The sequence below is a fragment of the Aptenodytes patagonicus genome, chromosome 1 (assembly GCF_965638725.1).
Source record: "Aptenodytes patagonicus chromosome 1, bAptPat1.pri.cur, whole genome shotgun sequence".
Taxonomy (NCBI): Eukaryota; Metazoa; Chordata; class Aves; order Sphenisciformes; family Spheniscidae; genus Aptenodytes; species Aptenodytes patagonicus.
In genome coordinates, this window is record NC_134949.1 from 201,688,915 (window position 1) to 201,761,003 (window position 72,089).

General features: G+C 41.2%; 2 protein-coding genes across 2 annotated transcripts; one reads left to right on the plus strand and one right to left on the minus strand.

The window, feature by feature from the left end:
* The first annotated feature begins 22,004 nt into the window (after nucleotides 1–22,004).
* LOC143161085 (putative tRNA methyltransferase 9B) lies at nucleotides 22,005–36,895 on the plus strand. The gene is given in 5 exon segments (XM_076339709.1): nucleotides 22,005–22,080; nucleotides 22,083–22,154; nucleotides 24,640–24,813; nucleotides 35,841–35,983; nucleotides 36,569–36,895. Coding segments are annotated over 5 exon segments (792 nt in total).
* A 10,636-nt stretch (nucleotides 36,896–47,531) lies between these two features.
* Nucleotides 47,532–59,465, minus strand: RFC3 (replication factor C subunit 3). Its single transcript, XM_076364264.1, has 9 exons — nucleotides 59,318–59,465; nucleotides 58,034–58,171; nucleotides 56,795–56,862; nucleotides 53,884–53,981; nucleotides 52,160–52,341; nucleotides 51,777–51,913; nucleotides 51,548–51,646; nucleotides 50,628–50,697; nucleotides 47,532–48,815 (listed from the first exon to the last, which is right to left on the minus strand). Exons 1-9 carry the CDS (start codon nucleotides 59,402–59,404, stop codon nucleotides 48,624–48,626), a joined length of 1,071 nt encoding a protein of 356 aa, XP_076220379.1. The 5' UTR covers nucleotides 59,405–59,465; the 3' UTR covers nucleotides 47,532–48,623.
* Nucleotides 59,466–72,089: the final 12,624 nt, after the last annotated feature.

The following is a 72,089-nucleotide window of genomic DNA, read 5'->3' on the forward strand; positions in this document are numbered from 1 at the left end:
CCACCTCATCTTGTAAAGAGAAGTAGGTCAGAATGAGGTACGAATTTATCCTAATCTAATCTTAGTTGTTTACTCACTTGGTCCTGTCCTGTCACTCTCTCTCCACCCTTACTGTGTAGTTTTCTGGAGTCTTTCAGGTTCTGCTTGGCACTTTTTAAATTATGTAGGAATGAATAGAGTTAGAATCATAGAATAGTTTGGGTTGGAAGGGACCTCTAAAGGTCATCTAGTCCAACCCCCCCTGCCATGGGCAGGGACATCTTCAACTAGATCAGGTTGCTCAGAGCCCCGTCCAGCCTGACCTGGAATGTTTCCAGGGATGGGGCATCCACCACCTCTCTGGGCAACCTGTGCCAGTGCTTCACCACCCTCAGCGTAAAAAATTTCTTCCTTGTATCTAGTCTAAATCTACCCCCCTTTAGTTTAAAGCCATTCCCCCTTGTCCTGTCGCAACAGGCCCTGCTAAAAAATTTGCCGCCATCTTTTTTATAAGCCCCCTTTAAGTACTGAAAGGCTGCAAGAAGGTGTCCCCAAAGCCTTCTCTTCTCTAGACTGAACAACCCCAACTCTCTCAGCCTTTCTTCATAGGAGAGGTGTTCCATCCCCCTGATCATTTTTGTGGCCCTCCTCTGGACCCACTCCAACAGGTCTGTGTCTTTCTTATGCTGAGGGCTCCAGAGCTGGACGCAGTACTCCAGGTGGGGTCTCACCAGAGCAGAGGAGGGGGGCAGAATCACCTCTCTCGACCTGCTGGCCACGCTGCTTTTGATGCAGCCCAGGATACGATTGGCCTTCTGGGCTGCGAGCGCACATTGCTGGCTCGTGTCCAGCTTTTCATCCACCAGTACCCCCAAGTCCTTCTCGGCAGGGCTGCTCTCAATTCCTTCATCCCTGTATTGATACCGGGGGTTGCCCCGACCCAGGTGCAGGACCTTGCACTTGGCCTTGTTGAACCTCATGAGGTTCACACAGACCCATTTCTCGAGCTTGTCCAGGTCCTTCTGGCTGGCATCCCATCCTTCTGGCGTGTTGACCGCACCACTCAGCTTGGTGTCATCTGCAAACTTGCTGAGGGTGCACTCGATCCCACTGTCTGTGTCATTGATGAAGATGTTAAACAGTACTGGTCCCAATACGGACCCCTGCGAGACGCCGCTCGTCACCAAGTTGGATGCGGCTGTTTTACCTCTTCTCTCCACGTGCACTCCAAATGAAGATGAGACTAGAGCATTTTAGTAGCAAGTGGAGCATTGTCTCCCAGTGATATTCCCACTGGTGTGATCTCTGCCAATGAGAAGTCAAACACAGGAGGTATTCATAGGTAGTGATATTTCCTATTTTGTCAACCAAAGTCCAGTGACTGTTTTATTATTGCAGACCTTGCCATATATTACCTCTAACATAACATTAATAATTCACCTGTGCATGATAAGATTAGGCATAAATCAGTACGGTGGAAAACAAGGAATTTTGGAGAGAGACTGCTATAGACTGTGACTAGCATATTCATTTATTCCTCTGTTGTTGGTGTAATCTAACAGAACTGCTGCACAAGTCGTTTTTGTTTAGTTTAGTTTAAGCAAGTTCTTGCAGAAAAATGAACAAAGGGATTGGGGGATTTGTACATTCCATTATAAATACAGTGGCATTTCCACGACCCTGTTTAGAAGAGTAAAGCTTCTATTTGTCTCCTGCTGATTCTGTCAACATTCACATGGTAAGTTCAGTAAAAATCCCTCAGGTATTCCAGTGTCAGACCACAAAGTCATTTCTGCATTTTAAAGAAAATACTGTGTTTCAAGGAACAGTATTCCCCAAGGGACTTTGGGGAATATTCCTCTGAAGTGGAGACTTGATGCAGCAATGCAGACGTAAAGAACTGAAAGGCTGCACACAGAACTGAAAAAAATAAAAAGACAAAAAAATAAAAAGACAAAATGTATATTTATATACCTTCTGAGTTTAGTTACCTTGCTGAAAATCTGCAGCAACTCCACAACATCTACAGAATTCCCTGGAATAGCTCAGACTAAAATATATGCCTGCCTGAAGATAAAATGAACCGCAGTAAACAAAGAGAGGAGAAACACTAACTTGTGCTGGCAGCAGATAGTTGGGGAGGAAAAATAAATGAGATCATGTGTTTTCCCTTCTTTCTTTTCACAAATACTAATCCTTTGGATTAATTCAGACCCACTAAGACAAAGCCAGTTATTACAGAATCCAATTACTTATTTCATTTCCTGGTTTCCAAAGGATACACAACTCACGCAACCGTGTTGCCTTGTAGGCTGGTCACTCCTTTCCCCAGTAATTTCTTAAAATGCTGTCTGATTTTAACCAAAAGGACAGACAGGTATCAAGCTTGTAGGTACTGTGTTCCAACACGCATGTGAAACTCAGTGTATGGGTAGAGGAAAGAAATCCAGACCCACCAAGGGACAGGTGGTTATGGTTTAGCCTTTTACCATTTTGACAGGCACTGACAATTGGCGCTTTCATGTGTGTTTGCTGCCCGCCAGGGCATGGATATAGGTATGTGTGATGTAGTGGGACACGTAGAGTGCTGAGGTTCATACGAAATAGAAAGTGGAAAGCTAGTTGTTACACACACAGATAGTAGCTGAAGCATAAAAGGGGCATAAGGTAAGCACAGCGCAGTACTGGTGCCTGTGCTACAGTTCAGGCACTGCTTACTGCCCATTGAACTGATCTCAGGGCTTTGTAGGCACAATGGCACAAAGTAATGGCAGAAAGGGTCTGAAGGATGGAAATCACGCCTAGTTATATCATAGAGCTGAATTTTCTTCTGTTGCCTAGAATTGGTGCTGAATTATGGAAACAGCAGAGAGGACCGTGATAGAGTAAACTGCATCTCCCTCCCACTGGGCTCTAGTAGTTCTGCAATATATTACAGCCTGAAAACTGCTGAAACCTGCCCTGTGACCCTAAAGGGAATTTTTCTCGGCCTGGGATTGGCAAAACACAGCACATTCTAGCTGCGTTCCTTCCCCACTTCAGTAGGTGGCAGTTCCCCACTATAAGGGCTTTTGGTATTCATAAAGCACCAAAGATAATCTGTGACAAGCTGGATTGTTTCTCAAAGCAGAATTTGGATTTGGATTTGGTTGTGTGGGATAAATTCTCATCATTGCATAATGAGGACAGGGCTGGTATTGATTCTGTATAATTTTCTTTTCGTATTACCTGTACAACTTGAAGTAGCAACTCTAACACTCTTCGATTTTCATTCGTGTAATTGAGAAGATGGGAACTTTTTCTTTCTCTTTCAAAATACTTTAAGATTTTTCCAATCTTCAGTCTTTTGAAAATGTATATTGTATTGGGTTTGCATGGCAAGGTTTTGGTAGCAGGGGGGTTACAGAGGTGGCTTCTGTGAGAAGCTGCCAGAAGCTTCCCCCATGTACGATAGAGCCAATGCCAGCCGGCTCCATGACGGACCCGCTGCTGGCCAAGGCCAAGCAATCACCAACAGTAGTAGCACCTCTGTGATAACACATTTAAGAAGGGGGAAAAAAAAACCTGCGCAACTGCAGCCAGAGAGAGGAGTGAGAATATGTGAGAGAAACAACTCTGCAGACACCACAGCCAGTGAAGAAGGAGGGGGAGGAATCTCTCCAGGCGCCAGAGCAGAGATTCCCCTGCAGCCCCTGGTGAAGACCATGGTGAGGCTGGCTGTCCCCCTGCAGCCCATGGAGGTCAACAGTTCAGCAGATATCCACCTGCAGCCTGTGGAGGACCCTACACTGCAGCAGGTGGATGCCCGAAGGAGGCTGTGACCCCGTGGAGAGCCTGCGCTGGAGCAGGCTCCTGGCAGGACCTGTGACCCCATGGAGAGAGGAGCCCACGCTGGAGCAGGTTTGCTGGCAGGACTTGTGACCCCATGGGGGACCCACGCTGGAGCAGTCTGTTCCTGAAGGACTGCACCCATGGAAAGGACCCACGCTGGAGCAGCTCATGAAGAACTGCGGCCCGAGGGAAGGACTCATGTTGGAGAAGTTTGTGGAGAACTGTATCCCGTGGGAGGGACCCCACAATGGAGCAGGAGAAGAGTGTGAGGAGTCCTCCCCCTGAGGAGGAAGGAGCGGCAGAAATGACGTGTGATGAACTGACCACAACCCCCATTCCCCGTCCCCCTGGGCCGCTCAAGGGGAACAGGTAGAGAATTTGTGAGTAAAGTTAAGCCCAGGAAGAAGGTAGGGGTGGGAGGAAGGTGTTTTAAGATTTAGTTTTTATTTCTCATTACCCTACTCTGATTTGGTTGGCAATAAAATAAACTAATTTCCCCAAGTCGAGTCCAGTTTGCCCATGATGGTAATTGGTGAGTGATCTCTCCCTGTCCTTATCTTGACCCACAAGCCTTTTGTTATATGTTCTCTCCCCTGTCCAGCTGAAGAGGGGAGTGATAGAGCAGCTTTGGTGGGCACCTGGCATCCAACCAGGGTCAACCCACCACATATATATACTGAATATTTTTCTCTAATTGTCTTAACTTTTGGGAGCCAATATTAATTGAAATTTCACACTCTTCAGTGATTCTTTTTGTGGCTTTGCAAAAGCTTCGTGTGAAAAAGCCTATGATATGATATCATCTGGACATGAAAGCATTTGAAGTCCAGATTTCAAATCCCATTGCAGCAGAATATTTACTTGTTAGATCTTGCTTGTTGTCAGCGTTGAAATGCATGTAATTTCCTGCAGGGGAGGGTTTTGGAATGTGAGGCCGCAGCAGTAATGAAGGAAATTTGTACGGTGGTTGAGCTGATAGTGGGAGAACTCTGCATTGTAAAGTCAACACAATGCCAGCATTAGTATTCAGATGAAATTTAGTCTTCCGTGAAGAAGCTGTCATGCAGTCAGTTTGTCGAGATAAAACCTCACTGTGTTCATGCACCCAGCAAGCGGCTCTGCAGTATTTCAGAGGTGAAGTGCAAGTACTTTTTGAAGCACCAGTGTTGTTCATCCTTGGCATGGGGTGCCCTCTTCTTTAACAGGAGACTTTTTGGTTGTTTGTCCCTGTCTACACAGGCTCCTGCCTGTGTATTCCAAAGATAACTCAGCACTGTTTTAACTGATTTTAGTTGAATGGTATTATTTTAGTTTTTTAAAATCCTGTTAAAAAAGGACAAAGCAGAACATTGTATACAGTCAGAGCTTAAAATGAATGATACTTTGCCTGCTAGCATTAGTAGTTGTTGTTGCATAGTTACAGCAGCACTTTTGGGGTACGTAGGGTGCTGGGCCATGGACTGGGTCCCTGTTGTGCAAGGCAGTGGTAAGCCATGAACCAAAGAGCTTACAATTCACCTCCGTAGCCTTTTGCGTGCAAACATGAATGGCCATGCTCCAGGGACTGGGTTTCTCCTTGGCATGGTGCTGTGCCCAAAGAAGGAAAACTGTACTAGCTCAGCTAATGCAGTTAATCAATTTACAGTACAATTTTATTACCGTTGTATAACTGCATCAGAACAAATATTTTATAACTAACATGGGCAGAGAGCAGTGTGCTGATGTCTACCACAAAGGTGGCCTGGGCTGCGATTCAAGAAACAGCACAGGGTTGCTGGCAGGCAGGGGAGTAAAGGAAATGGGGAGACAACTCTGGGTCAGCAGCAGTCTCAGACAGCAGCCTAAACACTGTTTAGTGTTTTGTGGTGTCCAGATGGATTCTGTACTTATTTCCCAGCCTTCACTTGGCATACTGCATGTCAGGGAGACAGGGATAAGGCTGGGAAGTCACCTGATACTCTCTGCAATCCCCTGCTGCCTCCTTTTGATTCACTGTCTTTCTACATCAGCCTGCTCATGCAGACGGGCCCAAGGCAAGCTTCGAAGGGAGCAGGAGGTGGAAAAAGATGGGCTTATGTCTGCTCAGAGAGAATTCCTTCATAGCAATGGCCACATGGTTTCTTAAGAATTGTTCTACGGTAGGAAAATGGGAAATTTCCCCAAACAAAAAAGATGCAGGGTTGCAATGATTTTAACCAAGTATCTCGGCTAAAGCCCAGGGAGTTCTCATTTGGCCTCCACCATATGGAGGTATTCTACTAAGTGTAGGGAGGCAGTGGAAAATAACAATCTCTGATCTTACCTCTGACGAGATAAGATCGTCGTGATATATGCTCTTAGGTCCTCCTGCACCATCACCCACCTGGAATCCACAGCATATGCTTTCAGTCTAGGGAAAGCACAGCTCACAAAAACTTTGCTGAGTAGTGGGGGGTGGTAAAATGAAAACTAGAATACAGCCAGCTGCTAGAAATCGTGTTTCTTTAACATGTTAGTGTTCTTTGAAAGTACCTTCAAACCAGCATGGAAAGAAGAACAAATGAACATAGTTCTATCCTTTTGAAAAGGTTTGGTAAAAGTTTTTTATGGGAGTTTGGGAGTAAAGTTAGAAACCACAGTGTTAGATGAAGTCTTGTTGGGGATTAAAAACAGACTAATACATAGAAAAAAAATGGCTGCAGTAGTAAACTGTCCATTCTAGGCAGGCAGATGAGTTCATTGTCCTGTGAGCTGAAACAATGGTAAATGTATTCATAGGTTAAATAGCTAGTAGGCAAATATGCTAATGACAAATATATAGAAGTAAATGTAACCTGTCAGATAAGTAATTGGGTGACAAGGCAGACTGAGCATTTCCATTAAAATTTTAACCTATTTTTTAAATAGTTGAGCCATTTGGAGAATTGCCTCTTCTCTAGTTTATATTTGTACATAAGCCAAATCCTCGGAAAGCCGGACGCTTATGGGTAAAGGGGCTGGTGGGTTTTTTGGCTGCTGAGACTGAGCCAGCGTGTGCCTGGTCTTCCTATAACCTGTCAAAGCAGCGGGATTTGTCTGGTTGGTTTGTTTTGCAAGGGTTTGGATCTGACTACAGGTAGGCAAGCTGTTTTAGTCCTCTTCAGAATCACACAAGCACTTGTGATGGGAAGGAGCAAACTGCAGGAGCACTGGGCAGGAGATGGGAGTGGGGGAAAAATAAGTTATATGGCAAATGGTTAGAATTCTTTCTGTATTAATATTCTAAATTTAACAGCTGGGCAATAGCTTTCTCCTTATTGACATGACAAGCCTATTGCCTGGCCAACATTGATTAATTTAGAAGACAATTATTTTCCCATTGGCATCAATGAGATCGGACTATTGCCCCAAATACTTCCATGTAGGATTGGTGTCACAGCAGATTTAATAAAGCTGGCATTTATATTCCAGAGAAGAATAGAACAGCAAGATGCAGGGGATGCAACACAGTCAAAAGCCACATAGAACAGCTAGAAACGAGATAAGAACAGAAAGTATTTCATAAAATAGAACTGAAGTAGCCCATTTTTGTAGAAAGGTGGCAAATATTTTTGAAACAGAGGAACAACCATGTAGTGTGAAAAAAAGTAAAAGGCTAATTTAAAATTAGTAACATTATTTTTAAAAAAATAAAACTTTTTTAAAATTTAAAAGCATATATAATACATGTATACTAATATATGTCAGTAAGCATATTCTGTGATATTTAACACGTGGCTGTCTTTTGTCATTGTTTGTGGTTTCATTCAAACTGGAGGGAAGGAGAGGGAGCAATCCTAAATTTATTCTAAGTAGGATGATGATAGAGATTATCACTCCCAGGAATTCAGGAGAAGGGAGACGTTCTTCCCCTCCCTGCTGTGGGGCACCCAGCTGTCATGGTGTCACATACAGGTTTCCCCCAAGGTTTCTGGTGTGTGCTGCAGCCAGAGCCAGACCTCCAGACAGGAGGCACCTTTGGCCTCTGCCAGTGCAGCACTTGCTTTGTTTCTGGGATAAAACTTGGGCCTGCAGAAATGTTTATGAGTCATTACTGACATAATGTGATCTAAATCAATCTTGTTTTATCTGTTCCAGTTAATGATACTTTAAGATTCAGTAGTCAGCAGAGAATAACTACGCTTTTAAGAATTTTCAATTTTCCAAGTGCATAACTTAGAGTTTGTAATTAAAAGAAAGGCACCTTTACTTTCCATGAAATAATTTTTTGGGCCTCCCAAGATATGAATTATACTGAGAGATTGAACATCTTATAATTAACACTAATTTACATGCATACTAGTGCTCTGTGCTAGTGGAATCAGATCCATTCATCCATGTGTCCCAGAATCTTTACTGCTAAGAGATAATTGAGGTTTTTCTATAGTATAGATAGAAGGGAGGGGTGCAAAAGGTATCTTTGTTCCATCTTTTTGACTTACGGTCCTGTGAATTGGTCAGTCTCTGCCATGAGTTGGTTCTGCAGCTGCTTCATCCGGTGTTGTTTGTGGCCCCATATACAGCCTTGACCCCCTAAGGTCAATCTTGCCATGGAAGATCACTTGTGCAGTGAGAGACATAAAGATGTAGGTATGTTGCATTTGCCCAAGCCATGAGGATGGGACCAAACTGCTTACAGGAGCCCCTTATGCAAAAAGGCCAAGCTCTGTTCTCCCCAGAGTCCCTTCAACAGAAACAAGAATCCTTCGGATGATTTACAGATCTGAAACCTCTATATTCTATTATTACAAAAATATTTTTTTCATGTCTTGCTGTAGTTCACCAGGAGTTTCATCATCTGAGTGGACTCTGAAAGTTTTACTGACTTATCAAGCTCTTATAGGTCATGATATCAAACATATCCATCTTTTATAAATATTTTCAATTGTCCTGGTTTCATCTGAGAGCTACTGTAGGAGACAATTCTTCTGAAGAGCACGAATGGCTGTGGGAAAGGAGACATATATTTCAGATTCCAGGAAGGTTTAATATCTGTCTAAGCAGCAAAGGTTTTCCCTTCCCTTAGAAGCTTGGATTGATGTCATCCTGCATGGAGCAGATGCTTTGACATTGAACTTCTCTGATTATTTTGCCATAAGAGAAGCTATAGGCCACTTTATTCACCAGCTGGTCATTATTCTATTGTCTTATTCTAATGAAGAGAAAAATGTGGAGAAAATGATGAGAGATTTTCTTTTGCCAATTTTTCCTTTAATTTCAGAATATAATGTTACTGAATTTTTGGCGCTCTACATCCTATCTCATTCCTTAGGCCAAGGACACTGAGTAGGACAGATTGCACAGGCAGGAGAATTACTATTCTTTGTCATCAGTTATAGTCCTGTTGGGGACATTGAAATTTTCCTTTGGCTTCAGAAGAACCTTCTTTATTTTGACTTTTAAAACCATATTTAGTCCAGCATGCATTTCCTAGAGCAGACTGTAATGTTTTTTTTATCTTTTTATATTGTTCTATATAAAGTGACTGGGCAATTGGTAGCAAATTCACTCATGAGAAATAAATTACTAATAACTCCAATTATTTTTTTTTCTCTTTCCTGTTGTGAAGCTTGTTTTGTTTAGTGATTTGTATATCAAGACTCTTTTAGAACATTCATTTGACTTTAAAACTTAATGCTCAGGATGCTGTAGTGCAATATGACTGGTAACTTTTTATCTTCATACATCGACAAATACATTTTTTACAGATCACATCACATTTGTCTATTTATGAGGACTACTTTGTGAATCTTCTAATAAATAAAAGACCTTCTTTGTCTTTTAGACTAATTTTTGCCAACATCACTGAACTGGGTAGAAAGGAAGGGAGACCACTTTCTAGGGTTTATGCCAATGTAAAATTACTTCATATCTCTGCTAATGTGGCTGAGAGATTTTGGCCCTTCTCTGTGGCAGGAACATATTGTCCTGTCCTAACGAGAAGATTCAGCATGTAGGTATGAAGGTGCCTTTGTGCATTAGTGGACACACACACATGCAAAGACAGCGTCTTCTGGCAGAGGAGTGTCATGCCGTACCCACTGCTGGCAGTGGGTATCGGCCATCCAACCCTGTTCCATCTTGCTTTCAGCTGAAGTTTCTTGGGACAGCAGAGGTAAAAAGTCTTTCAGAGGCAGCAGGTGTCAGGTGAAACGGTGTTAGAAAAAAAAATGTTAGAAGGAAAGTAGAATGTGAAATCAGATTATGGGATTAGCAAGTGAAGAGGCAAATAGGTTACTTAGGGACCATGAGAACGATGCAGCTACCACCAAAGTGAGTCCATCTTATGGAATGAATGACCATGTCTGGCTTAACTTGACCAAACTGGACTAGAAACAGAGCATGAAGAGTTAACAGATGATGACATGGAACTTACCCGTTTGAATGTTTTTTGGGGAAAAAATGATAAGACGAAATGAGATGAAGACATTGAGCATTCTTCAGGCACTAGCTGGAGAGTCTGACTCTTTCTGGGCTGCCTAGAGATTTTGAAAGCTGACTTACTACTGGGAGGCCTGGTCCTTTATGCAGCTTTAAAAAAGGCAAACAATGGATTTATTTCTTCAAACTGTGATGCAGAAAACAGAGCTCTGACTTCCCACAGTTCCCTCCCCTCCATTTTATCCTGCACTTCATCCTCCTTGATATCTCATTTCACTTCCACCCACCACCACTTCTCCACAACTGCAGCCGGGGCTGGGACTCCTTTACCACAGAGAGCAAATTTATAAATTTTGCATGGCTTCCAAATCTCTCGCACATCAAGGCTTTCATAGACTGGAATTCAATCAGCTTCTTGGCTGTGGGACACAGGATCCTCACCCTCATCAGAAGGGAAAGGACCCCCTGAGTCAAGCCCAGACTTCTGTTGCATGAAGTGCAGAAAAATCCCATAAGCTCACTGAGCAAAACATGGTCTTTACCTTAGGATAGCTTCAGTCACATGCCAGAGGACAGGGTTATGATGGGATATTCGCATCCCAAGTCTGAGTCTTTGGTGACCTCACATTTAATTTTGACCTCTCTCATTATGTTGTTTAGCACTTTGGCAAGGAGATGAGAACACTCTACAGATCCATCTTGTCCTAACTGATATACACAACACACAGAAGGTCAGATGCACAGCTCATGTCAGTCAGTAACTGGTACAAAGTTACATCAGTTTAAGACTTGGCCCATAGCATTTTGGCTAATATCTTTTACTATATCCATATCCTGGAAATAACTACAGCTCACTGAACAGTTTTAAAACATCTATAAACCTGAGGAGTGTAGCAACTGCAGTAATGGCTTCAATAAAAATATGTTCAGTGCCAGATTATGAGTCCAGTCATGCTGGTATAAAGCCAGAGTAATTCTGCTGATGTCATTGGAGTTACTTTGGCATTACATTATCATGACACAGATCAAACCTTAGCTCACAAGTGGCTCCATATTGCTTTGAAATGTTTATGGATTCCCTTTTGTCTCACCTGTTCTCTTTATATCATGTTTGTTTGGTTTGTCTTAAGAAAATCATTCAGGATTTACCCATAGTCCTTCCTTATTTTTTTTGGTCTGAAGTCAGTTGTAGAGGGTTTTGTTTTGTTCTGAAGACAAAAAGAAATAGCAAACAAGCTGCCGTTCTTTTCTTTGTATTTTATGAGCTAACAGCCAAGAGCTCCCATTCTTTGGATTTCTGAAGGGTTTTTAAAGTTTTATCCTTTTTAAGCTGAAAAGTGTTGCAAAGTGAACATTGTTTTGTCTGTTTTCATCCCAGCAAGAAGAACCTTGGGACTGTGCAAGCTACTATTTGCAGACAAGTTAAATTCTGGAGGCCTGCAAGACTGGGGCCTTGCAACTCCTGTAGCTGTCACAAGTAATTCTGGCCAGAGACATCGCAGCTTTGTATTCAGCATAATTAAAGCAACCACTTGGAATTGTTTGTATGTAAGGAACAAAACAATAGGCATTGAGACTTTATTATTGAAAGCAGCTGCAGAAGAGGAAGTCCTGCAGCCAGGGGTTAATTAGTAAATCTTGCTCGGGACATTTTAGTACTGCAGTTCAAATTCTCATGATCCTTTCTGTGAGGCTGGAAGCTATTTTGCACTGTCTTCTACCTTTTCTGTCCCATTTTTTCCTTGAGTATTAAATCTGTGAAATCAAATTTAGACATATTGGAGGCCCCCTGTGATCTCACAGCTATCTGTGAGAGTATAACAGGTTGTATATACCGTCCCTGTAACTTTGATGAGCTGAGCATTGTAAAACCAGATAGGGGAGGCTATAGCTGGAATTAATTGTGGAAACTCCTGCCAACTTCAGTGGGGTTGGATGTACGTATTTCAGTGGGCTGCAGTTGCCTACGATGAAATCCTTCCTGCTTAGCTGGGGCACTGCTACACCAACCAAACTTGCACGTTGCTTGCTTAGAGGTGGGGAGAGCAAGGAGGAAGAGGGAGTGGGTCAGGTGACTCAACAGAACTGCAAATTTAGAGTGTCAATGGGAAAAGTTAATTCCCTTAGAGACCTTCATGTGGAGATACATGCCATTTAAGTTCAGTGCCTTTGTCTTTCCACTGACTGTACAGTCTGTGGACTCCTCCCATGTTAATACTGTGTTGCTTGGTATGCTTCTCCAGCGGCCACCTCCATTCTGCTTAATCTAGTATTTTGCTGTCTGCGTGGAAAGGATGAGGAGCCAGAAGGAAATGTGAGGTGTCTCCATCTCCCTGGGATCTATACTGCAGAACTTCCTTCTGAGGAGACTTCAGGGCAACGTGAAATGTCAGTTCCCAGCTTCAGCAGAGCAGTTACAGCACTTCTCGGAGCACTTCATCAAAGAGTTGATGGCTCTACTCAGCCCCTCTGCCCTAGAGTGTCTCCTAATGACAAGGTAGTAGGGTATCCTGGATGAAAACACCGTGCCTTTTGAAGTTTTGGCTGTGTTTATACTGCTAAATAAAAGGTGAGGGACTGATCCCTGGCCCTGACACCAACACTGACTGTTTTGTACCCCCACTGTTATGAACCACCTCTTTATAGCAGGTAAGACTTAGAGAAAATAGTCAGAGCACTGAAACCCAGAGCCAGGGAGTGAGCCAACGGCTACACAGCATCAGTGCACTGGAAGGTTATGTCCCTAGTGCTAAAGAGAAGTGATCAAGGGAGTAGTCCCTGACCCATAGGCCCAGTGGCACAGTCTGGCTTGCGTCCATGCTGCTTAGGGGCTAGCTTCTTTTGGAGCACGTTGGCCACATCCACACTACACGGCATGTGGCTTTAGCTGTTTTCTGGCTCCCGGGTGATGTTTCTATGACCATACACTGTGATGATACTTCTGTGTGTTTTTTCAGTTCAGAGGGGGATCTTATTAATGTATATAAATACAAGATGGGAGGACATAAAGAAGACTCTTCTCAAAAAATCTGCTTGAGCATAAGAAACATCTTTTTACTGTAAGGGTGATTGGAGACTGGAAGAGGTTGCCTAGAGGTTGTGGAGTCTCCATCTTTGGACATGTTCAAAACCTGACTGGCCGCGGTCCTAGGTAACCAGCTCTGGTTGACGCTGCTCTGAGCAGGGGTCTGGACTAGACATCTCCAGAGGTGCCTCCCAACCTCAACAGTGCGGTGATTCTGTGGCTGTAAGAGATAGTGTCCACCGTCATCCCAGGAGAGAGATTTCTGGGCATCCATGGGTGACTGAGGTTCAGAATTTGGGGTAGTTACCAACTGAACAGCGACGCACCTAATGTTTATGTTCAAAGCATTAAGCAGGGCAGGAAAGGAGGCAGCGGTCTGTTTACTGGGCCTTACATGGGGTTTATCTGCCTATACCCCAGTTCAGATGTGTCCTCTCCTTAAGTTAGGCCAGATTATACCACTACACTTTCTGTTTAGTTGTATTTGGGCTATTTTTAGGTTAGAGCACTAACAAATTTGAGCAAACATGGCAGAGCTATAGCCCATCAGTGAAGATGCTTGAGCTATTCCCATGCGAACTAGCATTTTAACCCATCTTTTGTTTCTGCCTTGAGCCCAAGCTGAGGAGGAGAAGAAGGAATAAAAGAGTATAACACCATGTCGGTAGGGAATATCACAAGCCCATCTGCATTGCCCACACTCTACCATCATCTTATGTGCCAGGGTCTACATGAAGGCCAATGTGTTTCACAGAGATTCTAAGAGCTAGACAGGCTGCCAGTCCCACTCTTCCAGAGCATCGTCTCCTTTACTCCAAAGCAACAGGTGAAAGCATTGAGATGTGATACTTCAGTGATGCCTTGGAAAAAAGTTCCCCATGGGAGGTGTACCCATGTTGGATTCTCTATTAAATAAAACCTAAGCAAGCCTATTTATACCCTCCTCAGACCCTTTTATAAAATCTTATCTTTACTCAGGATCCTTACTGCAACTGCAGGGTCTGTGAGGATGGAAAAGAACAGAGTAAGAACTTTCCATGCCTATTAACCTAAACTGGAAAGTCTGGGGATTAAGGTAGTACAAACACATGTATTTCCAAGCACGTACTTGGCCGCTTTGAACAGACTGTCAGACTTTTCAGACTTACAATGTGTAAGCAATTTATTCTGACTTGCTTATATCAAGGTGGTATGCCTGATGCTCTGCTATAGAAAAATACCTGGTGACTGGTTAATTCCAGTGCAAGTGTTACAGCTGCATGTTCAGGTGGTTTCATCTCTTTTGTTTGCATGGTACAAATCATATAGTCTGGTACTGGCTTGCACTCAGGAAATTATCTGGGTTTTTGCAAAAAGAAGTGTTGAAACCACTTTTTTCTCTGAAAATGCCATAGGTAATTGAATTTTTTTTTAGGAATCCTCATTGCAACAGTCAGCTTACTGAACTGTGGTCAATGTATGTTTTCTTGACTCTCTGGTTATTTGCCTTTATTCATAGTTTGCTTTTTTTGTTTGTTTCTTTGTTATTAAACAGAAAGTTATAGATTGGAAATTATTTCACATGATGTCTCTGTTCCCATCAGTCCCTGAACTGTAAAATGGTGTCATGTACTGTTTTGTTCAGCTGACTAACTGCATCTACATCTATAAAATGATTCAGTCTTCAGTGGCCAGAGGCTTATCTTATTATTTTCTTCTCCTTAAATAACTCCTTAAACAAAACATTGAAAATGAAAATGCGGTTCGTTGGTTATTGACTTTTTTTTTATAAACTGTTATCTTTCTGAATTTAAGTCACTTCTTCAAGGTTGAAATTCTGAGTGTAAATATTAGCTCCATTAATGGAAATTGTATGCATAAAACCTTAAGCACAGTGCTGAAAATCTTCCCTCCTCTTTGTTCCTAGGTACAGTCCCTTTTTAGTACCTCAGACTTGAGGGGGGGAGGATTTGGCCATAATGCAACTTACAGAAATATATATTTTTTTCAAGGTCTCTGGAGCAGGGAGAGGGAAGTACTAAATTTACAAGAACTTCAGTTTAATACTTTCGATTTTATGCTTTCCATTTGTATAATCATGTCAATTTTATAATGGCGTAAAGTAGCACTAAAACATTCAATCCAGCATAATCTAATTACTATTTCGCTCTCTCAGGCATGTCTTATTCTTAGACAGGAGAAAATCACCAAGTGTGATTATTTTATGGATTTGCATGTACACTTGGTACTGTAAGTAAGCTATGTCGTGATATTTGCCTTTGTTTTCCCATGTAGCTGTCACTGAGAGGCTGTCTCAGTGCTGTGACATGGAAGGAGATAATAGTTTTAGAAGGTTATTTCATAAACTATGAAAGGGGTGCACTTGTTACAAGCAAGTTTGCCAGTGTCTCAAAACAGAGTTTGCAGGGTCGGTCTTCTTCTTTGGGGGAATTTTTTTCTGCCCCCACTTTAGGGTGATACCCCTTGAGCAGCATCAGCATTCTCAGGGATGCACAGATGCGTCTCCAAGGGAAGTTTTATTACTTAAGTAAATTCCCCTTCCAGTGACAGCTCCATGTCAGGAAGAACGAGCTGTGATGGTGATGTAAGCTTGGTTTATTACTCATTACTGATGCCAACATGTGTTGGCACCAAAAATTCTCCTCAGATGTCGGATGAATTGGGCAAGACATGAATTTTGTGTCACAACTGCAGCTGAGGAGAGTAAGCTGTAACCGGCACAGCAGCACAGCTTCTAGAGGTGACATCTCCACTCCACCAGTAGTTTTTCAAACACTGTGAAGTTCATTTTTTTTCCACATTAGGACTGGGGGAAGAAGGCTGCTTTTGTTATTTTTCAGGCTCTAAATCTGTCTCTTTCCTCCTTTGCTGTGAGACAGACATTGATCCTTCCATATATTGTGTTTACTTGGAGACTTGCAAGGGGTTTCTAGGAAGAGATGTGTTGTAGTGCTACACCTCCAAAGAGCTGGGATCAGCAGACTGTATCATTGTGATCTGAGCTAGTGGGCAGGAAGAGATCTTCTGTCCATCTGTGAAGGGAACAAGAACAGGTAGAGGGGAATCTTACGACTAGTTATGGCTGAGTAGGTCAGGGTAGTGCAGCCACAGTGGAAACAAAACTGAAGTCCAAGAACATAGCATTGATACTTAAGGCAAAGTGCGTTAATACTTATTTTAACACTTGAGTATCCAGTGTCCCAAATTCCCTAAACGGGCTTTGCCTCTGCTACACAAGTATTGGTAAAATTATTTTTTATATCAGGACCAAAGTTCAAATCTTGAAAGTCACAAAGGGTGTCAGTGTGTAGCTCAGGTCTCCAAGGTTCCCCACCTTCTCTAGTCTGAAGGGCCACAAAGTTCTCCTGTTGCATCTGACCCTGGTGCCAGTTTGCACTCCAGACTCCAGGACTAGGGATCAGGCTCCACACTCCAGCTTTCTGTGAGGATACCCAGGAAGCACCACCATCTCCTCTCTGGAGTTAGCTTTACCCTCATTTTCCCTTCAAAATATGCTGGGCCTTTTCAGGCGGGCTTCTCTACCTGCCCGCTCCTGCAGCTCTGGGAGTGGTATTGGTTATTGGCAATTAGTGAAGCTGCCCTTCAGGGGTAATTTCCTGGATTAGGTGAACGTGTCCCCGTGTCAGGTTTTACAAAAGTTGTGGCTTTTTCTAAGTGAGCGCTGGCTCAGTCTCACAAATCCCATCCTTCCCTTCTAGTTTTTCCTTCCTGCTTCTCTTCTGCAGGTAACCACCTCCCCGGCAGCACCTGCAACATGGGGGGAATTCAGAAAGGCACGTACCGACCTCACGCTGCGGCTGCCGGTGGCTTTAGGAAGGTGGAAGAGATGCAGCTCTGCTGCCTGTCAGCCCTGCAGAAGGGTGAGGACAAGGCCAGTAGGATGTGCTGCAGGAACTGGGAGGCTGTGGGAAGGTTTCGCTGCGCTATGGTAATATTACTACAGCATTACGAGGAATCCCCAAATGGCTGATTAACTGTTACATTGTGATGCTGTGCCCATGCGTGATGGTATCTGGGAAAAATGCAGCGAGGCAAACTAATTAAAATACTAACCTGGAGTTTCTCTGTATGTGTTTGCTTTTTTATCCCCTCTTCTTTTTCTCAGTTTTTTTCTCCTCCTTTTCATTTCCTTCTTTGCCATTCATTTTCCCTCTTCATTGTTTATAAAATTCCCTGTTATCATTTTCTTCCCATCTAGCTTCTTTCGTTTCTCCTTTTCTCCTAGCCCCTCTGTGCCCCATATTGCATTTTCCCTTCTGTTAATCAGTCCTTCCCCAGATCCTGACATCTCATGGGAACTGTCGTTCAAGGGCTTTAAGGCCGATTTTACAGTTTTTCCTCTCTTGTTCTTTTCTTATCTGCTTCGCAGGGGTAGGGACTGTTAGCCTGACTGGCAGAGCATTCCTGTTGTGGCTGGTGCTGCTGGTGGAAGAACAAATTTGCTGAAGGTCCATGAAGGCACCCTACCAAGGTCCAGCTCATATTTGCAGTGTTTCACAGACAGATTAAGCGCTTCACAGAAAAGCTATTTCGATGCAGTCGCAGTGTAATGTTTGTGTATAAGGTGGGAATGATGACGGTGCAGGGGGCGCAGAGGGGGAGAAGAATTAAGCAGGCTTTCCAAATGTATCATCGCAAAAATACTCATTTAACTGAGGGGAGGAAAGGACGGCTGTCTCTTTCATAGGTATTAGAAATGGCGTGTTCCTGGAGTTGTTGGTTTCGATTTTCAGCTATGATAGGCCAGCTGTTATGTCATTTGCTGGCACTAATTACTGCAGGACTTAAGCTAATCCTGTTTCTGAAGAAGCCCAGCTCAGCTGCGCAGCTCCTGTTTTGTCACTCCGGCTGGTGGCAGGGAGGGCTCGGTGGCGCCGGGACACATCTCTGAGCCAGCCCCGTTTCTCCTGTGCTCCCACCAGCTCTCCCATGGGGTGGCCCACGTGCACGGGGCTCTGGAGGGGCCAAAGGGACCTTGGCAGAGCTCCTCTGAGTTCACCAGGCCGAGCTTGGCGAGAGCCACTGCGCAGCCCCGGGCAGCCCAGTCCAGCGGCTGCCTCCACAGCTGCAAGTGCTCAGGGGCAGAGGGAAAGAATAGGCATTTTTTAAAATCGGGAATTACTCATTACATCTGGGAGCTCTCTGATGACACGTCCTTCTAGAAGACTGTCAAAAGCAAGCTTATTACCAATTCAGTTTATTCTCTCCTATTAGGTTGAACCACAGAGCAGCCGAGTTAAACTGACATCATTGGGTGTTACCCAAAGAATGAAATTATTTGTAATTAGAAATCCTATTCTCCTCCCAAACATTTCTTTTTAAATTAAAAGATAAATTTAAGGCACTCTTAACACAGCAGAAGCCACCACGCCGCAGCCAGAGGATGAGCTCCTGCTCTGGATGCGGGAGCCAGAGCCTCCTCCACCAGCTGCCTGTGGTACCCCCTGGGGAGCGATGCTGCGGGGTGTCAGGGCTCCCTGAAGCGTGGGGCACAGCCTGCATGAGGCTCGCATCCCGCATGAACAGTCAGAGGCTTCACAGTGTTCAGGAAGTTAATAATCACTTATGAACTCAGAAGTTTTTAATGGCTTTTAAACTCAAATTTAATTTCACTTTCAATCAAGTTGTATCAACTTTAGCTTAAGATTAGGTGACAGGCAGTCAGGCTGAACTGCTGCTCTGTACCTCCTCGTTTTGCTTTCCTGCCAGCCCTGGATGAATAGATTTACTTTTTTTTTAATTTGCATAAAGGTAGGGATGAGTGTGCTCAGAAGAAAATAGCTGCATTCCCCAAACCCTTTGTTATGCAAGTAAGCAAACACCACCGATGTAAAATACCATTGTGTGACATTTGCAGCACTAAATATCAAATTTTGTGTTGGGCAGAAAATGTTTTTTTCCTGATGAATAGCTTTATTTCTAAGTTATTTTCTGGCTTTCCCTGTGACTAGAGAAAGGATGTTGGGGATGATAGAGAAACTGGAAAATCTTTGAGGTTCAGATTGGCATGTGTAAATCATATGTTTGAACCTGAGTCAATACCCCAGAAATTATTTTCACCCAGACTCGATTGGTGGGCATCCCTGTTTGCTTTTTGATTTTGGGTTTTTTCTTGCTTCTGCAATGTGAGTCATAACCAGCTTCCTAGGTCTGAACATTTTTGTTCCTGTCTGAACATTTTTACTTAGTAAAATTAGTGGCTGTGCCCTCAAACATCTCTCTGCTCTCTTCCCCTGGCATGCTGTATTTTATACAGTTTTCAGTCTGTTGTACTAAAAGCATTAAATGGAGTGTTGACAAGCATTTTGTGGTTTATGGCTTGGTAAGCGTAGGAGATGGGCGTTCATTGGACTCCTCTAGGCAGAAATGTCCATAGCATGACTGCTGGTGGTTGCTGGGGCCTGACCTGACTGGTCTCTTCCTCCAGCCTCCCGCACAAAGGGTTACTTTCTTATAAGAACCTTATAGAAAATTTCTTTTAATAGTGCCTTGCAGAGTTGGACTTTTAAATTTCAGAGAGTCCAGACCATTGCCCCCACTCTTGGAGCTGCCGTTTTAAAACAAAAGATGCTATGTCTTTCTTAATTCTAGCTGGGATTTAATCATAGCCTCTGTTACATCTTTTTTGCTCCTGTTCCAGAGGAGAGACTGTTTTACACACAACTCGTGATGCATTTAAACATTTTTTGCCTTAGTTAGAAAGGGTGTCTTACTATGTGCTTTCTCTTGCTGGATGCTTTCATATGCACCTTCTTTCTTTTCCTGGTAATTAAGTGTCTCAAGCTGGTAGCAACTTCCAGACTGCCCCTCTGCCTAAGTGAGTGTAAAATTCTGAGTGTAAGCCTAGAGTTAAACAGAAACAGCTCTTCACTCCTGTGGTCTTACATCTATTCACCAGTTATTATTTCCTCTTGTCAAATGAAGCAATAGCAAAGCTTTGAAATGATGTTGCGGCTTTTCCAAAGAACAATTTCCCTCTCCTCTTGCCTCCTTCTGCCTTTCCCTGTATATTTGATAGTACATCAGCTTTCTCTTGAAATGATCCCCAGTAGAGCACTTCAGCTCTTTCAACCGGGGTTTTTCTGAAGGTATTTTTTAAAAACTACCTTCTACAGCAGAGTTTGGTTATAATGAAGAACAATAAAAAAATCCTTCTGCCTTGGAAAGCCAGTCTTGTACGCACTAATGCATGTGGTGAACTCTGTGCCTGGAATATCCCCACCGGATTCAGTCAGTGGTATTGTTTGCACGCACAGAGTTAAGCACCTGTGTAAGTGCTTGCAAGGTGATGGCTTTAAATCTCACTAGAAGCTAAAAAGATATGCATTGCTGTGCAGGAGAGAATAAACCAAGACAACTCACATTCATTGTCATTTTTTATTTTATTATCTGTGTTTCTAAAGTGGCTGTTACTTAGCAACACGTATAATGAAGAGAACAGCGATGATCTTCCAAAGAATTTCTTCACCCCACTCCAATACTTGTCTTCACTTTGATCTAGGCAGGATGTTCAGGAAACTTGCGGTCTGGGCAATTTCACAGGGATGCTGGGTGAATATCTGATATGACAGAAGACACCAAGGGCTACAGGATTTAATCTTAGCACAGTTTTTCAGATTAATAAATGACAGAACCAAAACCCCTACAGAGTTAGTTTCTTGCTGCTACTGCAGGATCGAATTTGGGCTTAGTCTGCTCCAGTATTTCTCTTTGATGTAATTGCCTAGGAAATCACAGAACAGTAGTCTTTTGAGTTGACAGGATTTTAAATGCTTATGGGTTGGACAATAAGGACCAGATAAGGACTGTATCAGGAGTCAGATTAATGGCCAGCCCGCAGTGCAGAGATCTTGGGTGAGGTGCTGTCATCGATACCTTTGGCTCAGAGGAGAAGTTATTCTGCGTGGAGTTGTTTGCAGCATACGAGTGGAGCAGGAACAGCCTGTCTTGGTGGCCCAAATCTTCACATAAATCAATGGAAATCCTGGCATGGACAGCATATTTTCAATGAAGTTCACGATTTTTACAGCCTTTCTGTACAAAGCTTCATGGTGAACTGAACAATGACTTAGGATGCAATAGGCTATTCACGATATCACAGGGTTTTCCTGGGGGCATTGCTAATACCAGTGCACCATGCCAATCCAGAACAGCTGAAAAAAAGGATGCTTGGAAAGCTGGAAAGATTTGTGTTCACAGTAACACATGGTGTCAATGAATTGTGCAACGGGAAGTCTGTAAGCATGGATCTTTCTGGGTGCTGAATGAAGCGGAGGAGAAATGATGCCTCTCGGAGCTTTTGTTTCAGACTCTGAGCAGCTTTTGGTATTCATCATCATTTTCAGTTGCTGTATTTTAAGATGTGTCTGTAAACAAAGGACTTCTTAGAAAATATCTTTTTCAAGGGTAGACTGAAAAAGGGTGGAAGACTTTATGAAGCAAAAGCTAACGGCTTCCAAAGTATAACAATATAAGCAAGTTAATAAACATTGAGTGGTAGGTCATAAAATTCCCTTCAGATTTATATGAGAAAACAATACATTGTATAAAATCATAGAATAGATGACCTTTCTTCCTTTAAAAGCCTCAGCAGTTTCTCTTTAATGGCAACATAGTATTTGGAAATACTATTTCCTAAATAAACAATGTCATACTGCTTAACTTAAGGAAATACACTTTGGTAACAAGAGTTTCAGCACTTGTTTTTCTCCCTTCCCTTTCTCTAGGACAGTTGCACTGCCTTAAATGAGTTAGCCTAGCCTTCTCCTTGATGGAGAAGGAGGCAAGCCAACTCGAGAAGGACCATGTTCATAGTGTATATGAGGAAATTGCTCCTTATTTCAGTGATGCTACAAGGCATGGCCAAAGGTGCAGCAGTTCATTTCAGAGCCGGAACCAGACAGCCTGATTGCTGATATTGGTGAGTGGGGTTGTTTATCACATTGCTAATGACAGTCTAAGTATGTCCTCTCTTTCTATCAAGCAATATTTGTGGCAGAAGAGTTTGCAGCTTGTGAATCAAAATGGCCAGACTGACTATCAAATTTGCCTCCTACTTTGCTCCACCATTCATAGGTATATGAAGACAGTTTGATTTTTCCCAGTATCCAGCAGGTCAACTAAACTGAAGCACTAAGCTGAAGCTAAATTTCTTAAGATGTCATTAGTGGATGCTAATTTTGTGTATTGGCATGATAAATCTGGAATTTGAAATCTTGTTTATCTCTTACAACATGTATTGTGTGTGGCCAATTTGAAGCAAGTATCATGACCCTGTCCTGAGTGCTTTGGGGAACAGTGTGTGACAGTTTTTAATTCCCCAAAGGTTTGAGAATGTCTAAATGGTACAAGGGAAGCCTCTGTACTGGCTTCAGCCCCTGCACCAGAAGTGGATACATGCTGGATGCCCAGATGAGATCTGGGCATTAACTCATCATTTCTACATGTTTAGGCTAGACTTCTAAATAACTTTTTGGACCTGTAATCCTTTACAGCAACACATATGTTAGTGTCCCCACTATAGCATGGGAACATTTGTGAAAGAGAAAAATTACTGAGGGTTGGGCTAATCACACTAACTTTTTGTGTGTCATTCAAACTTTACCATATACTTTTCCCAGTTTATCACAGTCTAAATGCTGGGCACTGTATTCCTACCAGGTCTTGGCAGACTTTGCAATGTTTTCAATATGAACAAATAAAATGTATACAAAGAACCAGCACATTGAATTTTTACTGATGTCACAGGCTTTGGACTTTGTTAACACTGCAATTTAAGCTCAGGCTTGGCTCCTGGGCTTTGGCCTGCAGAAGCTGCTGGCATGCTCTTGTGGTGTCCATGGCCAGAGACAAGTTTTGTGCGTGACACAGTCACCAAGAGTGGTGCCACAGTGCTGGGGAGGAGTCCACCTGCAGGGCTCTCCTCTGCCCTCCATCCCTGGGAAGCAGCCTCTAGTGTCAGATTGGAGGAAATGTATTTAGTAGCTGTTGTTTGGCTTATACTGGAGCCTTTCCCTCCAAAAATGAAGACCAGAAAAAGTCCTGGAATTCTCTTCCACTCAGACCTCCAGGGTAGTCCTCTTTCTGTTCTTTCTCCTTGGAAAATAGGGTTTAATATTAGCCAAGTGCTGGCACCATTTGACAGCACCTCTTCTCAGCTGGTGCTGAAGTCAGGCATGGGAAGGACTGTGAAAGCTCCAGCTATTCTCTGGATATCTTTCCTTCATTCCTGGGAGATGAAATCAGCAGTTACTATTAGACCAGCAGTTAGGAGCAGACTTCTATCTGCAGCTCAGCGATGATTCATCTCCCATGCAAATGGCATAACAGATTGATGGGGCTGGGAGGCTCCTTACTGAACATAGGGACCCACACAGGGTTTCAAGAATAGGTGCTATGGGATGGCTGTAACCTGAATATGGGGACTTAAATATTTGGAAGGCTCTAAAATAACTGTAATTTTTTTAAAAATGAATTAGAGAAAATCTGGGCTCTGACCCAAGCTTAATGTTTGCTGTAAGCGTAGCCATAAACAAGATGTGAACTAAGGTCTGCACAAGGTACAGGGTATTATGCTAGCCCCATGCATTTACCTCCCTGATCCTAATCTGAACTATGATTTTTATGATGCAAGTGAGAAGGCAAGTTTTTAAAATTAATAATCTACTTTACAATACATTTTGTGTTAAGATCCAGATAATTCTGCAAACAAATTATCAAAAATTTAGATAAGATCCATTTTACTACTGACATTAAAATCGTTCTTATCTAAAGATGTCTGCCTTTATTTCAACACAAGAAGTATTTCAATTTGGGAAGATGTAAATTTCCGTGTCGCAGGCTCCTTTATGAAAAGGAAACTTCATGGAGATACCAGAAAAAGAAACTCCACTGTTGTCATGGTGACAGTAATTAGCAGCAGTTAAAACAGCAAACAATGAATTTAATGGTTTGGTCTAATAGTGACTTAATTACTTAGCAGTCTAGTTTGTCTATCAGCATTTCAATACACAGGAATAATTCAGTGCTGTGCTCCCACTACATGATGCTTTCACTTAGCATTTTGAGTCTATTACAAGCAGAACTGCAGTAGCATCATTACCATAAATATTTTTGATTCCGTAAGTGGTGGGAAGGCCAAGGTAAATGCTCTCTAGCAATCCCACCTCTTGTCACGCAGCAGAGAGCCTGCTAGACAGAAAGGAGCAGTCTGTGCTCATTGTACTGTGATGGTAAAAAATAACCTGAATTCCACTGCAATTGTATCATCTCCTTTAAAATGGGTGGAGAATTTCAAGCTATTAGGCCAGTCAAGGGCATACATCATGGCTTATGTCAGGAATACATTTTCTTTTGTACAGACACCAAATGTCTGCCTTTCTTTCTCCTCCTCGTTATTTCTTCAGGCTGCAGAAATGGCAAATACCTGCACATCTATTCTCAAGTCTATAAACTGGGTTGCAACTACTGTTTCCCGTTGGTGGAATCAGCACGAAATGAAGGCCATGAAGTAATGGTATGTCATAGCTTGTATCTGCCTTACCAAAGTGAGTGCTTTGATGCTGTCCTGTCCATTGCTGGTAAGTTCTGCATACTGCCAGTGTCTATATGTCAGACCTTTAAAGGGTCTAAAGCATTTAGTCTCTTCTAGGTTTGGGGTTTTTTCAGTGACCAACAGAATTTTTTGGGTTTTGTAGACCAGGTAAATCTATATTAACACAAGAAATGTATATTATTGCAAACTCGGTGAAAAATTGCAAAATGGGTAAGTCACACAGATGTGAGCTGTTTTATTCTGGTCCAAGCACAGCTAAAGTACAATGTGCAAAACAGGAAAGGAGAGCCTTATTTTTGCCTTATTACACGGCAGAAATTTGAAATGTTGGCTCTATCAGGATGAAAATACAACAAAACTTGCTTAGGAACACTGAGCGTATTTGAAGCTCAGTATTAAATCCTTCTGCACCTTTCCAAATGCTGTTTTTTACCCCAATGCTCCATGGTTTGTCAGCCAACACAATCATTTTTGTGCTGATGAGGATAACCATGACACTGATCTAAAGATTTTAGCCGAATCAGTTACCCATTGCTTCACTGCAGAGAGACCTGTTTCAGCAAAAGCAGGGGATAATGCAAAGAACAAGGAGCCGATGACAAAGCAAGCAGAAGTGCTTGTTTCAGTGGCACTGCTGCCTTGAAATGTTCATCAAATAACCTCAGATTTCATTTCTTGTAAGATTTTTCCTTTCTGTTTAGTTGCCCCTTTCAAGGTAACTTAATGATGGAGGAACTACCTGTCTTTGCCACTTTTAAAGCAGACATTGAATGGTACCTTTAGCCTTTACTTCGTTCTCTTTTAAATTTTGAGGGTTCTTTTGTTTTGGGAGTCTTGAAATTACTCAACCACCTTTTAAAAGTTAGGTATTAAGCTTATACTGATTAAAAGTTGGACAATACTGTAAATAAAAAAAATTACAGTGCTCAGCAAATTTGATTTTCCTTTTCTCAACCGAAGGACTGTGAAGGTCTCAGCCTTGTTAAATCAAAGTGGAATGTTGAAGTTAGTGAGTAGCCTTACACAGCCTCTTCTCTATGTCTCAGGTGACCTTTCTTTAAGCCCTGCAGGACTTCACTTTTCAAGTCCAGGTTCATGTCATATAATTTGACATTTGATGGAAATTTGAGATTGCATTATTGTCACTGGTACATCATTGTACGGGGCTGTGAACCACGCTCAGCTACACTGTCTGAAAATCTTTCAGTCATGATTTAAGAAACGTGACCAATAGCTAACAGTCCTTATTACTGGGTTTTCACATCCTTTGCCCAGATGGAGTAACAACCATCGTGTGCCCAAAAGTGATTTGGCATTCTCTGGAAATCCAGGGTAAGGAAGTGAAGGACAAGCCAGATTTGTTGAAAAGGGTATGTAGCAATGTTCAGAAGTTGTCTGGCTCAAAAGAGTCAGTGCCCCAGGAGTACTTGTGAACAGTCTACAGAAAAACAGAGTAGCTGGGCGGAGGTTGCTGCTGGAGATGCAGAACTACAGACCTTCCCATTCGCAGCAAGCTGAAAGCCCTGTTTGTGTGGCTGCTGTGCAAGAAGCTAGAATCGGTGAGGAATCCAGAAGAACGCTTGGGCGACAGGTAGAACTGCGTGGTTATGGACTGTGGCCCTTTCAGCACTATAATATGGCTGCAAATTACAAAGCTATTTCCGTTGCAGCCTTTACCATCACAGATCATGCATGAACCATAGTAATGATCGTGTTTCCTTATTATTGCTGAAAAATATGGTTCAGATGCATTATAAAGCTTTAAATAATATGTTGAATTACTATATATACTAGTATATAGTATAATACTAGTATGGTACGTATATACTATAGTTTGGGTAAGCATGTGTTCTCTTAGTCTTCAGGAGATTGTCAAAGCAGGCAAGAAATTTCTGTAGGTGTTCTCAAGACAGGTCTGTAGTAGGAAAAAATATTGGCAGAAGAGGAGTGTCAAGCCTAACTTGATGATTTTTCCTTGTGCTCAACACCTATTGCGTATGCATGTATAATGAAGGATTTTCGCCCATTCCATGAATGGAATAACCTATACTGACAAGAAACAAATCTAGACATGATATATCAGCAAAAGGTTAGATGTGCTGCTTTCAAACACTTAACTTTCTGTTCAAGGAGACAAATTTGCCCTGTGAGTATGCAATTCATTCCACAATGTTTTCACTGCCTTAAGAAAGAAATCATACTCACTTTCCCAGTGTATTCATAGCATAATTTTATTTGAGATTTAATATCACCAAACAACAGAAATCATCCCCTTTGCTATATACTGATGCTTTGTTATTGTTAGCATGATGAAGCCATTCCTGTATTATTGAAATAAGTAGGATTTCTGCCACTTGCAGTAGTGAAAAGAGGACTGGCACTCATGTTTCCACTTTGGCTAAGGAATTGTTCCGAATCATACTGCAGGACTGATTTTTTAGCGTGGCTTTACCTCTGTCGAGGTGGCTTTCTCCTTTATATGGAAAGGTCATGTTCTGTGTTAATAAAATCTTGTATATGCTGAGCTCTTGGACTCTGAGATGGGCAAGGGAAAAGAAGCAGCTTTTTCTATTAATTTAGGTAAGTAATTCCTTTCCTCCAAATGCAAAGGTGAAGACATCACATTTTATTCTCCTATAAGGAGTCAGATCCTCTAGTCAGTAATGTTAGATTACTGAAATATCTGATCAGACTCTTCATCCCAGTGGGAAAAAAGGGTTCCTGGAGTGGAGAGCATCAAATGGCTTTCCTTGGTGTTAATACCAATATGTGAAAATTAACTTCGCTTTAATCTGTGATCTTTTAGTCATGTGGTAATTTAACAGAGAAAGTGAGGGGAACCTAAGGGATGTAAACCTGTCTAGTCCTCTAATTTACACTGTCTGAGAAAATTGTCTGTGTAATTGCAAATAGTATAATTCTTAAAGTTTACAAGGTGGAAGAGTCTCTTGGGGAAAAAAGAAGTCCAAATAAAAGGTCCAGGAGAGTTTCCTTACTATATAAGGTTCTGTCTTTATGGTAAAATTCAATGGGACGCTGAGCAAGAAGAAACCAAGTGTTAGTATCAGATCATATCAGTGTAGTTATATTGCACTGTTGTGCCAATTAATATGGGCACAACATTGCAATGCCATCGTGACATAGTTTCTTTACCCCATAAAGAAAGCTCACATTTCTGTGCAACCTTGGTTATTTCTGCTTAACACTGAGTTTTGCCAGGTAGGTATATCATCACTACCTGCCAGTTCTCCTAAATTCTGTTTTTCCTAAGGATCAATCAGGATTACATTCTAAAAGTTTTTTAAACTTTTTCCAACAAAAAGGCACTGTGGTCAGAAAATTACATTCCCTAAAATAAGCAATATTAAAGGCACAACAAGCAACCTGTCCCAGTGGAAAGCAGAGTATAATGAGGTCTGGTATGACAGCATCAGAAACTCTTTAATGCCATAGAAATTGAAAAAAAAAAATCATGAAAAACCATGACTATCAATAATTATAAGGGATGGTGTGAAGAACCAAAGTCAGGATGACTACAGCATAACATGCATTAGAAGTAGGATAAGGTTTTATAAATGCATGCAAAGCAAGAGGAAAACAAAAAGGAAAGAAAAGCAAATAACAGATGACAGGGGAAGTTGCATTTTTCTTTGGTCTTTACAAAAAGTTAATAGTAGTCATCAATAAGTTAGCGGAGTTTTAACCAGAGGACAGGAGTTTAGACTATAAAAGGAAATAACGTCTTAAAGAATATTTAGAGAAATTAGGTTACACAAATTGTTAGGAAATCATGAAATTAATCTTAAAGTACTGTGAACTAGCAGCTTATCTTTAAGATCACCAGCAAGTGAAGAAAAGCAAACATAATACTTGTTTCCAAAAGAGAGAGAAAGGACATCAAGAGGAAGCCAGCCTAACTTAGATTTATGCAAGTATACTAGAATAAATAATTTAAATAACGTAATTTAAATGGAATAAATTATTTAAACCTACAGAATACTAATGTAATGGGAAACAGCCAACATGTATTTGTCAGGAGCAAGCCAATCTGCTTTCTGTCTTTGACAGGGTAATCATCCCAATAGACAGGGTAGCAGGAGAAGACATGATGTATCTTGACTCTTGTGTCATTGCTGCAAGTAAAATAAGTAAATAGAGCTAAGAATATGGAAAAAAAATAATTCTCAAAATGGATCAGTGGTTCACTGTCCAATCAGGACACATTTCAAATGGGATGCTCTGGGGACCCACCCTACATCTGTTTCCATGCAAAATTTTAATTAATAACTTTGATGGCAGGCTAGAGAGCATATTGAACAATTTGTGAACAGCTCCTGTGTAGGAAAAGTTGGAATTATTTTGGAAGATTGACATCCAAATGATGGAGAGTTGTCTGAAATCAACAAGAAGAGATACAGAAACCATCGAGAGCGACGTACCATGCTTGGGAAGGAATCATTCAATGGACAAAGTGAGAAGTAATGGCCAGGCAAGATGGACCACAGGCCAAATACGTGTAAGGAGTGTAGTGCTGTTACAAACCCAGGCAAATACCTGTCTGGGGTATGGTAACAGAGCAGTTTCATGGAAGGCAGAAGAATGGGTCACCCTCCTGCGCTTGGTACTTTTGAGATCCTAGGTGGAATTTCATATCTGCTTTTAGGGACCATGCCTTAAAATGTTTGCAATCAATATGGAGACATTTTAAATAACTGAAGTTTAGAAAATCTGAATTATTAGAGGAAACCAAAGGAATTTGGTTTGGTTAGTCAAGGGGAAAAAGAAAAGAAGAGGAAGAGAAGAGGAAGAGAAGAGGAAGAGAAGAGGAAGAGAAGAGGAAGAGAAGAGGAAGAGAAGAGGAAGAGAAGAGGAAGAGAAGAGAAGAGGAAGAGGAAGAGAAGAGAAAGAGAAGAGGAAGAGAAGAGGAAGAGAAGAGGAAGAGAAGAGAAGAGGAAGAGGAAGAGAAGAGAAGAGGAAGAGAAGAGGAAGAGAAGAGGAAGAGAAGAGGAAGAGAAGAGGAAGAGAAGAGGAAGAGAGAAAAGAAAGAAAAAGAAAAGACTGAAGGCAACATAATAGTCTTCAAATACTTAAATGATTTTACAGAAAGCTGATATTACTTTTACACAGAAAGAAAAAAAATAATCATCTTAACCTGCAGCAAAGGTTATTTACCTGCTGCTCTGGGTGGGAAGAAAGGAGGAGTAATTCAGACTCAGAGCAGGCGACTCGAGGATGGCACGAAGCAAAGGAGGGGAGCGGCTTGAAGAGAGCTGCTCCACCTGACCTTATTTCATTACCCTCTTTTGCTGGTTTTAGCTATAGGTGTCCCCACTTCTGTGTTGCTGTGAGAAGCATTTCAGAATGATCCTTAATATAAACGCAGGAGTAATCCTGCTGAAACCAGTGTAGCTACTCAGATGCTTAAAATTAAGCATATAATTATATTCCTGAATCAAGGCTTTAATAAGTTAATTAAATTTCATAATTATAATGATTTTTATAAAGGCAGCATCCTCATTTGCTAATGCTAACCATAAATGTGGGAAAACTAAAGAAGGAACAAATTTTCCAACCTAGAGTAATTAATGAGTTATGTTTTCGATAGGACAAGTTTTTAAGGGAAACACTGTTGGAAGTTTACTCAGTAATTCTTTTAAATAATTCTTTGGTATATTAGTATTTTTCCTCCCCTTTTTATTTTTGAAACCACCATAATGAAAAGAATAAAATCATATTTAACTTAGAATTATGCCTTCTATATATGTTCCAATTGTTCCTATTATTAGAGCTGACAGAGATAAAGTGACATCTGAAGTGTATATACAGTATATACAAAAGAGTCTCCAAGATAAAGATTCTGTGATCCTTAAATACTTTCCAAATGTCTCTGAAGGGATTTAACTTCAGTGAAGAAATTTGACAGAGAAAAGCAATTTCAGATTACACAGATTTCTTTTTGCCATTTAACAGGGTTTAAATTGAATCACTGACCTAAAATACTCATTTTGAAAATGACTTCTAAAAAAAAAATTCAGACAAAGTTGTTGACGCTTTCAGTTTTGTTCTCTGAAAACAGCTGAATGACACAAAAATGTATCTTGCATTGTCTGCTTGTTCTAAATAATCCCTCTTAGTAGGATTAGTCACAGTATTAAATTAAGAGAAGGAGCAATTAATTATATTCTCATGAAATGAAGAAGAGAAGAATCTTTTAAATGTTCTCCCTTCCTCCTCGCCCCCTCTGTATGAAATCTAAGATTGCATTATGTATTTTTCAGTTATGGAAAATCTTTCAGTCTTCAGTTTAAACAGAAGTGGTGGGAATGAGCAGTACATGGCACAAAATTAATTTGGATTGACTTCTAGGTACGCTAGGGGAACGTATGGCCAAAATGAAAAGGAATGCTTGATTTATAACAACTGCTAATCTATGAAGCAAGGCCTTGCTGCTACAAAGAGCTGTCAGGGGTTTTGGACAAGCACCTGTGCTCACCCCAAACAAATATTTTTGTGCTTAGACTTCTTTTTTGCAATGGTTTGTTTGGATGTTTAAATAATTGAATGTGGTCCTACTTGTCCCCATCACCATGGCATGGTGTTGGTTAGTATGATAATGACACAATGTTCATTAAAGCCCTTTTTGTAGTGAACTTAAGGGTTTTTTCTAGCTTTTGTTACAAGGGTTGCATAACAGCTAAAAAGCTCTGAATATTCTTCTGTGGAAAAAAGCATGAGGATAAACTTCTGGAAGAAACGATAGTAGGTAGACAGCTACAGAGGAGAGCAGTGTAATAATAAGGATGTATCGCTAACTCTCTGATAAACTTGGAGAAAATGACCACAGATTACTAAGAGAGATTGCGAGGGCTGTGAGGGCAGAAAACACAATATTGAGAAACTGCAATTATCCATATGTAGGTTGTGTAAATGATACACAGGGGCATGAAGCCTCTTGGAAAGATTAATCTGAGAACCCACAAAAGGGAAACAACTCTTTTTAGTCTGAAACGGTGCATCAGGCCCACATCAATAAGTAATTGTGCAAGAACGACATTCTCTCATTGAATTTAATGTGACTGCAATTGAACCTCCTGCTAGGAACAAAAATGCTTTAAAAAAAACCACTGCATAAAAGTTTACTACCAAAAAGGAAGAAACTCTTAAGGAAAATTGAAAGGGAAAGCCAGAAGGGTAAAATGCTAGCAGACGAGCGTGGAAAGTGCTGAAAGACTCAATGTTGAATGCTTAGTGTGGGTGTAGGTGTATGGCACCTATAAAAAGGCCTGTTCAACAGATTCCTATGTAATTTATAATTACAAATGAAATGAAATGAATAGGCTAGCGATAAAGTTTGCTGGTGACATAGACTTATTCAGGATTACTGACTGCAAAGAGTTGCAAAAAAAAGTCTCATGTGAAACTAATGACTGGGTGCAAAATTGCAGAAATGTATTTGTGGATAAATGCTAGGTAATGTGCATAGAAAAAAATAAGTGTACAGGCACAGTGGTACCCTCTATTCTTGTTCAGGAAAGAGATATTGAAGTCATTATCAGACTCATTTTCATTGCCCTGAAAAATATTAGCTCAGTGTTCAAACCTGGTCAAAAAAGTATTAAAATATTAAGAACAAAAATGAAAATCCAGAAAAATGGTATAAGATAAATACCTGATGAATCCATATCTTGAATACTACATGAAATTCAGGTTTTCTTCATCTCTGGAAGGATATAGATGAACTAGTAAAGGTCCTTATAATGATCAAAGGTGCAAACTGTTTATGTATGAGGATAGATTAATGGGCTAGGGCTCTTCACCTAAGAAAAAAGAGTATCATCATAAAAGTATCATAAAAGAAGTGTATTCATCATATTGCTCCTGAGGGAGAGGGAGATAGCATCCTGGAAGCCACAAATGATATTACATTAGTGAACAGGCAGTAAATTTCTGTGGTTTCTTACAACAGGAGAACCACAGGGAAAGATTTAAAACAGAAGGGACCATTTCTCTAAAAAATATATAATTAAATTGCAGATTCCTTTGACATGTGAATTTGTGTAGTCAGAAGTACAAGTGAGTACAAGAAAGTATCCATGGAGGACAAATCCATCACTGGCTATCGGATACAAGCTCACGCCTGTGGCTGAGGAAGCTTTCAGGCTGCCGACCACAGGAGGTGAGGGGAGAGAGCATCACTGTTCTTCCCTTCTTTCTTTCCTGAACATCTGGTGCTGACTGCTGCCACAGCCCCATGCTGGAGGGATGTTTGCTCCGACTCAGGATGAGTTTCCTCTGACCTAATATTGTTTTCACCACCTGCAAGCTTCTGTATTTATTGTAATTTAGGACAAAACTAATTTTCATTTAAAGTACCAGTCATTATGACAAATGCACTTTCAAGCATCTGGACCCTTGTTTTATAGTGTTTGGATGGTGGGAAATCACCTTAAAATATGTTGAACAGCTGGTGAAATATTGTTCCAGGGGTGTAGCACTAAAGGACTCCAGGGAGACCTTATTGCGGTCTTTCAATGCTTAAAGGGGGCTTGTAAGAAAGATGGAGAGAGTCTTTTTACCAGGGCCTGTAATGACAGGACAAGGGCAATGGCTTTAAACTGAAAGAGGGTAGATTTAGATTAGATATTAGGAAGAAATTTTTTACGATGAGAGTGGTGAAACACTGGAACAGGTTGCCCAGAGAAGTTGTGGATGCCCCATCACTGGAATTGTTCAAGATCAGGTTGGATGGGGCTTTGACAACCCAATCTAGTGGAAGATGTCCCTGCCCATGGCAGGGAGGTTGGACTAGGTGATCTTTGAAGGTCGCCTCCAACCCAAACCATCCTATGATTCTATGAAATATCGGCCCCAGTGCCATCTACTCGTCAGTATGAGCGGAGTTGCAGGAGAAGCAGATCTGAACCGTTTCCACTGGAGGGGAGGGAAGCAGGCTCATGTCGCTGCTGGGCTGCAATCAGGCCCTTGGTGAGTGTTTGTGCCTTGCTGCCAGCTAACATGAGCCACTCCATCTCTGAAAGGGCACCTTTACTGCACACTACAGATTGTTCAGTTTAAACACAGTTTCAACATACAAGGAATTTAATGTCAAGGGAAAGAAAGAAGTTATTTTTTTATAAGCCACCTGCTTTAGGTGAATGTGGCTGCGTGGTGATCTTGGAGCCTGACAGGTTTGGCTTTGATTAAAATCAATCATGTGCAATAATTCACGTGATAATCTGTGATTTCAGGATAGTGTGATGTTGCCCTGTGCAGATGCTCTGTTTCCTTGAGTTATGCATTTTTAAATTGAATACCTCACCCATAGCTTTTAAAAATATCTGACAGATTTATCTTGACAACACTAAAGTTTTGCTCAGTGTGAGATTTTATTAATACGCTGTAATTTCTTAAATGATACTTTATGCCTTTTTAATTAAAAAGGCCATAATGTTTCAGTGTCAACATCTCGACTAGTGCTAGAAGACGTGAGCTTTCAGAATTGATTTCTGTTCATCTCAAACAAGTGAGCTGAATAACTAAATGTTAAAAGACCCTATTTCTTCAAAGCTTGCCTTTTGATCCTCACATTGCCACCGAGGCTCTGAATGCATCATTCATTGCAGGAAGAGTGTTTTCCTATCTCATCTGGATTGCATGCTGTTATTCTTTTAATTGTAAAGTGTCTCTTTTTCTGAGGCAAAATGGAGCTGATGGTGAATGGCCGCCCTGACAGACACAGAGAGGCTGCAGATACAGAGCTTCTGCTAGCATTTTCTATACTTATGTTTCTAGAAAGAATAGAAAGCTTGCACCTTTTCTTTTCCTTGAAAGATCTATTATTTTTCTGTGGAAACCAACACCTCAACAGCTTAACCTAAAACTGGTTTATTATTGTAACCTGAAGTGGTAACTGTAGAAATATCTGCCCAAACTGGCACAGGCATTTTCACTGAGGAAAATATAAGATTGGATAAATATCACTAATTCTATTGCTTTTTCGTTTCAGCGTCTTTAATATGTGCCCTTTCCTTTCCAGCACTATTCCAGGATTGTTTCCTATTCTTATTTCTCACGTAACGTTCATTTGACGTAGCCGAAACTTTGCTGAAGTCCCTGCTGTGCACCAAGACCTGATCAACCTCGACGTCTGTTGTGAATTGCTCTAGAGCTGTGCAGTCTGAGAGCAGGAGCCAACCTGCAGAGCTGCCGTTCGGCAAATTTCTGCCAAAGCCTGAGACCGCCCCTTTTGGGGCAAAAATTTTTGTTGAAATGGGAGTCAAATTTAAACTCAGTTCTGACTCAAGCAAAGCTGTGCTGCTTGAGTTTCACCATCATAATGATGAGGCGTTCTCCACGTCACGCATGTTTGTGTGGTGTGGGGGGTTATCAAGCAAGATCTAATTATTTGTTTTCATGATACGTGCTTGTTAATGGCAGAAGTAGACAAATGCTAGTTGACTAAGTGTCTTTCACCCATATGTTGATGATTTAAATGTATCCCAGGCTGATAGTAACTGTTCATTTTTTCTGCTCTGTTACTGAGGTCTGTCAATAAAGGAGGAGAAATGGGCAGGCAGTTTTAACCTAGTCCATTTTTAATGGGTATCGTCAGCAGGATCACTAGCATGGCTGTTGCAAGGACCATGTATGGCCTTGGTCTTTCAGAAGGGCTTCTTTCAGGCTGCAGATGAGCATTAGGTGAGGGTAAAAAAGGGCCAGGTTGCTTTGCCACTGACCTTGCGGTCTCAGCCTTTCACTGAGAAAATAAGACTGTTGTGTTGTTTGTGGCCGATCTGAAAGATGTCACTTGTTTCAACGTTTCTAAATTCTGCTGTGTTTTTAAAATAAGTCTTTAATGAACTCTTTAGAGGTAGTACAATGTTAGAGATGTTAGAGATAGTACAATAACATGTAGCACAATGGAAGATAAATGATGTATTCCTGTGGTGCAAACCACCGGCTGCCAGTGTGTCAGAGCCAGTCCCTGTCCTTATACTCTGTATTCATTAGTGCCTCCAGGGATACTTATTCACCTTATCTGTTCTGTTCTAGTGATTCACCATTTTTCAATGGAAGAGAGGTGCATGCGAGCAATAAAAGAGATGGCTCGCATCTTGAGAGTAGGAGGCCAGATAATGATATATGTGTGGGCAATGGAGCAAAAACGGAGAAGATTTGAAAAGCAAGACATCTTTGTTCCTTAGAATCCTTCACCTCCTTCCTGCTCCTCCGGTGAGCCTTGCTCACGTGGAGTACAAAAATCAATTCTTCACAAGGACAAAGAGCTGGCTTTGAACCAGCCCTGTCATAAGTTGGATTGGACTTCAGAGGTACACAGGACAGCAAGGAGCTCATCCTGTGGAGGGGAGAAAAAAGCACCATGCATGGTGTTAGAGAAATCTCTGAGATGGTCTCTGTTCTCAAGATCACTTGACTCAGTTTTAGATGTGGGTGATCAGTGGCACCAAGAAGAGCTCATTAGATACTGCAATTACGGTGTTCAGCTGAATGAATCAAACAGGGAAAAAAAAGTTGAAAAAAACAGAGAGCGTGGCTTTCTGAAACGTGCTTCTGACTTCTTTCTACATTGCAAACTGAGTTTTGAAAATACAACAGCTTTTGAAGAGGCTGTTAAACCTATGCTGCCCATGTCGTGCTGCTCGAAGGCTTTCAGAAGTTGCTGTTCAGAATTAGGGCAAGCACCTATATAGCTCCCTGTGGCTGCAGATACTCTTCACGATTGCAGCGGAGTGTGTTTACCTGACCTGATTTCACATCAGAAAGAATTAGCTGTCAGACAACGACTTAAAATAGACCACCACCCAAAACAAGGAGTTTTCTGCCAACCTCAGAACAAAAGAACAGGCTCTTCTTTGCAGAAAGCAGTCAATGAGTGTGCCCTGACCATGCAGAGAAGACAGCAGACGGGTCCTGGTGGGGCATGGTTGAGGTACTACTGCGTTTTTAAAGAAGGGGAGTTGGCAGAGCTGATAGAGCGTCACATTCCTGAGCTACATATTACTCACTCATACTTTGACCGTGCCAATTGGTGTGTGCTAGCAGAGAAGACTGAAGTGTGGAAGATACAGGGGAAATTTCCTTATTGAAATGCGCAGAGAATACTTCAGGGCTTTCTTCCTTTTGAAAGCTCAGCGCCTTTGAAAATCTTTCCTGAAGCTTTTTATAGCCTTGGGTTTGTTTTGGGGGAGAGAGGGACATATGAGGAGGAGAGTGCTTTGAAACTCTCAGGTTCTGTGACTTTGTTTCCTTTGATTTTGTTCTTAAAATACATCTCTCTTGAAGGTTTTTTCCTAGAGTTATTATTTCAGACTGAGCACATTTTAGCACACTGATCCATTTTAATAAACAGCTGCCAGCTGTTTTGTTGCTTGAAAATAGGTAAAATACAGTTGGAAGATGATTGCTGGATTATTTTTTACACATGCATTAAAAGCCTTTGTTATTAATTTATTTCTATATAGTCGTTCATGTCAACTTTTTATTTTAAAATTTACTGTACTCTGCCACTTGGTGTAACATAACATGGGAAGTAACTGAAAGATGCACTATTTTACTACAGTTCACTTTGTCAGCTACATGATACTTCTAGTCATACAAGAGAGACAGTCTTATATGAGAATTACTAGGTGTATAGAGCCCTCATGGCAGAGGCAGTAACTCATGGCATTGTCATAGTCTAGAGAGCTTTTTCATTGCCTTGTAGCAGTCACAGCCAAGAAGGCAGAAAGATATTTGCCTCCATATATGCCACTACGTGACCCCCCAAAAATAGTTTTAAAAATGAGCTTGAAATGTATGCTTAAGCCTGGATTGCTCTTTCTCCCTGTCAGCAAAACTAGGAGGAGTCAGAAGGATTTAATATCTCATTTAAATCTGCACAGTGAATGAGCATAGCACAGAAAAGTGTTCCAGTGACCGCTAGTCAACTGAGAAAATATTTATTAACATCAGCATGCAATACTAATGCTTTTATCTACAGATTCACCTTTTGCAAAGAAGACCAGATTCATTATCTGATTTTTATAGATAAAGAAACTGAGGTAATTAACTTTGCTTAAGGTTGCAGTGTAGAGTAAATATTTGGAAGAAAACCAAACAAAAATCCCAAGCAACACGGCTGCTTTGCTGATGATTATTTATGTGCTAGGGAGGTCTGGCTGTAGTTTTACTTCCTGCCTTTGTTTCTGTGGATTTGTGAATCAGCAAGTCAGAGATCAAACTAGTTTTCTGAGAAAGAAGTCCCTGCATGTTCTTTACGTGTCTGTCAGTAGCAGATGCGTATTGTGTTTTCAAACGTAGCATGGAACCGTGCAGTAATCTGAGTTTTTTAATGCAGCTTTAATTCAATTTGGATATAATATCTGTAATCACATTTCCTTTACTTCCTCCCATGGAGTTCACATCGGTGGTATCATAGTACATCTTGTATTCTCAGGTGGAAAAGCTAGAGGGGCTAATCAGTCTCCTCCATCTGTAATGACTGCCTCTGCAGTGCTCCTTTTTTCCCCTAAATGTTAGTATCATTGTGCAAGTGAAGAAAATAATTTTCAGTCACAAAATGTTGCTGCCAGTCGGCTCTGATGACACCGTTCCCTTCATTTTGTACTTCTTTCCATTGCCAGAAGGACTTGACAGCATCTCCCTATTTTTCAGTGCAGCTTCAGGCTGCACTAAAGGCTTCAGCTGGAGCTCTGAGCCTCTCCACCATGTCTGCTCCTATGGTTCAACAGCTTGTTAACCCACACAATGCACCAGAAAAATGCCTTTGATGGTAGCTGCCAGTCCTTGCCCTCAAGCACACCTGATGTTTAGTTTTCCTGGAAACAACACAGGTATTTTCACTGAACCTGACTGGTTCTCTCAGAAGGGTTTAGCCTGCTCCAGCATTCCCTGAAGGAAAAGGTGCTCATCATCTCCAGTTCTTCCCTAGGGTGCAATGAGTCACCACTAGATTTCTCCTAAAGCTGACACCCCTGGTCTGCCTGCTCTGGGTCAGGTGTTCCCAAACAAGATCCATGTCACAGGGACAGTACTAGCCTTACTGGAAGGAATTTTAATCTCTGGACAACTGTCAGCAGCTCTAAAAGCAACCCTCCCCTTCAACAAGGAGTTAATGTCCTTGTTTGGAATGAAACAAACTGCAAAGGCCCGCTTCTTGCGTAGGGAAGTGCTGCCTAAGGCATGGGTTAGACCTGCTTCCACGCACAATGGTTTCCACTCATGATGGTTTCCCTGGAGGGCGCCAGGTGCTTCCTGGGATCAGAGCAAATTCAGCTGAAATGAAGCTGCCACAGGTCGAGGCCCTGACTATGCAGGGAAAGAAAGTAAAAACATGGATTTGGTTGGAAGCATCATGTATTAATACTCCCTCATATTTATGCATGTCACAAATGTTATAAAACCGTAAGTTCTATTTGAAATTCCCATTTTGATCTGGATGCCAGGAGCAAAACCAGGACTGAGTTCATTCCTTCATTTCTATATCACAGTCTGCATTTGTAGTCGTCAGAGTAGGTGCTACCTTGCGCCAAGTGATATAGCAGGAAAATGCTCTGCACTCCTGAGCCGTGCTTGGTCCTAATTTGTTTTCCTCTTGTGGTCTCTGCTTTTCTGAGCTGGATTTTCAAATAGAAAGATACAATTTTTCTGGCCTCCTTTAGGCATCTAGAATGCAGATCTGTAAGTCTAGCTTTGTGCTCCATATTGCCAGTGGAGTCAATGGCAAGAAATAGCCCCTTTAGAGGACAAATAATGAAATGCACCTTGAGCAACTGTTTGGATTTGAGGGCTCATGTTCTGCACCTGCTCATCTCTTTCCGTGGCTTGTGGAAGTGCGTAGGAATCGTTTAAGTTCTGAGGATGGAAAAGAGGAGCACGAACAAAAGCAAAATCAGACAGACTCTTCCCCCACCCCGCCTTTTGGCCAAGCAGTGCTGCCTACATATCCCTGTTTTGTAGGAACCATGCGCAAAAATTCATTGTTAAGCTGGAAAAAAAGAAAAGACAAAAAGCAGCAGCCTAGCTCAGCTCTTCTTTACAGCATCTGCCACTCCGAATTTATGGTCATTCAAGGCCTCACCTGTCCAAGGGAGACTTTCAGAAAAGCTTCCAATGTCTGACACTATGTCTGATCTACTAATGATGATCACCTTTACAGTTACTAATATTAATAAAGCCAATGTCTTCTTACTTTTTCTGATTTGCAGGTCCCTAAAAATTCCCCAGTGTCAGAGATTTCTCAATTTCCTCCACAGACAGTTGGTTTGCTGTCCCTAATTTCTTTCATGGACCCCTTGGAAGTTGTCCACAGCCATCCCGGGATCCACGAGCACAGCCTGGGGTCCTCTGTTCAGTTCTTGCCATGTTAAGCACTGTCACATCGAGTCCCACACAGCCAACATGAAGTTGGCACGGTAGCTGCAGCCAGTGCTGCTCACATCACTAGAGCTAAGACACTGCGAGCATGTCAGTGTCTATCCTCCTTTGGCGTAAACAGGTTTGGTGAGTGTGAGTCTATCATAAAAGATTTTTGCCCACTGGGTAAATGTATTTCTTCTAATTGTCTGCTAATTGGCAAACAGCTAGTCCCACTTATTATCAAAATTCTTTCTCCAGAGAAAACTCAGCCAAGAGTTCCATAAATCCTTTTCCCTCATCCCTTTTAATTTTAAAAATTGTTCCAAGTATCATTTGGTAGCTATCACCTAAGGAGGTGTTCTGTTTGAGTTAATCAGCTCCTGCAAGGTTATCTGTGATCTGTTTGAAAATGCCTTAGCCAGCATCTTGCCTTCTGTCTTAATTAGTAATTACTGGCCTAAAATTGTCACTTACCATAGGCATTTGTACTGACCTCTCAAATTAAGATCCCCCATGAAATGAAAAGTGGAAGAAGCCTATTGGGTCACTTACTCTATCCTCCAAAGTGCATTTATTATTCATGGTGCGTGGCAGGGAACACAAGTGTAGGGTATGATTGAGAACACTGCAGTTAACTCATCTTTGAAATGTAAATACAATTAATGAGTATACCTGTCTTCCCCCAGGATCTGTCCTTGTTTGCTTTGTCATTCTGACTTCTTTCTTTCTTCTCTTTGATGGGGCTCCTGATTTACTTTCCTTCCTTCTCACTCAAGACTGAAAACAACATTTTGCAGAAGGAATCCAAGTGGTAAAAAGCACAGAAAATATTCCATGGATTCCTCAAAAAGTGTGCTTTACTAGCTTGCCTTTCAGATCTCATTGTGCCCAGGACTGTGCTAAGTGTCACCTTCATAATTTGGCACAACAAATCATTTCACATGAACATACTACAGCAAGTTTAAAAAAGAACACCAGCTTGCTTGCAGTGAAAGCCCACATTGGCAACATTTAGCTATAGTGAAACTGTGCCATTCACTGGCTGTCACAGACTTCCAACTAAAAGCATCACATTTAATACAGCAAAGTAAATTGTCCTAGGCAAAAACAAGAAAAAATATTTGTGGAAACACTGGGTCAGCCAAGAGAGGGAGCAGGATAGTAGGTCTCCATCTCTCGGTCTTCAGTTGCCCCATACGCAAACTCTGCTCTTTATAACTGTATACAGAGGCTTGAAAAGAGGTTAAAAAAACCCCAAGAAAGGTATTTTAACAGTAAGCCAGGCCAGAGTTGCTATAGAGTCTTTGTGGGAACGTGAACAGAAAAGGCACCTTCCACAAAACCAGTCTGGCTAGTAAAATGCAAACTTCCTGCTGATAAAGCCCAGCAGCTTTTTTTTTCCCACCAGCACGTTCCCTTCACCCCCATATTCAGGCATCTCTACACAGCTTTGTAAATTAAAATTGAAAATATCTTCTACTGCACCCTGCTGATCTACTATGTGTTGGAGCACAACCTCTTCCAAGCACAGGAACACTCATTTCACGTGCAGAAGGTTGAGCAGATGTGGCAGAAGGCCAACACAGCTGAGTGGGGATCTCCTGACCGAGCTCAAATGTGTAAAGCAAGGTTCCAATTAGAAATTTTTAGAAATCAGAAAATTAGGAAAAGATTTTCCCTGTGAGGGCAGTGAAACGGGCTGCCCAGAGGGGCGGTGGATTCTCTGTCCTTGGAGATACTGAAACCTCAGCCACTGAGGGCTGAGCAATCCAGTGTGGCTGGACCTGCTGGGAGCAGAGGGGTAGACAAGACAACCTCCAGAGGTCCCTTCCAACCTAAAGCACTGGAGGCAGGAGGCAGACCTTGTCTTTCACAGGAAAGGTTATTGAAGAACTGTTATCCTGGGCAAGGCTTGCTGGCCACAGCCAAAGAGACTGGAGAACAGGCACATGCTGGGCCTCAGGGCAAAAAGGGGCAACTGCGGTTTCTGCCAGTTCAGACTGGCAGAAAAGGAGGTGTAAGGAAGTTTGAGAGTGGGAAGATTTAAGACTGATTGGGGGATTACAGCTATTGAATTTGGGGTGTCCTCATGGAAAAAGGAGCTCTGGGACACTAGGGAATAGAAGACAGCAGCTCTGGGTTGGGAAGCATTGACTGTGCCAGGCAGGAGGACCTGGGCATTGGTGGCTGTAAAGCAGGGCGGTTTGATGGACACAGCAGCCTGGAGCTTCGGGGAGGAGAAGAAGTACTGGGGCTACGTGAAGATCCCATGTTTTAGGGCAGGGAAACATGTAGAAACTGCCTTTGCTGTTCCTGTTCTTGGGCATATGGTAGCCATAGACATACCCTAGGACTTCTCCCCTCCTCAGTGCCTTTTCATGCATCAAACCAGGCTCTTTTGCTTGCTGTCCGAGTCCATGAATGTTGGCTGCAGTGGACCACATCAATGAAAGAGGTGGAGTTGCCCCCTTCTGAGCCCTGCCAACCCCATGGGCTGATGGGGAAGGCAGGTGGATGAGCTGGATTTGAATTACAAATATTAGGCAGTAACTAGTTCACTGACAATCATTTTCAGAAATTACAGTCAATTTGCCCTTTTACTGCTGTTTTAAGAGATTCCAGTGTTCCCATTTCCCTCAAATGCCGCTATGCAGACCACTGTGATTCAGCAGATCTCACAGGGGTTTCAAAAGAACGGTTGGGTGGGACAGGCAGGGACACCATCAAACAGATCAGCCACTGATACACAGTAGAAATTATTTCTATCATGGATGAGGCAGAATTTTAACAGCTATTTTTAACCTCTAATTTCCCTCCTAAACACACTGCTACATAACAGTAAAATGCATTAATAACTAATATTAAAATAAACCTGTTAATTAGAAACAAAATCACCCTAGTTTAAATCTCTTTAGATAGAGCAAGTGCAGAATCCAGGTCTCCCACTTCTGGCTGAGTGCTCCAGCTTTGCACTCCACCCTTTGGAAAAGCATGAGCCTTGCTCACCAACAAGGAATATTTGTAGATTCCTGCCTAGGTAGATAGGTCCCAAGCAGAGAGGCACCTCCCTTGCAGCTGTCCTTCAAGTGTCTAAAGCCACCCCCTGCCTTGTCTTCATGTTTTTGGTAGCTGACCTCCTCTGCCTGTCTCCAGCCACTCTCAAACTGACTCTTGCTGTTTCCACCCACCTTCATTCTTAGAAATGAATTTCAGATATTTCAGCCTTCTTTGCAAACCAGGTGAGAAGGGGACCTGAAGAGGAGGAGAAATCTCAAGGGCGGCTCAGACACGGTTTGAAGGGACCCTGGGCAGAAGACAGCATGCACAAGGTGGAGCTAGGAACCTGCACTCCAGCAGTTATCATGGCATGAAACTACTTCGGGAATAACACTGAGGTGTCTGTAGAAAAATAGTAACAGTGATCAACTAACTTCCGTGAGATGGTCCCTGAGAAAGAGTTAAAAGTAACTGCAGGACTTCCACAGGACTAAGAAGTTGTAATTTTGATTAAGAGCTGAACGTCACTTAAAGGACTATCACAGACACGTTTCTTATAAAGTACCTCATTGTGTCAATGGCAGAGGTTTCCCTTGACACAGCAAAACAGACATTCCTCCAAGCTGCAGGTACTCCTGTCTTGCCAAGCCACCCACATGCATTGCGACTGGACCAGGAGTGATTTTGATAGAGGACTGTGGTGTGGCAGCAAGGATGCTCCCACCACTGCATTACTGCAGGGAAGCAGAGGACAGCAACCTTAGCTGTTGCCCAGCACTTTAGATGACATCTCATAGCATCTTGTTCCTAGGTGACAGGCTCCACGGTGAAAGACCAACACCTACTCCATGTCTTAGGACAGGGCTGAAGATCAGCTCCAAGAAGGTGTCAGGACAGAGGTGGTGATGGGTGCCCCAGCACCTCTGCTAGGAGAAACGCAGGTGGGCCAGTGGTGCCAGTGATGAAGTTACGTGCTTCGGGCTCCTGCTTGTATTATCTTATGTCTCACTCCTATTTAAGAGATGCCAAACCCGTCCCCACTGAAATACCACCTAACACGCAAATGATTGGGACAATATTTACTAGCTCGGGGACTGCTGAAACAGAGTATACAATTTCTTCCGGAAGTTCAGCACACGCACTGTACACAACTGTCAAAGAAGATCTGTTATGGGAATGTTTGACTGCTAATAGGCTTATTTTTCAGATGAGCAAAGCATCCTCTGCTTTAAAAAAAAATACTGGGTTAGGCCCCAGTTGTCCTAGTTAATTTGGACAGAAAATAATTTCACTTTTGATGACAGATAAAATTCTGAGTCGATTCCTCAACGTATTGATGTTAATAGCAAACTCTTTTCATCTTGGCCACTTTGTGATGTGCAGCTAATTCCTGACATGCAACTTGCACAATGTACTATTGATTAGCCTGCAGGGAACATTTGACAATAGAGGTTAATTTCTTTTGCATGCTTACGTATTTGCATTCCTTCCCTCCCTATGAAAAATAAAGATCAAGAGAAGTACGTCGGCCTTCAAGAACAAGAAGCGCATTTCACTGTCACGTTAAGACAACTTCTGTTTAGCAGACTACAACTTTGGGTTTCGGTTTGGGCCATTGATTGAAATCCAGTGCAACAAATTCTTACAGCACTAATTGTTAGCACAGGCATAAAACGTTAAGTAAGAAGGATTAAAGGCTGCTCAGGCATACCAGAGCTCTTTCCAACAAGACAAATTACAGCTATTATTTTATATCAATGAACTGTAATAATCTTGAATTCCCTGTACTGGAAGGAAATTTGTGATAATGAACTCTTCTCTTATCTACCTTACCTTCTAGCCTGCGATAATCAGGGTACTTCTTTGGTAGAGAAGGGGACATTCCTCATGTCAGCTTTGCTCATATGAATTTATTTAACAAAATACATTTTAAAAATCAGTCTTCATGTCAGACAATATGTTTATTATGATTAATGCTCAGGTAGAGTTGTTTACCATGGATGTCTAAAACTAACGTGATTTTAAAAATAAAGTTTCCCACAGGAGTTAACACTTGGACTTCAGAAACGGGGAATAAAGTCTGAATGCACCACTCGCCCTTTGCACAGCTGATCTTTGCAGAGCAGAGAAAGTTTTAACTAAAGTAGTTGCTGCCTTTAGTTTCTTGATCATTTTTATTTAAATCTGTTTCACCTCTGGCTTTCTGTGCTAGCACGAAGCTGACTCCTCTGCGACCTCAGACTTGTTCAGTGCTTAAGTCCCACCTGGGTGGGTGCAGCTTGGAGTTTTCATTTGGAACTAGCAGGAGGTGACGCTGGATGAAAGCAAGGGTAATCCTCTTGGCATGCAATTCAGAAGCAATTCTGAGCAGGTCTCAAAAGATGAAATCAGCTGAAGAAATGGATCATCTAGAGGTTGGTCCTGTGCTTAAAAGTCTACCTGCAGTGCCTCTCCCACTTCATCTCTGAAGCAGGCGTGCAGTGCTCAGCGTAGGTCCAGCACAGCGCTGTCGCTGGGCTGTGTGCATGCAGGCTGCGGAGGCAGCCGTGCCCACCCCGGGAGACCCTTGCTTACCAGGCTAAGGTTCTGCTTTTCTGGTAAAAGGGTTACATGGTAGCCTCAGGAGGGGAAAAAATGGCAGAAAACTCCTTTTTGTTTCTGACAGCCACCTGGTCATACATTCCCACCAGCCCCATTTGTCAGTGCACAGCATGAGGGATGGGGGTTACTGGTCCCTGCTTCCTCCAGCGCAGCCCAGGAACTCAGTTCTGCACCACATTGCCCCTAAGCAAGTGCTACAGCTACCCGAAAGGGAGGGGAAGCAGCATCCAAGGTGGCTAGCAGCCTCTTAAGATGTTCCCACAAAAGCACAACACTTGATCATTATCATAGAATCTGTCAAGTTGGAAGGGACCCATGAGAGTCATCGAGTCCAACTCCCTGCTCCTCGCAGGACTACCTAAAGCTAAACCATACGACTAAAAGCATCGTCCAGACGCTCCTTGAACTCCCAACAGGCTTGGTGCTGTGACCACTTCCCTGGGGAGCCTGTTACGGACACTGAGGCAAAATTGCCTTAAGAATTACTGTAGGAAGGAAAAATGTGCGCAGAGATTTATGAGATACTGTGCCCATGCATTTAAATTTGGTTGTTCTAGACTACGGAAGACAGAGGGAGGAGCAGGGGGATATGCTGGCTTTCAGGAACAGTGATAGCCATTTCCTCTGCCAGTGATCATTATCCCATTTTTCCACCCTTGACTACTCTTGATTCATCCCAGGTAGAAAATGATAAAAATGAAACTTCAAGAAGAGGCAGCAAGAACACCCACAGAGAGATTTATGTTGGGGTTTCAGTCTCCTAGACAATGCTGCTGAGATCTTCTGACACAAACAGCAAGCCGCTCCTCTGCCTCCTCCAACTGACAAACCTACGATCCAGCTCCTGCCTCTCCCCCCTCTGCATCAATACTGCCCCCGTGCATTTCAACTGTATTTCACAAATCCCTACATACATTCCTCTTCTCCCACATTAGTTTTTGGGGTTGTTTTGTGGGGTGTGGTTTGTTTTGTTTGTTTGTTTGTTTGTTTTTGGGGGGGGGGGGGAGTGTTTCATCTCTTTTGAACTCACACTTTCACTTCATCACACGCTATACTTGTAGTAGGCAAATGGTAAAGTTTGTTCAGCTTTTAAAAATTAGTAGGTAAGACTAGGCTCCTGAAAGAGCGGGCAATTTGTACATGCAGTAATTGTGCCCCCTCTACAAAGAAGAGCACAAGAATGGTAATGGATTTAAGTACTCATTTCCACTATCACTGACTAATTTAACGGTTTTCTAGGATCTCTGACAGTCAAGACACTCACGCTCTGACAAGCTACCAGTAGGTGAAAAGAGCAGATGGAAGAAAAAAAAAAAAAATCCATCTTCCAGACTTCTTCAGTTTTAAGGAGACCAGTTGAGCACGAAGCAGGCCAGCACCATCTTACTGAGAATGAATCTGAAGGCAAGCTGTGAATTAACACCACACATGGGATGGTGAAGTTCCTGAGAACGGCAGTGACACTACCTCTTTTAAGGACTAATGCTGCTTTTTGTACGTTTTAAAGGGGATGACAAAGTTATTACTAACTAGTGAGATTTTTTCTTTATCAGTTACTAGAGGGAGGGCCCTAGCTTCCAAAAACCTGCCATTATGCGTAACTAGCTCTGACACAAAAATCCCCAAATACTAAACCCTTCCCTGCTTAAAAAAAAAAAAAAAAAAAAAAAAAAAGGCCGGGGGGGAAAATGGGAAACTATTTAATTCACTTTATCTTTAAATACGATCTAGTAATAGCCTAAATTAGCAGAGTGAAGTAACAAAAGGCATGAATTCAGTCATTTTTAGGGTACCATAGTACATAGGCATAATGTGTGAAAGACTTGCAGCATAAAGCGGCACAGGTGGTGTTGGTTGGGGTTTTTATTATTTTGTGCAGATTTTTTTTTTCTTTTTGTTGTTGTTTGTGTTTGTTTTTTTAAACTTCAGTGGCTCCCTTTAGTCTTACAATGGGGGGGTATATCCCACCTTTCTGAAAGACAGTCTACATCAAAGCAAATACCTAGGTAGCTACAGACAGCGTGAAACACTAATTCAGCATTGCATTTGTTGTTCATATTTTTCCAATTTATTTTGCCATTTTTAAAATGTCACATATCGTTTTAAGAGGTGAAAGAATATTGGTAAGAAGTTGAAACCTTACCCTTGATTAAACCACAGCCAAAGGAATAATCTTTACCTGAACAGCATTATGTATGTTGAAAGTGCCAGCCAGCAAGTGGCCTTGCTTTATATAGGTATATTCCTTCCAAACAAAGAGTTCCGTGTTGTCAAACTGATTTACAAGCAACACAAAAGTATTGCTCATCCACAATTTCAATGCAACTGCTTACAAACAAGAGTCAGAAAACATCCTGTGTCAGCACACCACAGAAGACAGTGTGGCTAAAATAAGAGAAGCCAGACAAGCAGCGAGATACATAAATCAGTAGGCAGAACATACATGCTCAAACTGGAACTTACCACAACATGGAAAAACCATCCTTTGCTTACAGCCTTGCCCATGAAAGTCAAAAAGCAAGTATGCAGCATCCATGTTCTCTCTCCTTAACGTCAGCTTACAAATACTGCAAAGCGACTATGATCTTACACGTCTTCCAAGGTAATTGTTATCTTTCTGAAAGGCTAATGTGTTTTTTATGGATCTAAAGATAGATTTGTGGCTGTCAAACAATCCATCTGGTTTCTAAAAGTGAACAAACATTGTTCTTTAGTTCACTGTGTTTTCTATTAATAGCAAAATAAAATATTTGGCTTTGAACTAGACCCACATGCAGTCAAGCATGGACAAGTAGACAACATTTGCAACGTTACTGGCATCATGACACAACATTCTGTGCACGACTTTGGGCATCAGAGTTAGAACATCATGTCATCTAGTCCATCCTCCATAAACTTCTTGTAAATTGCCATAAACTTTGCTACAAATGCTTCCAGATGATAAATGGCTTTGCTGCCCAGTTGCAGGCGGTGTTCATAGAAGGCCGCCATCTGTGCAACTTCTCCTTTCAGTTGTCCATCACAGTTATTTAGAAGTTCTGTAAGGAGGCCCTAAAAGGGGAAAAAACAGGACAGTATTTGAAAAATTACATATTTTTTGTTAAAAGGATAACCTCATTTCTCTGAAAATAGCCAAGCTATGACTAATAGTTCACTCATGAATCCAACAGAAAAGACATTCAAGAATCATTACACCACCTATTTGACAGAACCAGATTCACAGAACCATGTCTTTTAAGAACGTTCTTTCAAGATAAATTCCTCATGTCAAAATAGACGTTACCTGTTGTGTTCTTAGATGGAAAAAATCATGTATTGAAACTACTTATACCTTAATAAAGGAAATAAATTAACCTCATCTCCAAATACTGTAACCTCTACTGCATGCAGGCACATGGCCCTGGGGAGAATTTTTACCAAGATAGCAAGTGTATTAATCACTTGCTTCCTATCTCAACAGCATCGAGCACAAAGAGAAACAACATTAATAAATAAGAAGGAAAGGGCTTATTTAAAATTTAAGTATATCTGTTTATATCTGTGTAGATGAGGCGCTTAGGGACATGGTTTAGTGGACATGGTGGTGTTGGGTTGACGGTTGGACTCAATGATCTTAGAGGTCTTTTCCAACCTTAATGATTCTATGATTCTATTTATGTATATACGTATGTGTAGACACACACAAGATACTTTACAACAATACTTCAGTCATTACAAAAACCAAAAATGCATTATTTTAGATCCAAGACAGCAATAAAACCATTGCAAATCCATCTCTATTAAAACGGTCAGGATTAAGTGAGAAGTATCTCTAGACAATTTCAAGTCTATGAAGAGGGAGTGGGTAGAGAATATCCGCCTTTAGCCTGACAACAACAGTCCTCAAACAGGGCAATGCAGGATCCACTAACCTACCATAAGAAAGGAAGGTTAAAGAAACATCTAACTACCAAAACTGTCAGAAAGCAGAAATCAGTTAATGTGAAAAGAAATTTATTCTCTTGTAATTATGTCTGATGGCAAAGTCCACCTAGGGTAAGTTGCAAACATTAGCTTTATTCTTTGTTCTGCTCTAGTTGTCTTCAGCATGCTTTCATCCTGCCTAAAATAAAAACATGCACATCCCATTTGCCTTCCCCCCCCCCCCCCCCAAGATGACTTCTGTCTTTGAAGACACCTGCTGGTCTAGCATCCTTCAGCAAACCTCTCCACTAGGACATAGCAAATATTGAACTCATAACAAAACTTTAACAAAAGAAAACAAACCATATCAAAATTAGCCCATAAAATATATCTATGCTTCAATACAGAAAGTGGCCTGAGAAGTCTTCAGGGGGACAAAGCATGTCCTCCTTTGGTTTTACTCAGCTAGGATGCTGCTGTTCTGTGATCACAGAACAAGTTTTAGTAAACCATTCAACAGAGGTGTGAACAAGGAACCCTGCAATAAAAATAAACTAGACATTTACATTTTCCAAATTAGAGAACAGAATCTTCCTGCCCCCAAAATCTACACAACTCAAAACCATCATGCCTAAATATATTTAGGCGTGAACCTAACTAGACAGTCTAGTATTATCGACTGAGGATCATGAGAAGTGAATGCTACGTATCAGTGTTTGCAGGAACAAGGTCTTTAATTACTGCTTCAGAGCGATAACCTGGACTATTTTGGTTACTCCAGTGGAAAGAAACACAAGAGAAAATATCTTTTGATCACTCATGTCTATTTGGAAAGGATACAGCTTTTCATCAATATTTGGATACTTTGTGATGTTTTAGGGTGGGGGTTTTTTAAACTCAAATTGAGACTGTCGTAGTGTTAATATTTATAACATATTAAGAGCTAGACAGCTGAATTACCTTCATTATAATCTCAGGAGGAATGCAGTGTGTCAGGAGTTCATAAAGCCGTCCACGGACCTCTAAAAGCCTGTTGGAAAGGCACCATAAAATATCAGAAGTATGTCCCCAAAGCATACTAATGTGTTTTCACTATTTGTGAAACATGCTGCAGGAAAAAAGAGTCAACCCAAGCAAAGGTGGGGTTTTTTTTTTCCCCCCTGTTTTTGGGTTTGTGTGTTATTTTAAACCCAAAACCATTGCTTAAGATTAGTGAGAAGACACCACAAAATTGATTACAGCCACAAGATTCGTTTACGCTGTTTTTCTGTCTTCATTGTTTACAAGAGGAAGTAAGATGATTAGGTGGCAGAAAGTGACACAGTTATCAGTTCTCAACTTTTGACATCAGGACATCAGAGGCTACAAGCATTTAAATTAAATACAAGAATTTAAGTGACATCTCATGTAATATATGGAACAGACTAAAAGGATCAGGCTGCGTATGACACCAAAATGGATTAAGGGGGCATAAAAAGCAATGATTTCTCATTTCCAGTTCTTTTACAAAGGTGCATTACGGTAAAGATGGTGAAACAGAAGCCTTAAATAAAACAAACAAACAAAACCACACAAAAATACCCCAACACCACACCACCCCCGCAAAAAAAGACAGACAGCACAACATGCAACTAAGCTTATGGTCACTTTTGATTACAAAGCTTCAACAGAGAAAACCAACGATTGTTTCAGTTCCTGAAGCTCATTCAGCCTCCTCTGGTAATTTTAAAGCTCACTTCCTCTGGTTGCAAAGCTCCAGTAGTAATGCCAGAAAATTACATATAACTAAAGATGCCACATTTTTAAATATAAGATTTTTTTTAGGCTCCAGAGTACACCAAAAACATAGTTTATAGCTGCAAGCAAGTGTATTCACCTACCTTTGTGGTGTCTGTTGACCAACAATAGCATTTGCAGTTTCTCTCAGATAAACTTCCCAGTCCATCTCGGGAATGTCTTGATCAGCAGTAAAAGGATACCTACACAATAATAATATTTTTTAAAAATTAAAATCAAAGCAAACTGTCGCCTATTCTATCAAGGCCTCAGAAGTAAGTTCATTTATGTGTCTGAGAGTATAATTTACATTAATTTTTAGCAGTGACTTACTGTTGTACTCTGCAGGACTCACACATAAGTAATGCTTTCCGAAGATTCCTGCCAGATTTCTCTGCAAGCCTTTGAGCCAGTTCCTGAGGAAGAGTCAGGCCTTCTTTCTTACACACACTGGACAAGACATGGCAGATCTAGACAGGAAACAGATACCAGGGAGTGCAACACTTAGCAAACAGTTTAGCACCTACAGATTCTCCTGTTTGAAACATTTCTGGACCAGACATGGATCAGTCTTTCATAAGACATGCTTGACAAGTCACCCACCACAAAGAAAAACTAAGTCACTTTGTGGAAGTAAAATATTTCTTAAGTCCACAGCAAGAACGTATCTAGTAAGAAGTTTTAAATAATTTATTTTTGCTTCTCTTTCAACATACATCTTCAATGCTGGGAGCAGGCACTCGTACAGCCAGGCATCTGCTTTGAATAGGTCCTATAATTTTTGACATGGAGTTGCAGCACAGAATCAACCTGCAGGTCGCCATGTACTTCTCCATTGTTCTTCGCAAAGCATGCTGAGCATCTTTAGTGAGTTTGTCGACTTCTGTTAACAGCACCACTGAAAAAGGATTAAAAAATAGTGCATTTTTTTATTAATATCAAATCTTTCTAAGAAAATGACTACTTTGACAAACAAACGATACATGATACAAGCAGAAAAAGTCAGCATGGTTCCACAGGCAGGAAAATAAAGACTAAGACAACCTGTGTGCCTTTTTGACTGTATAATCTCCTGCTTCTTCACACCCTATATTCATGTCCTGGAACGTCAATTTCTTCAGAGCAGAGCCTGCAACACCTCAGTGCCAAGAAATAATCCAGGTAGGCGTAGAAGCTTTCACTTTGATAATTAGCACAGTAACTTTTTAAAGGAATTTTAAGTAAGAAATGCAAAAGAATTTATGGCATAAAGACATATCAAAAAGCAAAAATTTCCTGAAGACTCCCCTCAATATATTTAATATTTAAAAGCCAATGTCTTAGCTTAACAAAGGAGTAGTAGAAAGCTGCCTTGTTACTGTAGCTGCAGCGCCTTTCCGTGGTCTTTTGAAGAAAACAAAACAAACAAACAAACAAAAAAGAAAAATGTATTTCAAAAATGCTTCAGAACAACCACGAGATACCTAATATGAAGCAGCTAACCTGACCATCTACCCTCTGCAGGTTCCTCCATAGGCAACTCATAGATGGCTCATTTCAGTACTCTGAATGGTCCAGTGAGAACAGCCTGGAGGAACAAGTCAGCCCATTACTCTTCTCCCATTTCTCTTCTGGTTATATATGCAGCTTAAGCAGACCAGCCAGCTTACCAGACACTTTGAGGTGTATGGTATGACTGCAGCTGTGAGGATATATACACCAATAACTGCTAGAGCCAATATAGTATTTCCTGAGAACAGTGAGGAAAACAAGACAAAGTACTAAATCCATGACCATTTTCAACTAATTTCTGCTCTACTCTATCTGTCAAGATTTCCTCTCTCCTTCAGTTTCTTGTTATATAGTTCTGATTTTGCTTTCAGTTTAGTCATGGGGAGAAAAAATAAGCCAGTTGTAGCAACATGTGTCTTGGAAAACTCAATGAAAGCCTTCTTCATTTTCGTACCCAGTGTCCTTCCGTACATTATGGACAAAATGCTTCTAAACTTTCTGCCTAAGACAGCTCATCCCCCAGAACACTAAAAATAAGCAGCTAACACTTAACTTACACAGCACTGTTTGCCATAAGGTTATCCTGCCCTTCAACTCAATATTAAGCCTCAGTAGCTCATAACTCAGCTACTACTGTAGATCATTAAACTAAGTTACAGTGCATTTCAATGGCAGGCTTGGGAAAAAGACAGCAGGGATCTCAGCTCCCTCTGCCCAGCCGTTCATTCAACTACACCCTGTCCTCCTAAGAAACCAAGACAAAAGAACTTCATACTGAACATTTAACCACTCAAGATATTTCCACAGTGAAAGAAAAATGGGAGGTTGTTTAATTTGGGAAAGGTTCATGTATGTCCTCATGTAATATACAGGTACAAACAAAACAGCTGAAATCTGCGAAAAACAAGTTTAAAAAGTACTTTGACTGGTTTTAACTTTTTTTACTCACCTTTAAAATCTCGTTGAGTACTTGTCTCAAGCTGTTGGGATTGTGCTACTGTCTTCAAGAGTTCCTGAATTACTACACGGTCATTGTTTCCTGCATCACTGTACCAGGAGTTTGAATAAAACTTGTTTTAAAGTAACTTTATTCTGCATATAAAATACATCCTCCTAAGCAGCCCCTTGGTCAACTGACTAAACAAGAATGCCAAAAGAATTCAGAAGCTGTTGAGGTTAGAATTAAGCTCAAAACACACATACTTTGTTGAAACATTACCTTCCCAATAAAAAAAAACCAACCCAAAGCTTACGCAGGCACAGCTGGATTAGTAGCACTATATTGGGCAGTAGTGAAACCATTGTCAAATGTTTTATTAACTCTTTAAAATAGAACTTATTTTTAGGGTATGAGAAATCTAAACTTTTGTTACTTGCAATTTGGGCAAAGACAGGTAATATGAACATTTTTACCCATTATGGGAAGAAAAATTAAGTCTAATCACATAATAGGATGCCTGACTGAAAAGGACTGATGTAAATACATAGGTTTTTTTCCCCTGAAAATTAGATGTCATGCTATGAACAACCTATACGCTTAATGTAAACTTGAATGGCAGACAGTGGAGTTATTAGTAAAAGATTGATACTCAGATACTACTACAGCACAGACGGTTAACTTTTTTCCTCTTAGAAGGCAGGAAAACATGGGGAAACACTAGATATCCTTCCTGCCTCTTCTGCTTACTATCCCCTAGAGTAGCATGCACAGCTTTCTCAGTCCCCAGGTTAGTAGCTCAGCTAGCTTGACTCAGATTTGACAACCACTGGGGACTGACTTGCAAGCTAGATTACTGAAAAAGCAAAGAAAAAGAAGGGAAAAACCCAGACTCTTTAGCATCCCCACACTATTGCCTCCACAGAGGCAGCAGTAGCTCTGCAATATTTCACTGGCAAGCAAATGAAAAAGGCATTTGTCCATCCTGTTCTAGTCACCACTCAACCAGACCTTCGCCATTCTTGCCAAGAAGGCGGCAGCAGAACGTACAGAAGCATATTAGCTCAACAGCTCACAATCTGCTGAATAGGCTACACTGACTTTGACTGCAGAGATCTGTCCTTCAGCAAGGGAGCAGACCTGTGATTACAGCACAAAAACCAAAAAGCAAAATGAAACAAGCCAGTTCTACTTATGAACTAGGCTGGTTTTGGGAAATGGAAAGTGATTAAAGCAGTTTTCTAACATTTAAAGATAAATTATTCTCTGCAGTAACGGAGAACCTAGAATTATAATTTCATGGTGAAAGATTATCCTTGGTGTTATGTAACCACACCAAACATTCCAGGAAAACAATGAACAAAGGCAGCTACCACACAAACATTTAAATTTTTGTTGTTTCTTATTCTTTCATTACCCACTTACTTACTCAGAAGAACCCATTTTAAAGCATCTACCCAAGCTAGTCAAGTGACCAGCAGGCAATGTTTTGGAATTCAGGCAATATCCTCCTTTTGGAGGAAAAAGAACAGCTCTATCTAATAAAGTTCCATAATAAATTCAATGTCTGCAGAGTCCTTCCCAGAAGTTAATTTCCTTTCTCTGTTAGCCATTTCTCATATGCCATGTTACCCAAGATGCACAACATGATTTCACAGTACTATAATTCAATCAAACTTCACAGACTATAGCACAACACATGCAGGTTCACTGTCTTGTCAGACATAAACACGACAATCGCTTGATCACTTAAAGCCTATGAATCAATATATTAATTCTTAATCAAAACTCAGCACTACTATTATATACAATAACCAATACAGCAGTTCTACACTTTCAGGATTTTTATATTTAAAGTAAAATACAACTATTTTATATGTTTCAAGCTAGAAGTACTCTATGGAGAGTAATAGAAGAAGTATTAGTAGTATTAGGTTATCAGAGCAGAAGACTGAATGGTCAGACATTTCATATCAGCAAAATGACATATTCAAACAGTTAATTACCAATAAAAGTCTCAGCTTTAATTATTTGGGTCTGTATTAGAATACCAGCAGATATTCACTAACCAATACACAAGAGATTAGCTGCAGAACAAGCTTTTAAAGGAGACACGGTACATGAGAATAGCTTCTAAAATGCAGAGCAACATGAGAAAAGGTTTAGCAATAAGCACAAAGCTAAAAGTTACTTCAGGACACAAATTGCCTTGTAATTGTAACCCAGACAACAAAGCCAACATAACCAAAGCCTCCCAGTGCACAATGACATTTACTCTCATGTGATTTGAAGCAACATTAAAGGGTTTCAGGTAAATACAAGTATTTACTTTGGGTCAGTGAACTACCGCCAGCAATTTCACAACTGTCAAAGAAGACATACAGTACACCATTATAGCTTCTGTTGTTTAAATCAACATCTGACCTCGCTCATGACAAGATTCCCAGTATTTTGTGGTGGTGTTCTTTCCCGAGCTCTAAACTCTTTATTTTAAGAGTTACTGGGTAAGCCTCGCTTACTTTCAAATCACTTTATTTTTGTATTTGTGAGAGAACTAACAATATGGGGGTGTTGGTTCCAATAAGAGTTCTCAGTTTCAACTTATATGGTTAAATCTATGAATCCAGAATTTTTTCTGTTACCCAGTCCTCAACGTCAGCATGCTTATATGGCTAGTTAATCAGAACATTACTGTCTTTAGTATACAGCAATCCAAATTTTTGTTCATTTAGAGCTGTTCAATTAAAAATCCTCTCCCTGCTCCCATTTGCAGTCCAAACCCATAAACTATTATCCAGTTTGCTCAGGCAATAAATTGGGCAATCAGGCCCTTACATACCACCCTTATATACCCAGGTTGAAACCACTTGCAATATGACCAGCGGCTTATATTTGAAGTGGGACATTTTTACTGTACACTTACCTTGGGTTAACTTCAAGGTGATAATTACTTGCAATGGTGCTAATCTCAATTTTCTTTTTAGAAGGTGCCTATGTAGAAAGTAAGCATATTAAATTTCAGAAAGAGTGTTCTAAAAATCTGATGCAAAAATTTATCTTACAGATTACAACTGGCTAGGTCACAGGCAAACCAAAAGTCTCAGCGATCAAAGAACTGCTGAGACACTAGACTTATGCATCTCCTATTCCCCAACACCACCTCCAAGTGAGGAGTGCTGACACATCATCCAGCCTGTAAAATAATAACAGTAATGATTATTATAGCAACACATAGTACATATTACTGAATACTCCAGTTACTCAGTTTTGTAACGAGAAATCTTATTATTGGAATCAGCCATTCAAAATAAGGCATACTCTGTCCCTCCAAAGAAAAGTTTTGGAGGGAAAACCTCTGGACAAGCCTGAAGAGGTTGTTTACTTCTCTTGGCAAAGGATTTCAAGTCTATACTTTGTTTAAAGAAAATACTAGTATTTATATCACCACTGAATTTGGGTCTGAACAGTTAAATATATCCTATATTTCTATCATCCAGTCCAATTATTATATTTGTTCCACTACTGAGAATTAAAAAGCAAGCATTAAATAACCTACTTATCAATAAAGCTTGATAACCCCTTGCTGGTTAAGCCTTCCATAACAAGGATTTTGAATGGATACTGTAACCTTTTAATACTAAACAAATGCCTAAGACCAAGGCAGACAGAATTTAAATTGATTTTTTTATTTTTTGCTAATGCTGAAATTGTCACTATGGGAATGAGAAAGCAAGTTAAAACTTGCATATATGCAAAAAGCAGTGCTAATAATTTTTAAAATAAGGGTTATTTTTACAGACAAATGAAATTCTATACATATAATTGAGAGCTAGTCTATTACAACACATGCTATTGTCCAAACCGACCTGTAAAATAAAAAAAAAAATTAAAAAAAAAGCAATCAACTAGCCACAGAAAACAAAAAAAAACCTCCACATCCTCCCACCCATGAAGACCTAAGGAACAAGAACATCTGGCAAAAGTATTTGTTCATGTAACCAAACTAGTCTGATTAATTACATAAAAGAGCTTGAAGACACTGAGTGCAAAAAAAGTTATTTTTAAAACTCCAATAAATATAAAGGCCTCACAACAGAAATATGTCAGTATATAAATATCCACATTACTTCACAGCACATGGGAGATTTATTTTTTTTTTTACCGTTATACTCTGATGCTCAATCCTCAGTTTTTCCACTCCTGCACCATATAATTCCCTTAACAAACACATTATTCTTGTCTTTTTTCCAGCTCCTGATGGTCCATACACCAACAGATGAGGGAAGTCACCACACTGAACCTGAACACAAAGCAACACAATTAGTTAGGTACAACAATATTTTCTTTATAAGACAGTATTCATCCTTCCATTCTCACTCAAGTTTACATGGAATGACTTTTTCAGCTCAGTCACGGCATAGTTCCTAGAATTCCCTTCCCACAGCAATATTTCCTACAGAACATCATATTTTTCCTGAAGACCATGTGTAACTCATTTAACTCCAAAACACCTCACCCCTCAAAAAAAACCAAAAAAAACAACCAAAACAGAACCCAAAACCCCACCCCAGCATTTACATGCTTTCCAGGGCTTCTAGAGTGACAGCTGCAATAAACACACAGTAAAAAGGATTAAAACAAAGTTTAAAGCACATATACACACATAGAATTACATATAGATATGCATATATATAATTACTTTGTTGTTTCATTTGCAAGCCTTGAATCTGGGCACACGAGTAATAGATAGCCTGTATTTAAACGAAGTTAGGAGTTTACTTCTTGCAAAGCTAAAAAGCATGACCTGGAGAACATCCGACCAAACCCCACAGTCAGAATTTGCATTAGTTAGATGTAACAGTCATAGAGAAACACTGGGAGAGTGAATCAGTCCAGCGGTCTAGTGAAGGGAAGTCAGCACATCTGGCAGGGGAAGCAGTCCTTTAACATCCAAGCAATTACATAGTCCTGACTTTTATTCCCAGCTGCTCACCTTAAAAGCTTCAGCTAACTAAGTAAACAAGGTAAGCCCTATTCTCAGAGATACTGATCATTCCCAGCCAAAACCAGCAGGAAAAAGCCAAGCCACCTATTTCCCCGCAGCCTTTTCCTTCCCGTAAAGGCCATGCTCCCGAGCGGGACGCGATGCCAGCGGACCACCGTCCCACCGGCGGCGCCCGGCAGGGAAGCTCCTCCGAAGGCGAGGGCCTGCACCGAGGGAAAGCTCCCAACCCCCGCCCTGCAGACGCAGCTTATGGGCCGCGCAATCCCGACTCCTGGAGGATCCCCGCTGCGGGGAGGAGAGGGACCCGGTGGCCGGCTCGCCTCGGGCGGCCCCCGCCGCCGCCACGGCTGGAGGCCTCAGCCGCACCGGTCAGAGCCCACCGGACAGAGCCCGCCAGGGAGGCCGCCGAGCGCCGCAGGGCGGGCCCGGGCGCCCCCTCACCAGGTTGCGGAGCTGCGCGGCCTGCTCGCGGTGGTAGTCCAGCCTGCCGAGGGAGCCGGGCCGGTACTTGTCCGCCCACAGGCTCATGGCGGTTGAAAAGCGCGCGCCGCCCGCCGCCGTCCCGGCGCGCGCGCAGCCCCGGCCCCCAGCGGCGGGAGAGGCGGCCGATACGGCGGCCGCCGAGGGACAAGCTTCAGCGGCGTCCGCGGAGGGAGCGGGAGCGCGCTGCTGCCCCGCCCCCACGGCTGCCCGAGCGAAGCCCGACGGCCGCGCCTCAGCCCTGCCCGGCCCGACCCGGCCGGACCCGGCCGTGGGGTCCCGCCGCCGCCCGCTCGGTCCCCCGCCAGCTTTGGGGTAATTTTCCCCCTCCCAAACGACAGTTTTTCCCTCCGTGGCCTGGCAGGTTTTGTGTGTGCGAAGCGGCGAAGCTGGTGCTGGCGCCCCCGGGGGCAGCGACTGCCACCGCGTTTGTGGCGGCTGGCCGTCGCGGGGTCCTACGTGCCCGTACGTGCGGGGCGGCTGTGAGCCGCTGGGGAAACCCCGTCACGGCGCGGGGGATGGACCCCGCAGGGCGAGCCAGCGCCCGGCCTGCCAGCGCTAGCACCAGCGCCGGGGGCTGCTGCTGCCCGCTTGCGGCAGCGGATCTCTTGCTATTTGTGGCAAACTCATTATTTTTCCCAATCTTAACGCTTTTTTTTTTTTTTTTTTTTTTTTTTTTTTTTTACAAATCGCACACGGATACTTCATGCGAGCGGCGGGGGCCATGCTGGCGGCGGCACCGTGGGCATGTTAGGCGGGGGAGGTGGGCCCTGAGGTGAGCTCCCGTCGGGGCGGCCCGACGCCCTGGCAGCCAGCCGCCGGAGGGCGAGCCGGCGGGGAAGGAAGCTGCCAGAAAAGAGCCCTTCAGGCGCGCGCGGCCTGCCCGCCCTGCCTGCGGCCAGGTTCATCAGCGCGCGTTCGGCCTCTTGAGCTCTACAGGCGGCCAGCAAGGAGAGGCCGGTGTTCTGTGCCGGCGGAACGTGCGGTCCTTAGGTTCTTTGTCCTGGTGTCGTCCCGGACTCGCAGCCTCATGATGAATCAGTGGGTTGCCCATAATCTCTGTATCGCACTGTGAATTTGCAAGCTCCATCTATGTGTGTGGCTTTATGTATGTACGGAATATCTATATACAGAATTATATACAGAATATGTATGTAATAGATAAATTCTCATTTTGATTCTTTGTGTAATAGCCCTGATAAATGAAGCATCATGCACAAATGGTATTATTTGAAAGTAGAAGAATAATTTTTTAAAGTAATAAAACATGAGTAGACGCACGAATAGCCTAAAATGTCAGCCGCATTTTTTTACTTACATGATTTCTGTGAAAAAAAAATACAATTATATGAAAAGTTCGTGTGACTTGATATTTTATCAGCTCTGTGTTCACATTTTTTCACATAGTCAGCCATAATGCGGGTAATAGCTTCATTAACCTAGACATTCAGGTTACTCATAAAGATCACATAAACCTAGCAGGGGCAAAGGGAGAGCACATCAGTTAGTACCATGTTACCTGTGTATCCGAAATAGTTACGTTACTCTCGTAGACGCTCATGAATCAGTTTTATTTGCAGATTGCCATGAATTAGCAAATTCACCTTGTACTGCTTTGTCAGCACTGCCCTTGTACGTGATTGAGTCTGTGAAAGCTGCAGCAGCAATATCCTGCCCAGTGCTTACCCTTCGAGTTCCTTTGTTCTACTCGGCACCACAGAGTGACCTGTTCCTCTGCCATTTTCTAAATTGACATTTTGTAGGTCTACAGTTACTCATGTGTGGCTGTTCTCTCCTCTCAGCACCTGCTGTTCTTCAGAGTAATCTCTGAATTTGACCATTAATTCCTTTGGTATTCTCTTTGGTTAGCTGTATTTATGACTAGGCTTTTTAAGCTTTTTTCAGATCCCTTGCTCATTTGCCTGTCTTTTTAATAATTTCCGAGTGATGTGCTACTCTTCTTGTGTCTATCAATGTCATGGTTAACTTAATTGCAACTTCTGTGATAACCCCTTATAACCTACTCAGTTTTTCCAGCCCCCAGAGATACTGTTTTTACTAACCCATGCCAGCTTCCAGCAAGTGCTCTGACAGATACTCCAGGCTTTCAAAAGTACCAGTGAAAACAAATCCTTTTTGGATGAGGTCAGACTTAAGCAGGTAGGACTCGGTCCGGTAGGCTTTTAGATACTTTCAGCTCCAGAAGAGATCAAGGAGGAGTGAAGACATGTAGCATCTCTGAAAGGGCCCTGAGCTCTTTTCATTATTAGGTCTTTAAACTTCCATAGGATTTCTTGTTATCCCAAGGAGAAAATGTTGGGAATTGTGCCCTACCTCAGCAATGCATTTAAGCATGGGCTTACGCTTAAGCTTTCAGCTAAGTTTTTCCTTGCCGTAAGAAGTAATTAAGCAGATGAACGAAATTAGTTTGTTAAGTAAAAATCTTATCATTTTAAAACCTGGGCCTGCATGAAGCATTGCTGTTGTGGTACTTTACATCTGATTAAAATGCTCTAGAACGCTTTGATTTTCTACTTCATTAATTTTTTAACTTCACTATAAATCTAAACAAAAATAAGTAAATATCTAAAATGGAATGGTTTGGCCAAGTGTATCACAGATAAATTAATGTGAATAGTACAGGAGACTGGCAATTTCAGCTGCAGTCACAATTCACTCAAATATAAGGACTGTTAAAATACGCCTTCACTCATCTTGTTCAGTCCAGCAGAAAGGTCAAAAGGTGAAATAACTTCTCTGCATGAATAAACTAGACAACGTATCCAAAAATAGAGATTTTAACTACAAATGGCATTTTGAGCCTCTTACTACCAGCAGCCATGTTATTAGAAAGTGACACAATGTCAGGCACTATAAAAGAAGCTCCATCTTATACCCAAATTGAAGTAAAATTGTAAGACCTGGGTCCAGTGTTTAAATATATATATATAGTTTTTAACCAGTTTTAAACAAATTATTGAAACAGTGTTAGGACAAATTAGAGCATTATTATACTGACCTCCTAAATATCTTTACAGCATGATTGCTGCTAACGATCCAAGTAGCCATTAACAAGTCCAAGTACCATTTTGCTGTACAACAACTTGTGTTTTTTCAGGTGGAAGACTGTTTGGCATCCTTTGATCCTTCAGGCTGCTTAGCTGAGCGAGATAGATTTTTCTTTTCAGTTTCAAATGTTTTAGTAGATTATTGCCACTCTGTTGGCTGTCACTCTAGGTTATATCACCCTGTCCCCATCAGAGCGCCTGTATTGCTGCAAGTAAATTGTAGCACATCAAGAAAGACCAGATCACTAATAACAATGAAAAAAAAAAAAAGACCGTAATAAAGTGACATCTGTTCTATTGGTGACATGCTGATGTCATGCAGATTGAATGTGACAGTGGAAAGAACAACGTTAATGGTGATAGCCAAATAAAAATCTAAAATAAATACATGCCATATAGATTGGCAGGACTGAAGAAGCTGCTTCTTTATAAGACATGTAAAACCAAGAAATCCTAGTTCTTCAAGAGTCTAATGGTTTGTCTTACAATCCTTTATTTAGACTGGACAATTTAAGTAATAAAAAAATCATAGAAGTTTTCCATGCAAGGATAAGGCAAACTAAAAAGGTATAGGAAGATACGTTTTCACAACCACTGAAAATGTATTCTGGAAAAGGCTACAGAGATAACATTTAATTGGAGGATGCATCCTGTCCATCAGTCGTTACTGCAAAATCTTTTGTACATTTGTCCACCTGGAAAAGATTAAGCAAAGCCCTTTACTAAAGAAGTGGAAAGATGAAAAGAAATAGGTGTACTAAAAAAAAAAAGGCAAAAGTATTGCATTTTCATGCACTCAGGACACTTGGCAGTATTATAAAATGTTCTGATTTAATTGAAACTTCTTCATGTTCCAACTCCTGCTGCTAAGGGCCAGACCCTGCTCAGTTTCCTTAGTCTCTAGTGTGCCTGGAGAATTAGAAGAAGAGGAGATGAGGTATGTTTTGTTGTTCTTAGGCCCCTGTGGCCTCAATAGTGCATAGCTGTGCAAACCTAAGACCTTTTTTTCCTACTGTTAGGAATTGTCCAACTACGCATTTAAGCAAGATTTACACAGTTAATCATGATAGAAAAACATAAGGAGACAGTTGAAATTTTTAAAATATTCTGAACATAATTTCAAACATCCATCTGGGGACATGTAGAGTTACAGATCCATTCTTCAGATGAACTACAGCTACGTTGAATACATGTCCATTTTCTACTGAAGGTTTTGACAAAAATCATAGGCTATTTTCTTTAGTAATTTAGGTCTTTCCCCCTGAGATTTACAAGCTCACTGACTAAAAGATATAGCCATGTTCTTCAGTTTCCATCAGCCTGCATTTTGCAATAACAGAAGAACTGGAACAAAGGAAGCTAGGATTGCAGACTTGAATTTAAAGGTATTCTGAAACCAACTCGGTAGGTAAAGAAATATTCAGCATTCTTTTCTGCATGTACTCTAAATAAGACACACAAGTTCCTTATGGAAACTAATCATGGAGCTCTTCAAAGAATGACATGCTGTCAAATATTTAAATATATGAACAAATATTGGTGCTTGACCTGTAATTAGGAATTAATTTTGTGAAGATGTTGACATATGACATTTTTGTCTCCTTCTGGGCAAGGATAGATGTCGCTGACAAAGGACTATAGATTTTTTTGAAATGTGGGGGTCTTTGCTTCCATTCTCACCAGTACTTGAACTAGAAATGTTTTTATTGACTTGAGCTACTTTTACGATGAAAAATTCATGAAAAATAATGCATTTTTGCAAAAAGTCAGATGAATGTACAGGAAAGAAGTTACTTCAAAAAATTCCTAGCTAGCTCTGCCTGTAATATTCTAACTAATGTGGCTAAGATAATAGGTGTTTTCTAGATTTCTAATGTTTGATAACTTTTTTTTTTTAACTTTTCCTCCAGATGATAAATAGCTCAGCTCCTTTGAATTCATAGAATATTAATAAATGAAATTCAGACACCTCTGAACACTTCTTGGTGTATTTCCAAAGATGGCAATAAATGTGGGACATCAAAATCAGATTTTCATTGCATTCCTATGAAGAAAGTTGCTAGAACCTGATGTTAGCCAAACCTGTATCTATGCTGTGCCATTGGCAGAACACATTGCTTGTCCCTAATCATGGTTTTCATACATTTACTTGAACTGGAAGGTTTTATAGCACATACTATGTTTTATGAACCCACTAACATTTCAGAGCTTGACTACCATAATTTCATCTCCTATAAAATCATCAAATTATGTTTGTAGGATCTCTTTTATTCAGGCCGCAGCAGTCTTGCTCATGTCTCTTAATTTGTCTTTTCCCTTGTAGAGTAATTACATTTTTGTTGAATCAATGGACATACCGAAGCTTTTGAATTTCCTAGTTTTCTCATGAGACTCTTCATTTTCAGAAGAGCTTTCATCTTAAGTTCAATGTCAGTTTCAGTAAAGTTTTCTAATCTTCAAGTTTTGATGTTTTAGTCAGTCAGGAAACTCTTTGGAGGTTTACTCAGATTTACTGGCTAATCTGAGGCCAGCCCTGTTCATATGTAAGTAGGTGGAATCTGCTTACTGAGATGGGAACAGTTCTCTGTTCTCTGGATGAAAAGCAATGCAGGGTGTATGACCAACAACAATTTATACTCACACTTGCCTTTTCAGTTAAAAGCAGTGTATTCTCATGCCCTCAGTGAAAATGTGTTTCTGTTATAAACATATATATAACAACAAAACATGCTACATCATGCTACACTTCCTGCTTTATACATTAAAACATCTGATACACAATGACAAAAGAAATCTGGAATTGAAATATAGTTTGGAAAATGTTTACCACAGGTTTATCTGCCTTTAGCAACAGTAGACTTGTGCACATAACACTGTTACATAACTGTGGCCTTGGAAAATTACCACAGAGCAATACCTACTAATAATGAAAAGTTACTAGTATTGATATGTCTTCATACAGCTGTATTGCTATTGATGTGGATTGGAATGAACCACAGTCCCAGAGCTCCTTGTGCTGAAAAGCTCTACCAGCTGAGATTAGATGACTGGCTTCCTGTTCTCCGACATCACAACTCTATAGTGACAAAACTGCTGCTTTTCTTATCGTCGGACAAAAAGGAAAACTGTGTCATGAGGTCTTCTGATCATTCCTCTGGTTCTTATCTTTCTTAGGCAAGGTCACTTTAAAATTAGTGGGTTTTGTTAAAGTAGGCCATGCAGAACCCAGCATTAAATGTTAAACACACTTTGAGGAACAGACTGCTATGCTGTTAGTGAGACCAGCCGTCACCAAATGTTGGGGAGGAGGACACCAAAATGTTTGTTCCCATCCATGGGGCCTACTGAGAATAGCTCCCGACCTTTGCTGTTCCCCAGGCGACACCCTAGCTTCCCTTTGAGTGAGTATTCATTGGCCCAAGCCAAAATCATGCCAAGGATCATGTAAGCATTTTAATGATATGGGCCCTGCCCCTGTGTGGTGTATCAGTATAGATGTAAAACTAAGGCTATATGTGTGCTACTAAATCAAACTAGGCTTAAGAACCATTCTCTGGGCCTGAAGCAGAGTGATAGAGACTTTGGTGTGTCTAGCCTACAGACTACATAACACTTGGCCCTCAGTCTCCTCTGGTCCCCATGGGAGTGTCTAAGACATAATAACTTTTTAATGTGGTTTTTTTCCATCTTGAGTGTCTGATATAATGTGAGGGCTGAGCTGCATCCCACTAGAGTGAAGTTTTCATAGCGCAACACTGAACATATGTATAACATATCCTGGGGTATGACGTGAGTGCATATGGCATGTGTTGGAGGATGAACGGCCTGCTAGGGTAGTGCTGGGGGAACTGGGTAAGGTGGAGGAAGCCAGATGTGGCGCAGTCTTCTCCACGCTGCCTGTTAGGAACAACCCCTAGCACGTGCTGTTCTCCAGAGCATGCCTTGGCATTGGCTTAGAAAGCATTAGTGAGAATGGGCCAAAATTGTGCCAAGGAACATGCTTAGTCTTGGGTAATATAGCTGATCAGTGATACAGTGCTGACATGCATTCCTTGGCCTTTCTCACTTACCAGTATAAAGAAGCATGAGTATTGTATGACTTCCTGGTCCTAGGTTCAATACTTACTGACCGGTCATGCTGACTGCCTCCTGGAAAACCTTGAGCACAGGAGACCGATTGCTTATGCTGCTTGTGGGAACTAAGGGGCATGAACTCAAAGTAGCACTTGACATTCAAAACAAGGAGAAGAATGTGGTTCTTCACTCAGGGCATAGTTACGCTGTAGCAGTCCTTGCCACAGGATACTGTGGAGGCTAAAAGTTTACATGAGTTCAGGGAGGAGGCCGCATAAACTCACAGAAGGAAAATGTGTAATGTTTACTAAATTTGTGGAAGCTACATCTGGCTCAGAGAGCCCTGGAACACAATTGTTGAAGGCTGGGAGAATGTCCGGGGAAATTCTCACTCTGTATTTGCCCTGCTTTTCTGCTCTGTCCTGTGCATCTTCGGCTGCTGTGAGAGACAGGATACTGAGCTAGAGTTGTCTGGTCCAGCTGCTGTGTTCTCCCACATTTATCTTCAGTCTCATCTCCATTGCTGTGCATGCGTCTAGGGAACTCAGGTATACGGTGTCTGTCTGCAGCTTGGACTGTTCATTTTTTTCCATTGCTTTATGTAAGGATTTAGTCCAGACAGGATCAAGTCGTATGTATTTATTCAGGGCCTATAGACCTAGGCCCTTTTGTCATCATAAGCTTCCTGCTTAGCTTAGTAAGCTCTTAATTAGCTTCTATATCTTTTCTGTCATTCTTCCACTCATCCAGAGCGGACTATTTCTTCTAGGAAGCAGAAATCTGGCTTTTTAGGTCATTAGTGCCTCTGCTGGTAAATTATCTTGCCCCCAGAAAAAGCTACTGTGATTCTTTAACATTGCCAGACAATAAACCCTTCCTTTCTCTTGTACCTTTTCCTGTCAGCACCTTGTTTATCTTTCCAGAAACTCTGCCTTTCTGCTGCCTTGTTGGTAACCGGTGGAAGAAGTCTTGGGTCTATTTGCATTCTGCAGCAGTGTGCAGTGTCTGAGCAGCAGCATGAAGTGTCTGCGCTTAGTATGTCAGATATGTTATGCCTTTTCAGTTCAGTTCTGTTACCACTTTTTACCTGCAAGTCCTTCAATTGGGCCACGTTCTAGAAAATAGAGCAGTAATTTAATATGACATGACTTCCCCTATTAAAAATGAGTACATCTGTTCACTCAGCTATGGCTTCCTCAGCACCCTCCAGTAGCAACATAATTAGAGTTCTGATTGCAACCTGCTAATGATTCCTTCCCCAAATATCTCCCAATCTAATTTTAAATGCGACATAATAAATGGAACTCATAAACAGCAAGGAGAGAACATTATAAGGGTAAATGAGTTATAGCAATATCACATATGAAAAATTATTTAAGCATTGATACAAGTGTAAACTCACAAGCTTCTATAGGCATTGTAGAAGTGCCTTAGAACAAGGTATCTAAAAGATCAAGGAAGGATTTTCTTAGCTGTTTAAGACTGTGTAAGAAGACAGAGACATAGATGTGGAGGTACATTCAGGACCGTATCACTGGGCCCATCTTGCATATTGTACCTTATCCAAACTTGTTAATACTAAAGATACAAACAGAAAATTTGCTTCTATTTCTAATAGAAATCTTCATCTATTTCTAATAGACATCTAAAATCTTAATTTTATTCTAGGAGGTACACTATTCTTTCAGAAAACTTGTGTTTATCAAACTAGTGATTATCAAAACAATTCCGAGGCCTTCCACCGATTTCAGAAGGCAGCTGATCAGCTTTACTGTATAGCTGCTTGGATACATGTGAAGCCCGTACTGTATCAGTAGTCAAAGAACCTCAGAAAAGTCAGATATGTAAGTTTAAAAGATTACACTATTAAAATTTTTGGTACCATCAAAAGCTTTAATTATTAAATCATTATAGAAATGGGGGGGGAATTTTTATCATAGTGAAGGAAATGGTTATTTTTCTGTTGATTTCCATAGGTTCAGGATTTTGTCTATAATGTACAAAGAAACTTTGATTGACTAGATTTAAAATCTTACTAACTTTACAATATATTTAGTAGTATAGTGGAATACTCATTCTTGGCCATTCAGCTGTTCTGCTAAATGTTACAGAAGCACCCTCAGGTAAAGAGTCATTGCTTTCCTCTCCCCTTTTTTTTTTTTCAACTTCAGTTTATCATTGAACACCATACGGTGCAGGTCCTTGACATCATTCATCAACATAATATAATGCCTTCTGTTCCCCTATTGTACATGCTGGTGTCAGTCATCCTGTGATTTCAGAATAAAGGGATTGTCCAAAGTTTGTTTGTTTCCAACAATCAAATACTGTGGATGAATTATTTATGTTAATTAATTATTTCCTATTAAATTTATAAAAGAAGGTAAAAATAGGGCTATTTAAAACTTATGCATCGAAGAGTAAGCAGATTGCCTGTAAAGATCAGAAAGAATGTCTTTCTTCACATGGATTAATGGATAAATAGGTGGATGATTAAGAACGGGGCTTTTTCTTCATCCTGCAATATCAGATATTGATCAGTTTGAAACCAGATTTGATCTGTTGATCTATTTTCTTTCTAATTTAGAATCCTACCTTTCTTAAACCTTAGAATTATTTTGTAGGTAACTGAGAAATACACAGGCATGACAGAATAAGTTATTCTGCAATTCAGTCATCTCTGTATTAGGATTGCCAAGAAGGAGGCCAGATGTAATTAGCAAAATTTACACTTTGTCAGCACTTACAAGGTTACGTAGAAATATTTTGAAGGTATTGAGCAGGAGATAAGAGTTAAGGAAGTAATAAGGGTTATTTTTCTATTTAAAAGTAATTTAGAGCAGCTCTTGGGCTTTTTTGTTCTGTTTCAAAGTGCGTTCCATTTAAATGATGCTTTATTCTTCATCTAGCTGAATGTCATCTTTGATTTTTATATGTCATATAAGGAAATCCTGAATTTTAAAATCTCTCCATTAATAATGTATAGCCTTAGAAACCTTGTTGCTATAGTTAAATACTCAATATCAGAAAAGTTTGTTGTATCACTTCTCAGTGAAATATTAACCTGTGGAACCTTCCAATGTTGCTCTGTAACACGTTTTGAAAATCACAAAGAAGACAGAATGCCTCAGAAAAACGATTTGAAGAAAATCAACAATGTAGGTTTTTTTTCAGCTTTTATGATTATATTGCATGATATGGCTCTCTTTAGATCCTGCTTAGAATCACTACTATTAACTTGTACTATATAGTAGTTCATTTGGACTATGATTTTTAGATATATTTGATGAACTATGTCCAGCTTCAGTAGAAGAGGGATTCTTTATTTTATTAAAAGCAAATGTGAAGGTACAATCTAAGGCAAATCTACGTAAATTCAAATTTTCCCACTGATTTGAATGGATGTTGTTTCAAGCACTCTGTGTGTCATTGTAAGAAGAGTAAAAGTCCCACTGATTTTGCGGGGAACAGGAGATGGCTTTGAAAAATTGGACTTAGACAAGATAGCAAAGAGAGAGATACAGGTGGGAGATTTTCCCCACCCTTTCTTCCACCAGTTTCCATCCCGATTCTCTTTCCCCATATTCCGGGATATGAAGTCTTGTAGGCTAACACTAATGCTTTCTCCTGCTTCCTCTGCAAGGTGGTAGCGTTAAGTGCAGAGGAAGGTCCTTAGCCCCTTGCTGCTTCCCTGGCCTGGCAAGGTTCCATAATTACCTATCTGGGCAACTCTTGAATCCTTAAATCCCAAGCCCCTTTGCCCACGAGCTTGGGAACTACACTGATTTCAGTGTCTGGGAAACCTTGGTACAACAAGAAAATAAGCTGAATTTTAGGCCGAATGAAATATCAGTTTATAATGTAATTTTGAAAAACTGCTGATATGTACAGTCTTGGGACAAATTAAAACCTCAGCAGGAGTAATAACCATACTGCGTGAAAAGATTGCAATTGATGCTTCTATTTTTTACTGTAATTGTCTGAGAGCCTCAGGAGAATACACACCAGACTCTGAAGGAAAGTGCGTTTGTAAGCCCCGTGAGCTGTGCCATAAACTGGTGTTTTGAACAGCACAGGGATGTGAAAAAGAAAAATGACACTGCATGAGGCTCTGGATGAGAAAAACAAATTAGCTCCTTCTGCTATAGTTTCTGCTACTCACATACTCACAGGTTTGTTTTTGCTTAAAAATAATCTAAAATGCTTTTTTTATTTTTAAAAATAAATTTTTGCTTGTAAAAAACTCAGGAGGTGGATGTTTTCTAACCTTGGCCGACACAAGAATAATATGCAGCATGAGCAGATTCCTACTGTGGCAGAATTTGAATGGTAACAAAAACTTAAGTACTAGTACATAGAACAAAACAGCAGGAGATTTTGTTGCACTGGCCTGAAGCATCAGGTCATTTCCCCATAGGTAAAGTGCTGCAAATCTAGCTGCAGCTGTGTGTGTTCCTCTAGTCTCTGCCTTACCTCTTGCAAGCCTTGCCAAGCCAAGCTGCGTAGACCCTCTTAATAATCGGAGAAGGCAGTGTGTTGTGGGCCCTTTGAGTTCCTTTCCTGTGTTGCTCTGCTGTCCTCTCTCTGGACTCTCTCATCGGACTCGTATGATTTGGGGAGGGTTTTATGATGTGGATTCTTGTCAACAACCAAGGGAAGGAGTCCATCAAATTCCTTTTAAAACCACCACAGAAATATTGAATTCTAGTACTTTAGAGCTAGGTTGCTCTTGGTCCTAGCCACCTGAAAAGATGCAGATAATCTGCCTTGCTGTGCTTCTGCTTCCGAGATTAAAATTGTCTCATTATGATACGACTGTTACGATAGTCTTGGTGAATACTGACCACATTTTAAAGGTCCAGTGACACATCCTATTTTCTAGAGCAGCCAGTTCTTCCTAAGTGAGATAGGTAGGAGTCACACAACAGCTGACAGAATGCAGAGGGAGAACTAAACTGTATTGCCTGCTGTTTCCATCTATGTGGTGAGCTAGCAGCATCAGGTTCTTTCCCTGGTTTAAATCTCAGTGACTACAAATACAACATGTAGTGCTTATTAAAAATATCATGGGTAGTCCTATGTATAGTAAATACTCTGCTAATAGTCCCAGAAAAGAAGAGCTCAGCTTTCTTCAGGAATGTTCTTTTTTCTTTATCACATGGAATCAAATTATAAGTTTTTGTCAGCTCCTACAGAAGATCTTTAACGTTCTGCTTTATCACTTTAGAGACTTCTGTTCTTGCTGCCGTCGGTTAATGGTAAACAAGATATCTGCATCCCTCATCCAGGCTACTTACTTGATTTTTTTCCCTCAAAACCATCTCATCAATCTGATACTATTAAACGAACATTATAAAAATAAAAATAAATGTAAGGAACTGTCATGTAAACTCCCCAGTAAATCCAGTAAAATCTGGATTACCTCAGGAATTTGTATGACTATTTTATTTAAAAAAACACTGCTCATTGAAAAACATTTAGTAATAGAGTTTCCTTTTTTGTATCATCATAGAAGTATGGCTAGTTTCTAGCCCCCGTCAAGGAAATACGATTGTAGCATATGATTCATCAATAAATGAAGCAGAATCACA

Bases quoted from the DNA above. Each gene is read 5' to 3' on its own strand.
- RFC3 (XM_076364264.1), bottom strand. From the start codon at position 59,404: ATGAGCCTGTGGGCGGACAAGTACCGGCCCGGCTCCCTCGGCAGGCTG. The intron at 52,342-53,883 runs GTGAGTAAAAAA...ATCCTTTTTCAG, and splicing joins TACTCAACGAGATTTTAAAG to TGGTGCTGTTAACAGAAGTC. The intron at 48,816-50,627 runs GTAATTCAGCTG...TTCCCCTTTTAG, and splicing joins CTCCTGAGATTATAATGAAG to GGCCTCCTTACAGAACTTCT.